Genomic DNA, 72089 nt, shown 5'->3' with positions numbered 1-72089 from the left:
TAGGGACTGGAACAGATAAAGAATAACTGTGGTATGTCCTTTGTTAAGTTAACGCCCAGGTATTTAATAGAAGTAGAGTCCCAGCTGAACTTGTACTTATCCTTAAGATTTAATGATGGCACAAAATTGAACGTCAAGGCTTGTGTTTTATCAACATTAAGGTTGTAGCCTGACAGGGTTCCATACAACCGCAGGAAATCCATTAATCTCGGTATTCCCGACTCTGGATTCTTTAGGCTGACCAAGACGTCGTCCGCATAGAGACATATTTTGTATTCTCTATCTTTCATTGTGATGCCCTCCAAGTTGGGATTCTGCCTTATGGCTTGTGCAAGAGGTTCAATAAAAAGGTTAAAGAGCGTTGGGCTGGCTGGGCAGCCCTGGCGGTAGCCCTGACGGCAGCCGCGTTGCAGGTGAATAGTTCCTGACAGGCCTCCGTTTACCTTAATTCTGGCTATGGGGGACGTGTATAATGTTTCGATGCATTTAATGAACTTATCATGGAAGCCAAATTTTCCCATAACTGTATAAAGAAAAGCTTACCCCACCGAGTCAAATGCTTTTTCCGCATCCATACTAAGTAGGATAGCTCCAATTTTCTCCTTTTTTATATATTCAATAGTGTGGAGGGTCCTCCTTATATTGTCCTGAATCTGTCTACCTTTAATAAACCCGGTTTGGTCTTCATCAATCAAAAAAGCCATCACTTCCTCCATTTTTTTGGTTAAAATAGCTGCATATAATTTGTAATCTTGGTTTAAAACACTGATAGGTCTATATCTAGATCCACATTCCTTCGGGTCCTTGCCCTCTTTTGGAATCACTAGATAGTAGCCTCCCTCCAAGATGGGGGGAGCTAGGTAAGCTTGATTTGCTTGCCCCCCGAATCACAAAGCATGAGTAGTATAACTACTTTATGTTAACACACAAAAAACAAAAGACTGTGCAGCCTCTTTGTGTGGTTTGATGTGTTTTGTATTGCTAGGTATGACATTAAGGGCTGTGAGGTGAGTCGTTGGACGGCGCCTGCACCAGAGGGAAGCCAGATTATTGTGGTTCTCAAAGACCTCAACTTTGAAGGCCAGTCCATCACTCTGGGTAAGGAAACAAAATGTGATGTTTATGTGTGCTGTGAGTCATATAAAGCAGTGTAATAACACAGATAGTATTGTTGCACCCCCTTCAGGCCAATCAGCATATTGTTTCTTTTCTTTTACAGTTAGAAAAATCCATGCAAGAAATTCATCTGTAATTATAATATGTATGTAATAGTATACATATATGCTATTCAGATTTACAATACAGTCTAATAAAAAAAAGACATCAATAAAGAAAGACAATTATAAACCACACCCACATCTTCCCCTCCCACCCATCCACCCATCCAGCTTAGGCTGTGCTAATCAATAAAAGAAGTTAAGATAAAATATAACTATACAGGGGACAAAAAACAAACAAAACAGATCAAAACAAAACAGAATGAAAAAAAATGGTTATGGTCTTAGGTCAAAAACAAGTGTGTAAAGGATAAAGTTAAGGATAAATATCACCAGGCCATAGGCTACATCATGGCAGTTACTGGATTATGAAGCCTCTGGAGGCTGCAGAGCATATTGTTTCTAACACTGTGCCAAAATGCATTCCTCTAGCTCAGGGTTCAGCAACCATGTGCTAGCTCAACCAGTGGCACACTAGCATTAGTTTGCAAGAGAGTTTTTGGGAAATATTCCAATCTACATGCCAAATGACGTCTTTCACAGCCATTGGCAGGAGCACAGCATTCATGATGGGCTAGTACTAGTTGCCTTCTTAAAAGAATGCAGCCGAAAGGGAAAACAAATAACACTGGCGTCTTCTTTTTTCCACAACTCAAAGATATTCAGTTAACTGTCATAGAGGAGTGAATAAACTAGAAAAATCAAATATTGTGTTTCTTTTTTTTATGTATAAAAAAATGACTTAAACCAATTAATTAATTATTAAAATAGTTGGCGATTAATTTAATAGTTAACGCTGACTTATCGATTAATCTTTGCAGCTCTAGATATGGAACACTGATTAACAAGAACATTTTAAAATGGCACTTCATATTAAAAAGGTTGCCGAACCCTGCTTTACCTTAAATGAACCATATGGAAACATCTTATTCAAATAAATCTAACTCAAATAAAAAACAATGCCAATGGTGTGTGTAAATGCCAGTGGTAATATCCACATGTACACATTTGCTGTGTATTTCTGTACAGCCATGTTTGAGTTGTAATGTTATGTGGTGTGTGTGTATGTGTGCAGACCAGCAGCGTCCCTGGCTCCTGCGGCAGGTGGAGATCGACACACACTTCCTCCGGGGGCTCAACGTGTTGGACTACAGTCTCCTCGTGGCCCATCAGCCCTTACACCACGATGAACGCCACCAGAGTCTCTCCTTCGCTACTCTAATTATGAGAACCAAAAAGTCAGGGTCTTGACATTTCATGACAGGGTTTCATAAGTTATAGATAGCTATGTTGATAATCAGTTAATCATTTAGCCCTATTTCGCTCTATCTTTTTAAAAAAAAACAACGTTCCTGGTTGTTTGCATTGCTTTAAACCAAAGTCTCGCTTTGCCAGACCAACCAGCACTTCGAAGGAGGGTCTGGCTAGTCCACACAGCATTCCTGGATAGGAGAAAAATGTGCTCTGGTTTATTGGCATTTCTTTAAACCAATCACAATCGTTATGGGTGGCGTTAAGCTCAGAACAAAGACGGTGCAAAATAGCCTCTGGAAGGAATATGTTTTGGTGGAACGTGTACGTTCAAAAGTTGTTTTAGTCATGCGAGAGAGAACTCAGCTTGGACAGATAGTCAGTGGTGGAGGAAGTACTGAATCTTAGTACTTAAGTAAAAGTACAAATAACCAGAGACATATTTACTTTAGTAAAAGTAGAAGTACCACAATGACAACCCTACTTAAATAAAAGTAAAAAGTACCTGATTTTAAATGTAGGCCTACTTTAAGTATTAAAAGTAAAAGTACTTGCATAACGATTTATTCTCTTAATCTTATTTGCATATTACCAAAAAAAAATTGGTTAGTTCGTTAGTTTGCACCTTGGTCAAGTGAGGGCACTGTGTCCTTACAAGTGATTTACAAAGGGCTGGTTCAGTTATTTTGATGCTGAGCTTTGACAGTATCCATACTGTCCACTACCACAAACAAGGCCTGGCTTTAAAAAAAAGTTCCTATCCTAACCAGGATAAAACGGAAATATGTTGTTAGAATCGGAATGCGGTTGGTTTTATTCATGGATGTATTTTAAGACGTTTTTATTTTTAATTTTTATTTCACTTCAAATAAAGTGTGTGAAGCAGCGGAAATGGGGAGGCGGATGTGAACAGGTCCATATATAGATATGAGCGCGTCTTACGCAGCCTGGCGGAGAAGTAAACGACGCTGTGGACAGAAATAGATGGCAACTGATTTAAAAACGGGAATAATAAAAAACAAACATTTTCATTTTTACCGGAGGCTGTATTACCGAGGGTCAGCGGTGCTGCGCCCGGGCTCTGGAGCACCGGAGCCGGCTTGGAAGCTGATGATGCCCCATATACAGTATCTATGGCAACCAAACTTCACTGGTGAGACAAACGTGTGACGGTCAGGAAGACGTTTTGGCAGGGGGAAAACTGATCAGAAAATGTAATGAAAATGTAACGGAACATTGTAGAAATGTAGTGGAGTAGAAAGTAGATAATTCCTGCAAAATGTAACGAAGTAAAAGTCAAAAGTATGCACTACTGATTCTACTTAAGTTAAGTACAGATATGTGAAAAATTTACTTAAGTACAGTAACATTGTATTACAGTATTTGTACTTCGTAGCTAGCTGTCTGGATTACCCTGCAGAAATCTGAGGAGCAGTTAACCATAGTCTCAAAAATCCACCGGAGTTTAAAATTCCAACACAAAGAAAGCGGAAGGTAACGGACATCAACGAGAAGACATGCACTACTTTAAAGCAATCACAATTGTCTTAGGCGTGGCTAAAGGTATTTGTTTTGGTGGAACATTTGCGCCCCGAAAAAGAAAACGCCACATAAAATATTAAATAAAGTTAACTGTTCACACAATATTAATATAATAATATAATTTGCTCTTACCGGTGTATCGCTGTGTGTACTTCGTCCACAGCAATCCCACCAATGGGTCCCAAAACATCCCACTTAGAAAGTAAATGCCATAAACATAGTCTTTGTAAATCTTTACAATCATTCACCGAAAGAACCAAGCAGGCCTCTTGTTGCACGATCCAAGTTTTCTTCGAAAGTTGACATTTTCACCGTGTAGCTCGTTTGTTTGTTGTTGGTTCCCCAGAGCAAAGGGATTTTGAGAATAGCAACATACAGAAAGCAGAAGGTGAGGGGCAAAGTGCCAGATGTCAGGCAATTATCCTGGAAATGTACTTCCTGGACTTGGGGCTTTGAGACATAAAAAGGGTAGTGAAAGTAGGCAGTACTGAGAGACTGACTCGTTACGAGATTTCCTGACTTAAGTAAGAGTAAGTAAGAAAAATATATCTACACCAGTCTTATCCTTCAATAACAATGAATTGAATTTATAAACCTTTTAATTGTGCTCATGTGAGAAGTGAGAGAAAAGAGAAACTGCAACTTGTTCAAAACAATTCTGTGGTTTAGCAGATCTGTGAATGCTGACAACTGGAGATTACATTTTGACAGCAGTATCGATAAAAGGGTTTTACACAGCTTAAAGGTTTGAGACACAAAGCGGTTTAAGTGAACCAACACAAAAGGATCTGCATCAGATCCCATTACATACAGTAAATAGTCTGTAGTCTCATGTCACATGAGTCTTGTCAGCCTGGTCTCACAGAATTCCGTGAAATGATCATGAACTGTTAACACCGCATTACGTGGTGGTGGCACGGAATGTGTGAAAATTCCGTGTGGCCACCACAGAAAACAATGCCAATGTAAAGTAAATGAGAAGATGACGTACCATTAGGAGCGACTACGGTAGCAAGTAGTATGAAAGCCCGAAAATCCGCGTAGGGAGGTTAGTTGGGGTGGTGGATGGGTCAAACACAGGACTTTCACCCAGGAGACTGGGGATCGTGTCCCGCGTGTCAAGTGTCCTAAACCCAACCGTAACCATCCTGTTCTTCTTTTCCTAAATCCAACTGTTTATTGTTTTCCTAAAGCCAACCATCCCGTTCTTCTTTTCCTAAACCCAACCATCCCGTTGTTGTCCCGCCGCGTGTCATGGAAACGTAAGCCCACCCACGATCTTTTCCTTAACTTAAGGGGCCGTATTCATTTCACGGAATTCTTCCGTGGGCCCATCACAGAATTTTCGGCGATCCGTGTTCATTTCACGGAATTCTTCCGTGGGCCCATCACGGAATTGTTTGCGATTCCGCAAAACTGCCACAGATTTTGAGTTAAGGGGCTGTGTTCATTTCACGGAATTCTGTGAGATCAGGTTGGTCTTGTTTACGTTCCTCTTATTGTGATGATTTTGTCTAATTTCTTAAAATAAAAATGGTTTACATGATACATGACATGTTCAAGTGTCAGGAGCCCAATTCTAAGCGAGAAATTGTGATTCCCACTTAAGTGTGACTCTAACACACACTGGGATCCCTTGACTCTTACAAACTGCTTACGTTCGCAACCTAAAAATAGAAGCAAAGTGACTAATCTGTAGTCTTCTGTCATTTTAGAAAGATCATGGAACATTCATAACAAACATTTGTTCTGTTAAATACTACAGAGCCAGGACTGAGTCAGCCTCTCTGCCAGAAATAGTGTGAGCTATTAGTTTCAACAGTTACAAGTTACAAAATGTCGTATAAACGGCATATGTCATTGTTTAATAAGAAATCAGAATCAGAAAAGGATTTATTGCCTAGTAAGGACCACTTACAAGGAGTTTGCCTTGGTGGTCGGTGTATACCTAAACATATTAAACATTAATGTGACATAAACAATAAATGCAGAAACAAAAAAGTCGTTGTTTAACATTAAGAAAAAGAGGCTTAATGGTTTAGTGCAATGTGCAAAAATGTTTAGGGATATATTGTGTGTGTGCAATGGGCAGTTATATAGTCCAGGGGCCTAAGACTGGAATAAACTGTTTTTATGGCGTGAGGTTTTGGTCCTGATCGACCGAACCCTTCTGCCAGAGGGGAGAGGTCCAAAACGTTTGTGTCCGGGGTGAGAGGGATCGGCCACAATCTTTCCTGCCCGTCTCAGCGTCCTGGAGGCGTACAGGTCCTGGAGAGACAGCCAGTTGCAGCCTATCACCTACAGAGCGAATGATACGCTGCAGTCTGGCCTTGTCTTTGGTGGTGGCAGCAGTGTAGCAGATGGTAATGGAGGAGGTGAGGATGGACTCAATGATGGCGGTATAGAAGTGCACCATCATTGTCTTTGACAGGTTGAACTTCTTCAGCTGCCGCAGGAAGTACATCCTCTGCTTGGCTTTATTTGACCACTTGAGGTCTGGGGAGATGATGGAGCCCAGGAATCGAAAGGACTCCACAGTGTTGACTGGGGAGTCCAGGGTGATGGCGGCAGGTTGGGCTGCTTTCTTTCCGGAAATCCACAACCATCTCTACTGTCTTCCGAGCGTTTAGCTCCAAATTTTAGGTCAATATTCCGGACTCATCCCCACCAGAGATGAGTCCAATGAGTGTATCATCCGCAAACTTCAGGAGCTTGACGGACTGGTGACTAGAGGTGCAGCTGTTGGTGTACAGGGAAAAGATCAGAGGGGAAAGGACGCAGCCTTGAGGGGAACTGGTGCTAATGTTTTTTGAGTCAGAGATGTGTTTCCCCAACTTTGTGTGCTCCTTTCTGTCAGACAGGATGTCTGTGATCCACCTGCAGGTGGAATCAGGCACGTGCAGCTGGGAAGGCTTCTCCTGCAGCAGAGGGTGGTATTGAAATGATACATTAGTGTAATTAGGATGATTCCTACTGACTTTGGTGATTACCTAACTTTTCGTCTAGGCCACCATCAAATTATTCACTAACCCAGTGAAAAATGTCAGCATATCCAAAATGGATTGGCATATGATTTGATACAGGCATTTATGTTCCACAGAGGATGATTTATAATAACCTTTGTGACATTTTTGGTTATAGTAAACTGTCTTGACGTTTATTGGATGAATACTTCATAATCCCCTCAGGATGGATTGTAATAACTTTGGTGAACCCCTAACTTTACATATAGAACAATTGTCAGGACAAATATGGTCTAATAAATTGGTTTATGACCAAATACCTGCAAAACTATTAAAATCTCAATTAGCCTCAGCTGTACTGTGTTTGGTACTACTTTGCATGTTAGCAAATGATAACATGCTAACATGCTTAACTTATACAATGACCATGGTAAAGATTACCTCCTAAACATCAGTAAGTAAGCATTGTCATCATGAATATTAGTTAGTTAGAATATTATTAGTTAGTTAGTATGCTGATGTTAGCATGTAGTACTTATTTAGCACTGCTGTGCCTAAGTACAGCTTAAGGAAAGTGTTTTGTCAGTTTTTTGATTGATTCATTGGTTGGGCATCACACAGGGTCCGTCAAAGGTCTTTTCCCCATTCTGCAGGTCTTGTCGACCTCAGTTAATAAAGCCCTGGGTTTAGGTTGTTACATTTTAAAATGTAATTGCAATGTAATGTCTCGTTTCCATGGCCTGGAAAGACATGAAAAAGAACATCTTGGTTACATAACTATTTCAGAGCTTTAAGAAATTTAAAGTCATTTTGATCAATTTACCAACAGGAAGAGAAAAAAAAGTCAGCCTTTCAGTCAGTCCATTGCTATGACTATGGTGGTTGGTGCACACATTAATTATCGGGATAGGGATCATTCTTATTGACTTTGGTGATCCCCTACATTTTCCTCTAGCACATAAGACATAAGAAGCTAATTGTCATTCCAATACTGTCTGACCGTATCACAATGAAATTGCATTGGTAAATTTACATATTAAAAACACAACAAACTAAAAAAGACAAAAAATGTAAGAAACTATTTAAATTTGAAAAAAGGCAAGTTAAATAAAAGCAAGAAGTGGCCATGTCTTAGTGAAATTGCAACCTTATTGAACATATTTATATGTGCAGCAATAGATAATTACATTATTAAGCCTCAAGAGGTGCTTCGGCATGAGTTTCGATGATTTTCTGGGATGCCTTAGTGACCCTCTGTTCTGTTTTGTTGCATCCGGCAGACCATTCTGTGATGCAATAAGTCAGTATGATTTCCACTGTGCATTGGGTAAAGTTAAAGAGGAGATTCTGATGGAGCCGGTGTTGTGCCTTACCAGTGACAGTTGAAGTGTGTGTGGCCCAGGAGAGGTCTTCTGTGTGTGCAAGAAATTTGAAACTAGAGACCCTCTCCACAGCCTCGCTGTTGATGAAAACAGGGCTGTTCTCTTGGATCTCCTAAAATTCACTACAATCTCTTTGGTTTTGCTGTTGTTCAGAATGAGATTGTTTGTGCAACACCAGGAAGTCAGGATTTGTACCTCATCTCTGTAAGCTCATCATTGAAAATCAGCCCCACAACTGTTGTGTCGTCTGTGAACTTAATGATGGAGTTTATTGCATGGGCAGGCTGACAGACGTGGGTGAAGATGGACAGGAGAGGACTCAGCAAACATCTTTAGGGCCCACCGGTGTTTAGGGTGATGGTAGCGGATATGTGTTTTCCCAACCTGGAAGCCGGAAGGCGGTTGGTACCCAAATCGGTAAGAGTTAAGTTGCAGAGGGTCGAGTTCAGGCAGAGGCTGTGCAGTTTAGACACCAATCGGCTTGGAATGACAGTATTAAAGACCAATCTGGAATCCAGAAAGAGCATCCTGACGTATGTATTTGGCTTTGCCAAGTGCTCCAGGGCAGTCTGAAGAGCTATGCTGATGACTCTGTTCAACCTGTTTGCACGGTATACAAACTGATGTTCCAGAGTAGCAGGGATAGTGCGTTTAATGTTGGCCAAAATTAACCTTTCCAATAATTTCGCAATCCCTGTCACCTATTATTGTCCAATACTTTGGTTTATAACCAAATACCTGCTTTTCCAGCAGCCAGTTGCCTGTTGTGTTTAATGTCAACTTTTCATCTGATTTACATCATATTAGTATTGTCATTATGGATACTGCATTTTGACATACTATTTAGCTCAAAGCATTATACTGTGCCTGACTTGCCTCACAGACCTGCTAGCATGGCTGTAGACTCTTAGTATTAGTATTGCACAATAGATGAATAGACAATGTACTGTATGTCTGTCTAGATAGATCAGAACACTTTACAACACAGATTAAAAGCTACATCCAGAAACTGCTGTGGCTCATACCCATTCTGTTCCCTGTGACTCTAATTTTAGATCTGTGAATCCAGGCTCCACCCCTATCCACGCAGGCACAGCTGCTGTGCCTGGGTCAGTCCCAGAAGAGGACTCCACCTTACTGTTGTGTAAAACAGATGGCAGCTGTTTGATGCAATCACAAGCAGACGTTGCATCAAGTGGTGACACGCTTCAAATGTACCCAGAGCATGCAGAGCCAGGCAGTGACGCAGCTGAGCTTCCTGACTTCCAAGCCCAAAACCGACGTTTGCTACCCAACTTAAAGAATCCTCTGCACATCATTGATGGGCCTGAGCAGCGCTACTTCATCGGCATCATTGACATTTTTACAGTTTACAGTTTTAAGAAGAGGCTGGAGCATTTGTGGAAGAGGCTGAGACATCCAGGCCGATCCTTCTCTACCGTCAGTCCACAGACTTACTGCCTCAGGCTAAGTCACTGGGTACAGGACCATACTAAGTAGGCCCTGGATGAGTGGTGGAGACTTAACCACCAACTCTCAATGAGCATGTCTAAACAACTAAATGGTCAACCAAAGTCCACACACATGCACACATATGAAACAAGTTTATCTACATTTGTTCCATGGTTCCAATCCTTTTATTTTTCCACATGCTCAAAATACATCTATGGCATTATATTTGTGTAATGTAGACATTTTGAGCACAGAAAAATATTTTTTTTTTCTCAAAACAGTCACAAAACATTGAGACTGGTAACACATAAACTGAAGTTTGATTTGAACATACAAAAAAGGATTTTCTACTTAGTAAATGAATTGGTGCGTTTTCCTTGCTGCAGCAGACATATAATAAATAGTTCCTTTTGTAAAACAGCTAAATAAACAAGACAAATTGCAAATGCGTTTTAACTCACTTTGTGTCCAACTTTAAGAATTTGGTTACCAATCTCCCGGTACTTACCCAGTGATCGGTAATCCTACTTGTAATCAAATCTGACAAAAACATAAATTATGGACGCCAATTTTCTGTTTGGCTGAAATTATGAAAGCATATACTGTAGCAAGGATGTTGAGAGAGCAAGAAAGCCACTATTTGAAAGTGCATAGAGCAGGGAATTTAAACAAGGCAAAATTTGTCAAACAAATTAATATTGTGAGTTTATGTGGATAACGGAAAACCTGCAATTATATTTATTGAGCTCACAATTTTTATCAAAAACGTTCCGTTTTCGAAATGTTTCATTGTGCACTCATACATTTGAAACAAATGTAATTCCATAGCTGGCATATTTTTCTTTCAGAGCAGTTTTTTCCAAATACTGATCCAAACATGCCTAGTGTGATGCATTATAAAGAGGATAGGAAGCTCCTTGCTTAAAAAAATGTGTGTGTGTGTGTGTGTGTGTGTATATATATATATATATATATATATATATATATATATTGCTCATGATGTGCCTTCGTAAAGAAAATCTTAAAACGAAAAACATCAACTAGGCTTCAGCTACATGCAGATGTCTGCCTTCATGTACGTTGGAATCCTCTTTCATGGTCATTAAGGGTTTCACCAATATTGTACCTTCTTTCTTTGCAAGCAAAGAGCGTTCTAAAGAAAAGGTATTGGCAGCACTGGATGCCTGAAGTTGTGACTGTTTATTTATACGGATTATACAAACGATGTAACCAATGTTCCAGATGTTCCAGCATCATGACATAAAGTCTTGCAGTCTTTTTAATAGGCCTATATTTAAATTTTTCCAGGCGTGTGCAATGGAAATAATTACAATGCTGTCTGGTAATGTGTTTTATTGCCCAGAAACCTTCAGTTTAGCTTTAAAGCAGCCATATTATGCTCATTTTCAAGTTCATAATTGTATTTTAAGGTTGTGTAATTTTCAAAAAACACCATATTTTTGTTGTACTGCACCGCTCTCTCTCACTGCTGCAGATCCTCTTTTCAGCTGGTCTCTGTTTTAGCTACAGAGTGAGACCTCTTTTCTTCTTCTTCTTTTGTACTATCTTTGATTGCACTCGCACATTGCAGTAGATCAGAGCTCAGATGTAGATCATGTCAGCTAGCTAGCTCCATAGACAGTAAAAGAAAGGCTGTTTCTACAACTTTGGTCAGTTACAAGGCAGGATTAGCTGGGAGACTTCTAAATGAGGGCGCACATGTAAGTAGTTCTTTTGTAGATTATGGTGAAATTGTGTGTGTTGTAGCAGTGCTGTAGTGTTCTGCTATTGAGAACGAGGTGCTAGCGTTAGCATTAGCGTTAGCATACTAACGCTACGAGCTAATGGTTGCGGTTAGCCAGCTCGTTTCGGCTTGTGACGTCACAAGCCGTGCAGATTTTGAACAGCTCACCCGGAGACTGAAGGCAGGACACATTCAGAAACCGTATCTCACTCTAAGCAGCATGGATGGATTTTTTTCAAAGTTTGTATTTGTGTGGAAGCACCAGAGACACAAAAGAACACCCCAAATCCCAGAAAAAGTGTTTTTTTCATAATATGGGCACTTTAATTCTCTTAGTATTTCTTGATATTAACCTTTTGTGTGTTTATTATACAGTTTTATTGGATAAAACTGTAAAAACTTGTGCTTTTATCTTTTATTGTCATTTTGACATGGTCTAATGGTCCAACATGGATTTTCCCCTGAAATTCAGCAGTGCCTCTTTAGAATATGTTACTTGGTGAGAATTTACCTTTGGCCTAGAAATGCTATGACAAAGAAAACAACCTTAATTAAAAAATTTTGCGTGCTTTACTGACTAGTAAGATTTTTATGCGCATGTATGAATGTCTTAATACAAAGAATGAAACTGTGATAATACTCTGAAGCTGCATATTAGTTTTGATGATGCCACCAACTTGCACTTGTGACTCAGCTTTACAGAACTCTTTGCTTGCTATTTCACTTTTACACAATAGATATTTCCCTATGTCTGCAAATATTGGGAAAGGTATAGCTGTAACATTTGCTTAATGAATAAATGACGTGATGTAAGAGCTAAGATGTTTGTTTGGTGTCCTTTCACTTTTGACGTTTTCCTCCTCACTCACACTGACATCACATCCACTGATGAGTCAACCTGGCACAGAATGTTTAGTGTCAAGACTTAGTGGGGAATTCTTCAACAAGGGAGGAGTGTTCAGGGTTATCTCAGTGTTTTCCTCAAACAAGAAAGATTAGTCTATGACTAAACAACACTTGTGAAATCTATTTATGTAAAATTACATGAGTAAAATAACTCAAGCGTATATTACAACAATGGTGCAACACTGCATTTTTCTGTTAATAACTTTATTTGTACATTATGTTTATGCAATTGTGCAGTGTACACAAATATATTTTTGAAAAAGGTCTTACTGAAAACATTGCCTAAAACTGATTACAATGAGAAAAACTACTACTAAAGGCAAGAGAATGTTTGGATAGTGTTACAACCCTGCTCCTATCGGCTGTGACAAAAAACAGAGAGAACACAGGGGTAGGCTGCCAAAGGATATTATCTATTATCCTTTTTACAACCAACTTAATAATCAAAAAGGAAACAACATAATAATCAAAAAGGAAACAACATAACTTAAACAATATAACTAAATAAGCAATCCAAAATGAAACCTGCAGCCACTGTCACGCCGAAGGCCTGCCCAGGCCCAAAGAAAGTGAACTGCTTGTAAATACACATTGTGAGTCCCTACACGATGTGAGTCGCGCATGTGTAGAAATATGTTGGTTCTATACGCGCTAAAAGTATTGTTTTTTTAAATGGAGTCTGGTGGGTTTAGCGCTAGCAACTTAAGAGCTGAGGTCTCAAAGAGGTTTTGAAGGTCTATCTTTTTAGGGATCCTTTCCATAATGTTGTCAGACACTTAGAATAATAATCTGAGTCTGTCAGTGGCAAAAGCTGGACAATTGCCCTATTGACTTACATTGTAGCTTGTTCGCCGCTGCCGACTGCAGCGGTCTTGCTTAATACTGGACCAATGTCAGAGGTTGTTGTTCCCATCAGTCATTTAGACACAAAAACATGGGAAAATCCAGGTTGAAAAAAACAGTAGTTATCCTTTAAAGCCCACCCCCCCCCTCCTATTAAATGTTAGTTAATTTATAAATTATTTTAATAAATTGATTTGTTTGATATTATTTTTTTTATTGCTTCATATGTTGTTGTTTTTAATTGATTTTGTTATTTCCTATATTTTATTTCTATGCTGCTTAGAATTATTTGTAAAATTGTTAAGATATATAAAAATGCACTGTTTTGTATTTGAAGGCATTGAATAAAAAACACACACACAAAAACAAGAGACTGCAGCAGAAAGAAAATAGGGATGCCTTAGTGGCAGGGAGGCTGCACCCCAAAAATAATGGCATGCCTGTCCGTGAATTTGTGTCTGGCGACGGGTTTGAACTACACGCTATAGTGCTTGACTATTTTATATTAAAGGACGTCTGTTATATTCAAGCTATTGCCAAATGAGTTAAGACAAAGCAAATTAAGCTTATCAGCTCCACAAAACACTCTCTACATTTCTCAGTATGGGTGTAGTCTAGCAACATTTATTCGCGTGCAACAGTAGATCCACGCCGTTTAAACAATGTGGAATAAAAACGTATAAAAGTCCAAATCTACACAAAATGCACAATCAATTAGTAAGCTGACAGCAAATTTATATAGGCTACATGGCATTTAGGCAACCTTTATTGCAACGTTTGCACGGTAAGATGTCCAGACTAGTGCAACATTCATTTTCATTTTTTGCGTCCTGCATATGCATCAACATCTCAGGATGTCAGGTGAGAGCCAGAGCCCTGAAAAAATTTTTTTTTTACTAAAGCAGTAGGCCTAGGCTATATGAAATCAGATGTATTACCTACCACAATTCAGTTGTTTTGTGTTATTTAAAATATTTATAAAATATCTGGTCATGCCATGAAACAATGCAATTACCCGCTTCAGCCGCCAGGGGGGCAGTGCTCCCCCTGCCCCGCAAACTCCGCGTATGATACTGTGTGTTAGTGTTTTAATCGCTGTCAAACATCATCGTGTCCAGTATTTCTTAATGCAAGTCTACTAAATTTAGCAATAGAGTAGGACTTGTATTTAGCTTTGCAGTTATTTGAAGAGGGGTTAACAGAGGTACTGAGACAGGTAGGACCAGCCATACCCATTTAATGCATTGAATGAGGCTGACATGAACCCTCACTGCATGGCCTCAACAACTCCACAGCAAAAACCCACAAGCAATTGTTCTCAATTATAGTTGGATCAATTATATTAGAAACTACACTACTGTAATATTTTGCAAGCATATTTATGGTAATACAAACAGTAAAACAACTTGGCAGCACACAAGCTTAAAAAGCTGTACTGCACCAAATCACAATGTTTAAAAATAAACATTCTTTCACCTAAATATTTGTGGAAACAAAGCCATAGCTTCAGTTATGGGAATGCATAAGAGACAAGAGTCAACCTAAACTACAAGCCTTGGATGTACATGATGTCTATTTTAATCCAAGTCTGTGATATGCTCATCACTATATGATCATGTTTTGGTCTGGCGAATTAGTTGACAAAAGAATCGTGCAGCCACAGTTCACATCACATCCAAGTAAGCACACATACGTCACCACGACGTATGCAAAAGATCGCTTCATCTGCAATTGATCGCGGGTCATTCTGAAGCGTCGTTTAATGAGCGTCTGGACGTCTTATTATGATGGAAATCTATACATCGCAGCAACGTATTAACTATGATGTTAGATGTATTACAAGTTCCTCAGTTGTTCGCGGGTCATGTACACTCACTGTTGATGTGATGGACAGTGAATCTGAATTCTGCCCAGCAACATATTCGCGCCACAGTCGATAAAGGAAGGAAAAAAAGTTGCCAGTCTAGAAGGGTTAGGATGGAGACTGCTTCATTGCTGTTGTCAAACACCATGGTAAGCACTATTTCATCTTAACGTAAAGTTAATACAAATAATTCGACGATTTCTCATGTGGAAGTTGGTGTTCATCTGACAAATAACAAGATGTGTTAGTAAGTTACGCCATATCATGGTTTAAAGTAACTTTAGAGCCGTTAGATCAGTCTAACATCGCACTAGCCGCCCTTTTTTACATTCATTTAAAATTAAAATATCCATGCTCTAGCTAGTTATGTACTAATCTGACTGAATCTGAATGTAAAGTTAACATTAGCTATGTCAGTTGCAGTACAGGCCAGTAACGTTAGCTAATGTTCTTCTTCTTTTTGTTTCCGGCAGACTAGACGCATCTATGGCATATTGCTGCCCTCCGCTGTTCTCTAATCGCTATTTACAACTTAATTAAAAGTAATTATCTATATTTTTTTATATACTCCAATACGTTGCAGGTACTCCATCAGTTTCTTCAATTTGTTCCAATTTGTTAAAAACAGTTTCTCCAGTTGCACCCAGTTCTCTGAACAGTTTCTTCCTCTGAGGAGAGTACTTCCTGCACTGCACTAATACATGCTTCACTGTTTCCTTGTCTCCACATTCACAGTTTCCATCAGGATGTTTACTAATCAGAGCCAGCCCACTCCTCAACCCACAATTCCCAAGCCTCAGTCTGGATAAAACTACTGCATCTCTTCTCTTACATCTATAAGCACATCTTTCTTTCTCTACCATTCTTTGTACTGAATAATAAGTTCTCCCCTTCCTTTCACAATCCCATGAATTTTGCCACATTTCTTTTACTGACCTATTAATTATTTCTGCATAACCCATACTGCACATTAATTTAAACTCTTTCCTCCTGCACTGCTTTCTTTGCCACCTCATCTGCCTCCTCATTACCCTCCACACCCATGTGCGCCGGAACCCACAGAAACCCCACCTCATACCCTGGTTTATGAATTCTATACAACACCTGCATAATTTCCACAAGCAAATCAGGTCTGGACTTAGATTTGGTACCTTTAATTGTAATTAGGGATGCAGCTGAATCACTACATATGACAGAATGTTCCTGTTTGTTATCTTCAACCCACCTTACTGCCCATAGAACTGCCACCAACTCATCATCAACATCTGAAATCCTACAACCTTTTTTATAACCTATTTCAGGTATACTAATACCAAAAGCCACTTTACCGCTCTCAGGATCTTTCGACCCGTCAGAATAAATTTGTAGGTAGCCTCCCCACATTTGACACTGACAGGTTTTTATCTCCTCCACTACCCCCTCTGACATCTTTCTTTTGCTTGTTTTCAAAAAATATAAATCAACAATGGGATCTGGAATCAACCACAAAGGTACATCTGAACGACATATTGGTGGACACACATTCAAATTCACAATACCAATTCCATCTGCCATAGATTTAAGTGTTTCTGTGAAGTTTGTTTTGATCAATCTTGCTGTTCCCATAAACTCCCATTGCTGACTCAACAGGTTTTTTGTTGGTAATTTTCCAGTCTGTTCTTTTAGTTTCATTAAATACTTGAACCCAAGTTTACGTCTTCTTATATCTAACGGCATCTCCCCTGTTTCTATTAATAGCGCCGGTATTGGAGTTGTACGAAACGCCCCACTACACACTCTAAGGGCTTTTGCTTGGACTATATCAAGTTGACTAATCACTGAAGGGGCTGCTGACCCATATACCATACAGCCATAATCAATAGTTGATCTTATCATTGCTCTGTATATCATCATCATAGAATCACTATCAGCCCCCCAATCAGACCCAGCCACACACCTTAGAACATTCATTATTTTCCCACATTTAGACGAAACCATCTCAATATGTTTTTTCCATGTCGGTCTTTCATCTAACCACATCCCCAAGAATTTAAAATTTTTAACTCTTTCAATAGTCGTATTATATATTTGTATCAGCCGTGTTGGCATTTTCTTCTTATGTCCAAATACCATGTATTTTGTTTTTTCTATTGATATTTTAAAGCCCCAATCATTAGCCCATTCAGATACCCTCTCCAAAGCAGTTTGAATTTGGCCAAAAATATAGGAAAGGTTCCTCCCTCGCTTCCAGAGGGCCCCATCATCTGCAAACAATGAAAACAGAAATTCTTTCCCCACTCTGCTAAACATACCATTAACTAGTATATTAAAAAGAAACGGACTCATAACGCTACCTTGAGGGGTTCCATTCTCTACCCCAAGCTCCTCTGATAATTCACTTCCCACCCTTACCTGAAGTGTCCTATTACTTAAAAAATTCTTAATCCAATTAAACATTCTTCCTCTGATTCCCGCATAATAAAGTGCAATGAGCAATCCCTCCTTCCAAAGCATATCATAAGCTTTTTCAATGTCCAGAAACACTGCAACAATGGCTTCTTTATTTGCGATGGCTTTTTTAATGTCAATATCTAAATCTAAAACAGCATCCATTGTTGACTGCCCCTGCCTAAATCCACTCTGATATTCCACAAAATATCCACTTTTCTCCAGTTTATCCACACGTCTATCTGTTATCATGCGCTCCATAATCTTACATAAAACAGAGGTTAATGCAATTGGTCTATAAGAACTTGGGTTATCTGTTTTTTTCCCTGGTCTCACAATTGGAATAATTACAGCATGTTTCCACTCTTTAGGAAGACATCCACTCTCCCATACATTATTAATTAGGGCAAGAACTTCTTCTCCTAACAAATCTCCAGAATTTTTAAATAATTGATATCCCAACCCATCCCTGCCAGGCGAGGTATCTTTACCTGAGCAATAACTTTCTTTAGTTCATCTATTGAGAAAAATACATTAATATCATCAGAATTATCACAATCAATTAGCAATTTAGCCATATTAATTATTGATATTTGACATATCCTTCTCCTGTTTACATCATCTACATTTTTGGAGCTGTGTACTTTTTGGAATTGCTTGACCAACATACTAGCTTTCCCTTTATTATTTACAGCTTCATCTCCATCACAGTGGAGGACAGGAATTTCTGTCTGCCGAAAGATACCTGTCATTCTATGAACTAGGTTCCAAATCTTTTTTAAGGGCGTATCCGGTCCTAACTTACTACAGAAAGCCTTCCAACTTTGCTTCTTTGCTTCCTTAATTACACGTCTAGCCTTAGCTCTAAGCCTCTTATATTCAACAGTACAATTCTCTAATTGGTGTTTCCGTAAGTTTTCATATACCCTATTCCTATCTCGGACCGCCGAATTACATTCTTCAGTCCACCACGGAACCATTGCTCCTCTTACTGGAACTTTTTTTCTTAGGGATACTCTTTACAGCCGCAAACTACAACACTTCGCTAAGAGACCTATTCCACTCATCTACTCCTTTTCCACTATCTATTATTGATAATCCCATATTCACTCGATCCTCAAACTTGATCCAATTAGCTCTTTTTTAATTAAGCCGCAGGGAGCAATGAACTGGCTCCTCAATCAGACACCTACCAAATTTACTAATTATTGGCACATGATCACTTCCCACTGTATAAAAATTCATTGTCTCCCACCTACTGATCGATGCTAACTCTGCTGATACAATTGTAATATCTATGGAAGATGTCATTGACCGACTTGTACAAAACCATGTAGGACGACCATCATTTAACACAATTAAATTATTTTTATCTATAAAATCTTCTACAATTTGACCATTTCTGTCTCTCTTCTCACCTCCCCACAGTTCATTATGAGCATTAAAATCCCCAACCCAAATCCCCGGTATACTAATCTTATCTACAATTTCCTGAAAGTGACTCTGTTCGAGCTTAATGCACGGATTATATAAATTTACAATAGAGATTTTCCCTTAATTTTCAATTCTTCTATACTGAATGGTATTATAAAATCTAATCTCGGATTTAACCAAGTTTCCTCAATACAAATAATTTCTGGTTTTTCTCCAAGACAATCTATCTATTTATTTATTTCTTTATTTCAGGTTTATTTAACAGGGACAATGCACACTAATAATACATATGAAAATGTAAAATGTGCCAGAATTAGCCAAAAGGCTATTTTACATCTGCTGTCCCTGGACAGATAGTACACTGTCACACCTAAAAAGACAAAAGGATTATAATAGTACAGTAAAATTAACTATAAATGTAAAAATTTAAAAAATGACAAAATCAATATATAAACAATAACAGATTGTCATTATCAACATCAATACCAGCACACACACACACACACACACACACGAGCTAAAGCTGTTTGACCGAATGCACTTTTCCTCAACGGGACAATGCAGTCACCTCTTGCTGCACTCCTTGTAGATCTGTAAGCGTTTGGTACTGTGTTTACAAACTGGCTCAATACCGGAGGAGCCAGTCCATGTAGAATTTTGTACATAAGACAAAACAAGTGTTGTGTATCAAGTGTTTAAACTCTTGCCCATTTGCAATAAGACTCCTAGCATTCCATTGCATTATGTAAAACATAATACAAAAGACACTAATCACCATCATATTCATCATGTCTGCTGTCCATTTCCTCTTCCTCATTGTCGTCCAACTCTATGTGTTGACTCCCATTTGGTCTTTGATCTGCACTGTCCTGAGTGTAAGTAAATTCCCATAATTCCTTTGGATTGATCCCCTTGAATCCTAAAAGTTTTTCTGCAGTGGAAACAATTTCACGTGCCACATCTGACTTTTTGTTTGCCACCATTTTAACTCTCCACATTGCTTCAACCATGAACGCCAGTAGTCCTTTTTTGCTAATCACAACAGAGTCATCATTAAAAGCATGTCCCTTTACTAGATCTTTTGCCTTGGCCTCACCTTGATCTTGACTTACCCCACCATTACACTCCACTCTTCTCACTGCCTCAGCATAAGATATTTTCCTCTCTTTTTTTATTCTTTCCACATTTTCTGCTTTGACATAGTTTTGACAACCCCTGAAGGAAGCTGGATGTTCACCCCCACAGTTACAACATTTCACAGGTTCATTACATTCTTTTCCGTCATGCTCCTTGCTACATCGTCTACATCTTCTCTTTCCATTACACACAGCTGCCACATGTCCATATCTCTGGCAATGAAAGCATCTCAAAGGGGGTCTATCATACTCTTTTACTGGGTAGCTCAGGCCCAACATGACCTACGACCTGACATACGTTTTACAGCTACAACATTACCGCCTTTTAAACTAGTCAATATCTCTTGCTCAGATACGTCCAATGACACATTATACATCACTCCTTTTACCTCGGTGTTTGTTTTTGGTTTGAACACCTCTACTCCCTTACCTAGCACAGTTTTAACCTTGAGAGCCTTAGCTTGTTGCATTTCCGACTTACATATAATTGAAATCATTCCATTCTGCAAAATAGAGGCATGCAATATGTCACCAATCCCTTTTTTTAAGTTCATTTGTCAATTTAAGGGGATTGACTGTAGAAAAGCCAGCCCCTCCTTTTACTTCAATCAGAACTTTAAATCCCTCATCACTATTTGGATTAGGCCTTATTGCTTTAATCTGTGGGTTTTCCATATCACTATCCTGAGAGTTATTTCCTTGCTGTCTTTTGTGACTTGCCTTACTCACTGTGCTCCATTCCTCCCCACCCCCATCCCAATCCGCTCCCTTGGGCATGGGCTGACTCTGAGTTTAAGGTATCCCCAACTGTGTGAGAATTTACCGTTTTAACAAGGTTCACTTTACAGAAGACTCACCACACGACTTCCTTTCCACTTCGAATCTGAAACTGCTCAGGAATATCGTTCCCGGACCTATACAGGCCGTCGGGCAACACCCCTTCAAACAGTTCCTCACAAAACCCACACTATCCAATCCAAGATCACACCTAGTCAATTAACCTCACGGCTCTCCGGTTACCCGGCGCAAAAGGAAGCAGTGAATTACACCGAACGACCGTCTGTCTGTCTAACCTAAGTTGAAGATCAACAAACTTGTCTACCCGCGTGTCTGCCTGCACCCTCCTCCGTCCCTTAGCTAACGTTAGGCTGCTAGATAGCTAATTGAACGTTACCCGATATCCCTTAACGTTAATTTTAGCTAGCTAGCTAGCTAGCTAACAGTAACTGATTGCCGCACCTCAGTCATACTTTGCTCATATCGGTTAATTTGATTTTTTTTTTGGCTTAAATGGAACTGAACCTCAACTGGGAACATTTAAAGCCGAAGACTTGTTATATAATCAAAATGTAAAGGTAAATTCTGCATGTAGCGTTAGCTAGCTAGGGGCCGTAATTATTTTTACCCTGCTTATTACCAAAATTACACTATGTTAAATAAGTTTTAGGACAGTTTAGCTAGTAAAACTGGTTCGTTTCTGTACACTCGGCATTAAATCTGGTTAACAACTGATTTTGAAAAAGGGGTTCGGAGTGTCAACGGTCATAAAACATCAGTTATTAGATGCTGAATTGGCCTGCTCAGAGGAAGAGGCACTAATGACTCCAGAAAACAGGAAGCCAAAGAAGAAGACCTACACAGACTTTGAAATGGGTAGGTAATAAACTATTATTAAATCATATCCATCTATCAACAGTAAATATTTTAACCCTTTGGAAGTTGTACTTAGGTTACATTATGTATTTAAATGTAACCCTAACGTGCAGTGAAGGAGAGATACCACACGTCCTTCCTGCTGCTGTCAGACTTTATAATGAACACTGCTCCAAGTAGACCACACGCACCATATGTGACAATTTACTCACGTGCAACATCAATGTACACCTTATTATGCAATAATATATATATATATATATATATATATATACATATCAATAACTACTCTGTGCAATACTGTGAATACCGTGTTATTACATTTTCTGTCTGTATACTTAACTGTTTGATCTGCTTTATTCTTGCATTTTTACTGATGCTTTTGTCATTGCACTTTCCTTTTGGTGCAGTATCACTGAAAATGTCCACCACTGTGGGATTAATTAAGGATCTTATCTTAGAGCATAAAATGGCACCTTTGGTATAAAAAGTAAATACTTTTTAAATAATTGTGATTACTATGAAACCTTGATGTTAGCCCTTTTAGAGAGAAAGTTATGGTATATTTTATGGGACGATGTATAACATGCTATTTAAAGCTTTCATTTACAAAGTGATCTAAATACATATTGGCAGAATGGCACTTTAACAGCGGTTGAGGCTAGATGGGATACAGCTACGGTGACAACAGTTAAGTGTAGGCACCAAAACGACTAGTTAAGTTCAGGAAACAGATCGTGGTTTGAATTAAAACTCTAGAGGAACGAAACACATGTTTTCCTGGGTGAAAGTATAACAAATATATTATTATATTAGTCTAGATTTTGCGGGATTTTTGCGTAACTTTTGGCCGTAGCTGTATCCCTTCTACCGTAAACAGCCCACCTGTTGTGGATCTTGACCTTCATCCAAAATGAAACTGCACAGACTGCAGCCCCCCTACTGACCAAATGGCCTTACTGTTCAATTATATTGAAATGCTGAATTGGAGCTTCTGATGAAAATTTAGCAGAGAATTTAACTACGTTAACGACATTTGGCTTGCCATATTCTACTTAATGAAACCGGTCTTCTATTCACATCTGCAAAAAAAAATATAACTCAACCACTTCTTAAAAACAAAGGGAGAAGAAACAAAAAATAAAATAAAAAAAACTTCCATGCATTAAAAGATACTTCTTCGAATAACGCACAAAACCCAAATCTTTTGTTCTTGTCACAGCAGCAGCACCAAAGAATCCTACTTTCCTGAGTACGAAGCCGGCCATCAAGGACTTCCCCGAGTGGCAACTGACTGGAGCAGAGGCTGTAGCAGGGACAGCCTTTTTTTTTTTGCTACTGAGATAATTGACATTATGATAGACAGTGGACAATATGGTGTGACAATTAGTTTTTGTTCTCCAACATGTACACACTGCTGTTGTGAAGCAGGGATATACAGCTCACGAGTGTGTAGTCAAAAGAGAGAAATACTGTATATTTCTGCAACTCCTACAGATTAAGAAAATAATGAATTTTCTTAATAAATAAATGTTATTCTTGGCTCAATTGTTCAGTGTCTTTGGGCATAAAAAAATGAGAAAGTGGCGTTTTTTATAACTGAAACAGGGTGCGTTGGACATCCTGTTGTGTGCGCAAGCGCCTTTTTATTACCATGGGTTTACAGACACGTCTCTACTGATTGGGTATTACCTGGAACACAACAATAATCGAGAGACACACCCACCAAACGAGAGAAAACATAACTCAAGCCGTTGCACACCGTTCCCAGGAAACGTGCGTGCCCCAGCTATTTGCCTGAGGGAAGCCCACAGTCTCAGACTTTAAAAAACACTGGTTTAAGCTTTTAATAGTGTTTTTGTACATTAGCCCTTAGTATAGACCACAGTAGGATGATTATCCCAAAATCTAGCTACATACAAGAATAGCTTTTAATGTGTTACAGTGTGCTATTTTCTATAATAATTTGACGATACAGTACACAGAGAGCCAGGCAGCCTGCTTACCCAGTCTGCACCTGCAGACTGGGTAAGCGTACATCTTCACCATCCTAATATTTTAGGGGGCATCTGATGTTCTTGCCTCATTTCACTTCCGTTGAGGCCATGGTCCTATTTCAGATTCATGGCCCAACATCTTTTTCCATTGACTGCTTACTTTGCTGATGTCTGCTGTGATGTCTTATACTGTGTCCACTCTGGCTTTTGATGTTTGTTCCTGTCTATGTCATGCAAACAGCTCAGAGCATGAGCTTCCCTCTTATGTGGGGTAGAATGAATATTCATGCATGTCCGGTACCTTAAATACCTCACCAAGACCTCTGTGATCTGACCACCCCTGCCTCTGAAATTATACTACAATTTCCATTGACTTGCAATTGTTACACAGGCATTGATGCACATATTGGGCAATGTGTGTTTCATTTAGGTGTAACATTAATAAGTTAAATGGATTGCCTGTGCCACAGCTATGCTACACTTTTATAAGGGGTGGAAAATCAATATTAATGCACACCAGTACCTCAAATACATGTACCTGCTTGCCTAACTTTCACACCACCTAACCTAACTTGTTCCGCTAGTACCAACCCTCATACAGTTTAATTCAACCCTGCGTTGATAGGAAAGTGTGTCCCCTCCTATGAACGTCATGCCTACCGACAAACAGTATGGACATCTGCAACATTATGCTTATTTGAGAAATTATCTGTAATTTCATTTCAAAACTGAAGGAGTAGGCTTTTCATAAAATCCCCTTCTCCTCCAAATCCTGTTAATCCACTTTAAAAACGTTGGAGTCTTCCAATACAAGCTCCAAACTGTTTTAGGCAAGGCTCAGTGAATGTCATGAAAATAAGCAATTCAGAAATTTTGGGAAGTTTTTACTGTTTTTCCCAGTTCCCCACAGTCAGAAACTAATACGCATGCGGGACAGACCTTTTTTTTATGTATTTGGTGTACTTCAAATAGAATATGTAGCATACATGTTCTTTTCCTTATGAAGTTAAAATTGTTGTTAAAACAATTTCCTCTAATATTAAGACCCAAAGTGAGTCACAGTGTTCAACAAAATGCAAGGTCATTGTGCAGTCTACTGCTCCCTCAAATCATTTTGCCTCTCCCCAATTTCTACAGGTCAAAGGGAACAAAGAGTTTTTCATGGGCTGAGGTAATATACGGTGAATAAAGACAGGGAGGACACAGTATGAATAAAGCTTTACATTGGTGTGCTATATATATTTTTTTTAATTTAACAATACATGCAATGTGTGAAAGACTGGGAAGGGATGCTAGGGCTCAACAGTTCAACCAAGGCTTCTAGCATCAACGTGAACATTGATAATCTGGGCGTGAAGCGATGTAAGACCTTAAAATGGTTGAAAAAACAGAAATGTAAACAGAAATTGTCTCTTTAGTCTATGTGCTTCAGATATCAAGAAAGTGCGCGCAGATTCAAATAATTGAATGTTGCACAATCATTGGATGAATCATGCCGGACAGAGACGATCTTGACCAATGATATTGTTTGACTTCATGGGGGGCTGTGCTAACATGCATCAATCATAATGTTAGCTGGCTAGCTAAATATATAACGCTAACAGTTAACTAGGTACATTATATTTGTCAGTTGACTAACGCTAACGTTAATTTAGTAACGTCAACGTTCCATGTTTAACTTAAGTTCCTATTTCCTCGTGCAAACACGGACCTGACAAAGACAGGTGGCAGTTAACTTAGTAACGTTAACTTGCTAAGTAACGTAAGGTTAGTAGTAGACAGTTTAGCAGGTGAGCTTGATTAGCTGGGTACTAATACTAGTAATTGAGGAAACTTTATAACGCTCCGTTGCTCCTAACGCTAGCTAGGTAGTTAACATCACTGTTTATAACCGCCGTTTAACGTTACCAGGTTATGCCTCAATTTTCAATAAGCTATCTCAGCTGACTAACTTTACGTTGGTTCTACTTTATGATCAGTGAACCACATGTTGTAATTAACAATTTACCCCTGCTTCATTTAATATTTACAAGGTAACAAGTTACAACATGACATTAAACGGAGTCTGCTTTGTGGACCACAACATCTTAATTTGAACGTGATCGTTATTTTCACTCATGATTCAGTGTGTCCAACTTAACATGATCATTCTGTCTTTCCAGAGAGAATATTTCCATTCTCGCTTTCCACATAAAAATAAATGGACAGGGAATTGAACAAACTCAGAAATAAGATATAGGCTACCTGCTCTATTTATAAGTGTTTCTCCCTCCAGACAATTGCACTCAGTCTGCAATTAAATATGTATTTGTTTCATTTCATTTATATGTTTCATTTTTGCTGTAAATCTAAATAAATAAAAACCTGGTGGTCAATGCTGGGAAGCCTCCACAAATAGATCTATGTATACTACTGTTACAGTAATTTTCAAATCTCACCCTAATTCTTTAATCCCTGTTTAGGCAAGATGGAAGAAAGGAAGATACCAAGATAAGAAGATCAAGGAGATAAAGAAAGCTAAAGTAAATAGATGTTCAACATACAGTATCACACGTTATCATCTGTACCTTACCACATCTTTCTCACCCATGTTATGGCTTTCATTCTGTGTTCAGTTTGACAAGGATCAACAGACCAGACAGCTCTCCCACAGCCAGCCTGAGAACCTGCTTTACGGTCTGAATAGCCTGGGTGAAGTTGAAGACGCGTGCATCAGATGGCTGAGAAAAGGATAGCCCAGAGCAAGAGGGAGCCCAGCAGAGGCTAAGAAGGAGGCAGCAAAGGAGTTCACAAACCCACATACAGCTAAAGGAGGTACTGCATGACATCTGGGGTCCATTTCAGAAAGCAGGTTTAGTTTGCTAACCCTGAGATGAGGGTAAATCTGGGTTTTCCGTTTCAGAAAGAGAGGTAACTTAACCTCAGACTCTGTGAACCTAACCTGGTCGGTAGAGGTGTGAATCTTCACTGATATCCCGATTCGATTTGATTACGATTATCAGGTCAGTGATTCGATATCTCGATGCATCCAGATGCTTCAAAATAAAATTTTCTATTATGGACTGTTCGTTATTTAATTAAGTGGCCACCAGAGGAGTTTTGTGGCCTCTAACCTAAAAAGACTTGACCCTCCCCTCATCAGTAATAATTTTCCTATGACCCTCCAAAATGATTTGAAGAAGAGGCATGAACCTCCCCTCGCATTCAAGTTTGCACTTAGCAAAGAAGTACAGATACCATTTGATTTTTACAGCCATGGTGTACAGGAGTTAACCTCTACATTCTCATCTTACACATCACACTCCTCTGTTATGGTGTGTTGGCCATTTCAGTAGATTTACTCACTAACATTGTTGTGGAAACACAATAAGCATGGAAACTAAATGCACACTTCATGCATTACTTCAAATACTAAGTTACTCCTCTAGTAAACTAGTATTCATATGAAATAAAACAATAAAACATTGAGACCATTCAGCAAAGGACACTGGGATAGGCTATAACCAATTCAACACTGGTTGCTAAACTTGTCACTATCGTCATTGTATATTTTAGCACATAGGTAAAGCTGCCGAAGCTGAACATTATATTCCAAAACACATATGTTTATTTTTAAAGCAGATTTTAGACAGACGCGGCGGAATGCCCCGACGCTTAAATTCAACTAAAATGTAACAGTGAACAATCAGTGTTGGACCTACAGTCTGTTGAGATGCCTCTCCAAACGCAGAAACGAAGCAAGGTTGGCACGGCAAGATGTCCAGACTAGCAACAGTAACTTTCGTTTTTTGCGTCCTGCTGCTCCCATCGTCAGCCAGGTAATATTTTTTTTACTAAAGCCCTATATGAAATCAGATGTATTACCTACCGCCATTTAGTTTTGTGTTATTTAAGATATTTATAAAATATCTGGCCATGCCAGATGTAATTATTCCACAAATTTTTTAAACAATGCAATTACCTGTTTCAGCCACCAGGGGACAGTGCTCCTCCTGCCCCCCCAGCAAACTACGCGTTTGCGGTCAGACCCATCTGGTAGCGAAGGAGGGCCGAGACTGAGAGCTACATAGATAAATATGCACCAAACAAGCCACTTTGAAATTTTGCTCTTTTCATGAATAAAAAAGTTGGGTGACCCCCCCGCCCAGACTAAAAAATGTTGGATGACCCTCCCCTCAGCAAAAAATAAAAGACATGACCCTCCCCTATTTTCCTCCGGTGGTCCATTCCATAAATACCGAACGGTCCCTTAAAGCCATATAGGATATTTGACTTGACAAACTTGCATTGTCAAATGCAATGCCCAAGCTGCAATACCTAACTTCAGACTGGAATGATGAAGTGTTTGGGTTAATTTCTTTAAGGTAGCTACCACGAAGGTTTACCTATTTTGGATTAGTCATATACCACCCTACTTTTAACCAGCAAATCTATTGTGCTGTATTGGAATAACTGACCCCAGACAACGCTTTAACAAAAAAGGTATTGTTTACTGAACAATAACTTAAATGTACAAATAATATTTAGCCGTTAGATTGAATAACAAAAAAAAACATAACACAAATCACACCCTTCAAATATGCTAACTGCAATATTTCTTCAAATGATATTACACACAACTACCCCTTTACCCGTTTCTCTATCAGTTTCCACTTATAACACTCCAGCTACACAAAAGTATTCCTCCATACAGCAGTTTCAATGTAAAACGTACTCAAAACCTATTAAACCACTGTGTTAACACACACCTACCCACCCACACACACGCCGAGAGAGATTGTTTGTGTGTCTGCCTGTCTCCGTCTGTCTGTCTGTCTTTCACTGGAGAGGATTCCAACAGTCTGTAATTGCCATCGTCAAGGGGTGTCAACTTTTTCAGCTCTTCTGAGTTTGCAGGTATGTTTACAACATTGGTGATGCGGAACATATTAGTCAGAAGAGTGTGACTCACTCTGAAAATTTTTTTAAACGTTTTTGTGGTGTTCCCTGGACACAAACCAGTAAGAGTCATTAAAAAGATGTTCCACAGTATTGCAGGTGAATGATGTAAACCAGGGGTGGCGAACCTGTGGCTCTTGAGCCATATGCGGCTCTTTGCCTGCTCCTGTGAGGCTCTTACTGTGTGGCTGGGGGCTGTGTCATTGGTTGATTGTTGTTTTTAACTTTTCTGAAACATACAGTATTTCAGATAAGTAAAAAAAAAAACACATTTGAATACATCTGCCAATACTGCCAATACATTTGCCAATTATTTTAAAATGGAAAATAATGCAGCAGAGTTTTGAGGACAGATTCTGCAACCTGAGGAAAAACAGCGGCCACAGATCACCTTCCTCGTTAACCCTTTCACTGCTGAATCCGACTGTTTGAAAGCCCCTTTAGTGACAAATGAGTGAGAGAGTTGCTTCGAGTGGCCACAACCGAGTTCAAGCAAGACCTGAAAAGGATTGTGGATAACAAAGACTGTCAGGTTTCCCACTGAGTCAATCTAAGTGAGAAAAAAAAACTATGAAAACTGCTATGTATTATGACTAGTCATTAGATCTGGAAGACACTGTTGCTGTTGTAGTGTGGACGTGCATGTGTTGTGTGGCTTTTTGCTATGGTGCGTTTTTTTTGTGGCTCTTTATACCTAACTGGTTGGCCACCCCTGATGTAAACCCTTTGAAATAAAAGATTATGAATTATAATTCTGTTAATGATGGTGCTGCAGCCTCAGAATGGGATTAGTAGGCCTAGGATTTTTATAGATTATAGGTTCAATACCATTTCACCAGTAATATTATACTTATGATTAAATATGATATACACTATATTGGAACTAACGCATTTACTCTAGCAGCAATTTTCTCCCACGCAAATTCTCTCTTTTACAGCAGCCGCTGTGTTGCTTTTTTAACTAAATACATGTTCAAACTCGCTGTATGTGTGCATGAGTAATTCCGCCCACCAGTTTGTTTGTGGTTGTTACCATGGTAAATCGTAGTATCATGGCTCCATTCATGCTGCCTGAAACGGAAAACTCAGAGTTTTCCATCTCAGGGTAAATCAACTCAAATATCAGGGTTAGACTCAGAGTTTGTTAAACCTCCTTCCTGAAACGGGCCCCTGCATTGTTAACGGCTGCTTTACCTGGTCTGTGCTTGTAAACAAAAAAAAAAAAACAACAACCGAGAGGTTACACCCCTTTTTGTTGGTACAGCCTTACTTGAGTCTAAACACAGTGACTTGGGACTTGTTCAAGACGGTGAAGGTTAAGACTTGTGACTTACACATGTGTGACTTAAGACAGTTACACACCGGGGGCGTGACGAATAAGCGACGCCAATAAGCAAAATAATCGCCTGTGAATATTTCACATCAAAACTATTCACACCGGCAGCGATGCAAATTTGCGACAGTTTTCAATAAAAGTTTTGGATATTCCCGCCAGCTCATCTACCATGTCAGTAGGACAGATGCTGAAGAGAGAGAGAAAGTGACGGAAGATGTGGTGTGAGCGGACGAGAAAGAGAGAGCAGTCAGAGCAGAGGAGAGTTAACGTTTAGTGGTGAAGATATGAAGTGATTGTACAGCAGCTAGATTCTGCAGTTTGAGAACAAATAAATGCAGCAGTTCATCAAAAGCACCAAAAGGTGTCCTGTCTGGTTTCCAGGCTGCTGAGTGGAGGGACGGGGGTTAGCTCTGGATACGTCCCAGGAAAAGCTGTAACACTAAGCTACTGTAAGCTATTAAGATTTAATCGTGGCTTAGCAACCGTAACTAGGCGCGGGAGGTCTGTCAAGCTTTCGAGCGAGGGAAACACCGTACACCGAAGCGTTGTGGAAATCCGATACCCGGTATCCTAAAAGTTTGGACGGGGTGGTGGAATTTTTCCCTTCCCGAAACCTAAAACCCAAGGGGAGAAAGGCCGGGCATGGATCAAGCAGTGTGGGAGGCCCCATTCACAACTAGCTAAATGTCGACAGTATTAACAAAAACACATACGTTTGCTCCAAGGCTCCAAGGCAAGAACACTAGCTAGCTAACTCAGCACAGCATTGCTTGGAAATAATGACGGTTCTTTGTTCATAATGCATATATTTGAATGTAAAATAAAGACAATTCCGGCGCAAAACGAACCTAGGGGTTAAATAACAGATGTGTACCCACTCTGTCGCTCTCTGGGACATGTTTTCAAGCTAGCGCGGACCGCTGATTAGCTTACAATGCTAGTATTCGGGGCACAGGGAAAGTAAAAACAAATCGCTATTTATACCACTAAAAAGGCTCAAAATATCACCGTATCAACGGTAGCATAATTAGGGTCCCTAAATGTTAACCGAAGCATTGAAAACTTTGTAAGTGTACAGACAGTTTATTAAACAGATAGATTATAAAGACAGTCGCGTTCTCGTATACAGGCGGCCGCGAAGGGTCAATATACAGTTATCAGAGTATACAGTTAATACTCAATTGACCTCCTGCAAAACAGTGTAGCATATGTCTACTTATTGTGAAAGGTAAAAACGGAAAGAATGTTTCTGGCATGTGCTGCCTTTATAAAGGTTGAAAGGAGTAATAAAGTTTGCTGACGTACAGTCTGTAGTTCGGACAGCAGCCTCCGTGTTGTTGTTTGGTGATCCTCATAAGTAAACACTACTTGTGACAAAAACAACCGTTCGAAAAAATATATTGACATGCGAAATAACCACATGGAAAAAACGTCCCTGGTGTGCAACGGCCTTTACTCTTACCTCTGATATTTTTGATTAAGAGCTACTCTCAAACTCAATCTCAAACTATGATGTCATCAGGTTACTAAGCTGCTTCATAGACAATGAATGTGAAACTAATTTTGTAGAATATAAAAAAACCCAAATGAGGTTTATTCTATGTTAGCGTTTCATTAAACACCTACCCGTTACCTCCGAACATCCCCCTGGGTGATCTCAGTGTCATCTATAAAATCTTTCTCAATTCATTGTTTTTGGAAAAGCTCCAGACATTATATCAGATGACATCACAAATTTGAGTTTTTGGATTTTGGAGCGAGTTTTTCATGTTCACTGACATTTTGAACACACATGTATGAATTAGAAATAGTTCCCCTTTTCCGAGACCCAGTGCTAATACGGCACTGGTGCCTTAACGACCGTTATCTACCGGACCGAATAGCAACGCGGATTTCGGTGCCTTATTTAGGTGCCTCTTAAATGCCTGCGCTTCTCTCCGATTCTCCGAAAACAGACGTTAGAGGCAACAGAAACATCGCCGCACGGGACGCTAGTTAACGCTACACTTGGCAGCAGGTAACGTTAGCCTACCGTTAGCTAGCAGCTGGAGTAAACCAAGCCCCCAGGAAGAGCGGAAAGTCTAAAGCCACCATTGGCTTAGCAGATAACGGTGGTACTGCACCCAATGGCCCAGAAAGACTTTTCACATAGATTTTGCATGGCGAAAGAAACATCTATATAGTTTCTGGGTATATCAACTTACCAGCCCGAACACTGAAAGGGTCCTTGTTTAAAACGTCACGTTTTTAACATTTTTAACATTCACTAGAAGCGAATCCAGAATTATTAAATTTGGCATGATGAACGCGCATAGTGGACGCGAGCAGAGCCACGGGACTGCGCCCGCCCGCTCACATGACTGTTCTCCCAAGCTCATGTAGCTAGCTGTAATAATGGATATAGCTAATGGTTGTAATTCACCATGTGTTCTATTAATACGTCCATGGTATTATCTTATGAAGTTATGACACATCCGAGGGATGTATGTAGCTATGCTGTAAAGCCTGTTAGCTACGTGGATGTAACGTCTAGCTAGCTAGTTGCTAACATATACATAGCTAGTTATATGCCTAGCTACATAACGTTACTACAGACATAGTGATTACATCGCCTTGGTTCTCTCTTATGATACATCCGAGGGCTGTATGCTGTAAAGCTTGTAATGTGGATGAGAGCTGAAGCCATGGATGAGCTCTGTTCACGAAACTGCAGGCTAACTGCTAGCGCTAGTTATTAGCTAGCTAGCTAGTAGCACAACATAATTATTAAATCTCCTTGGTTGTCTAGCTAAATACATCGTTTATTTAGCTTAGCATGTAAACGATCGGGAACAACGAAAACACAGTGTTTAACGTTAGTGAGTATTTTAGACAATGAAAACGGCGAGTTCATGAGTTCGCCACCTGTACGAGACACGAGAGAGGAGCTCATGAACGTGCAAGTTGCTACCGGTTGCTACGACAACACAAACAAATTGTTGCTAGTGCGCATGCCCATCGTGAGCCAAGCAGCGTTATGGGCCAACAATGCGGAAGAGCCGAGCTCCATGTTTGGTTTATGCGCTTTTGAGCACTCTCATTGGAACGTACGGGGCTTCCCGCCGAACACTGTATCCAGTTCTCTTAATACATCCATGGAGTAAACACGGTTAAAATGCTAACAGCTAAACAGTGTAAAAGTGTGTCTGTATTTCACTGGAGAGGATTGTAACACCAGACTGTAGCTGCCGCTGTCTGAAAAACAACACAGACTCAGCCTCGCCAGCCTCATGCTGCATTCAAAGTAATTGTAAAATACCCTTTTCCCATCCAGTGTTTTTTGTTGTCGTTAACAGGAATTTACTGATGAAATAAGTTATTGTTATAAGTTATTGTTATTACATTTTTAATGAATCATTTAATTATAAATATATATATAATTCTTTCGGTAGAGATGAGTCACCTTTTCAGCACTTCTGAGTTTGCAGGTATGATTATAAATGAATGTTTATTTAAAGTAAAGGTAGGGAATGAGTCTTTACCCCAAGTGAAGGAGTTCAAGTACCTTGGGGTATTGTTCGCGAGTGAGGGGACAATGGAGCGGGAGATTGGTCGGAGAATCGGCGCAGCGGGTGCGGTATTACACTCAATTTATCGCACCGTTGTGACGAAAAGAGAGCTGAGCCAGAAGGCAAAGCTCTCAATCTACCGGTCAGTTTTCGTTCCTACCCTCACCTATGGTCATGAAGGCTGGGTCATGACCGAAAGAACGAGATCCAGGGTACAAGCGGCCGAAATGGGTTTCCTCAGGAGGGTGGCTGGCGTCTCCCTTAGAGATAGGGTGAGAAGCTCAGTCATCCGTGAGGAGCTCGGAGTAGAGCCGCTGCTCCTTCGCGTCGAAAGGAGCCAGTTGAGGTGGTTCGGGCATCTGGTAAGGATGCCCCCTGGGCGCCTCCCTAGGGAGGTGTTCCAGGCACGTCTAGCTGGGAGGAGGCCTCGGGGAAGACCCAGGACTAGGTGGAGGGATTATATCTCCAACCTGGCCTGGGAACGCCTCGGGATCCCCCAGTCGGAGCTGGTTAATGTGGCTCGGGAAAGGGAAGTTTGGGGTCCCCTGCTGGAGCTGCTACCCCCGCGACCCGTTACCGGATAAGCGGAAGAAGATGGATGGATGGATATTTAAAGTAAACAACATACATTAATGGTAAAAGTATGTAGATATATTGGAGAGTTGCCTGTAAATACTCTGAAATATTGTTTATATAAAGTACTGACTATTATTACAATGTTTCTGGAAGGTATTATCCCATTATCGTCTCTTTTTTGTACAGTAAAAAAAACAGTATTAAACAGGAATTTACCGTAAATAGATTGGATAATCATAAAATAAACGCCTAAAGGAGGGTATTTTAAAGTCATTTTACCTGATTTTTGTGTGTTTTATATCCAGAAATCTGTACTTTAACAGGGAGTTCTTGTGGATGGATTGAATAATCTTGTGAATTTACCAAAGAAAACCGTATGAAAACAGCAGTTTTCATTTAAATTATTTCATTTTAAGGTATTTCTGCAATATTTCTTAGTTTTGATAAAGATTTATACATTTGTTTTATAACAAAAATTTGTTTTAATTCTACAATATTTAGACTGTAAAAATACAGAAAATATTTACAGGAAATGTCTGTATTTAAAAAATGAATTTTCCTGTAAAATAATGTAAGGTTTTCCGTCATTTGACGGTAAGTGTTTGGCAACTTTGCTGCCAGACTTTTTACCGTTTTTTTACGATTTTTTTTTTTTTACAGTGTAGGCATAGGGCTATTCAGCGTATACAAAGAGGGATAATTGCGTTAGCCTAAATCATGGACAACATTGCGAACAAAATAAAAACAGGGATAATAATGTAGGCCTTGGCAATCATTAAGCATCTTAATCACGAGTATTAACGTTACATTTTTACATTTTGGGTGTTTTTGAGGGTGTTTGTTTTACTGTCTCTCAGCCTCTAACATGGGCTACAGGGAGCCAGCATAAAATACAAGCTCACCGTTAGCGGCAGGCGACGCTTTGCTGCAGAGTAAAATCTTCTCAAAAGGCTGTCCTTCCACTCCTCCCTAAATTTCTTTGTTAAGTCCTTTTCAAATGCCAATTTAATTAAATTGGCCTTTCTTCGATGAAGCATGCTGAGATGATGATCTGTAACAATGTTCTTTAGTGTGGAAAAAGAGTGCTCACAGAGTGCAGTGTTTGCCTCAAAAGTAAAAGCCTGTTTCAGCGCTGTCATCACGCTCGACATTGCTTTGAGAGGTTTGTGGAAGAGTTTTAGAACTTTTTTCATTGTCCATTTACCCCCGTCAGGTGGGGACGAAACCTTGATTTGCTCACTTAGGAACCGGCGAGCCACTTTATATTCCAACTCCACAATGGCTGTATTAGAAAGGTCCAGTAAAAGTTTCACTTTGGACACGTCCAAAAAAGTAGAATCCCCTGGGTCGAGAGATTTGAGCACATCCATTAGCACACAGTTGCGCTCCCCAAAATGCGCCTTCATTTCCCCACAAACTGCATCAATACAACTGAAATACAACCTGCGCAGCTCAGTTTCGATGTTGGAATCTTCGTGTTTAGTTCTTTCCTCAACTACATACATAGCAAAGGATGTGTTTGGTGTGCGCTGTCTCTTTGGTGTGGGCTCCTCTGTTGCATCCCTGCAGCACTGGAAGAGTGCTATGAATTCTGTCTCAGAGCGCAGATTTTCAACACATGTACATGCTGAATTTACAAGTTGCAAACCTGTAAACAGATCCATGTCCTCTGCCTGTAGCATTGTGTTAGGAGGGGCGAGATATGACAAGATTTTGTGCGCCATCTCAGCGATGAATCTGAAACTTGGTTCAGACATGGCCTGCAGTAAACCTGTTGCTTCAACTCGCACATCTTTGGGATATGCTGTGGTGCTGTTGACTTCGTGCAAAAGGGTGGTAAGGTCATCAAATGATCTTAAAATAACGGAGACCGTGCCAAGATGACCAGTCCAGCGTTGATCTAAGAGTCACTTCAGGGTCTGTCCCTTATAGAGAAGGAAGACTGTAGGTTTTCTGCAGAACTTGTAGAGCATGTTGCACATTGTGAAAAAATCCAAAAAGTTATATAAAGTAGACTTATGATTTTTCCGGGACTCAGTCCTCCTTTTGTTAATTCCTCAATAATTGCATCAGTCAATGTAGCTGCATCCCCCTTGTCAGTCGTGGAAATGGTCAGAAGACGCTCAGTTGGCTTGTACAGGTCATTGACAAAATGCACAATTATGGAAATATTTTCTGTTCCTATAGGGTTTTTAGTTTTTTATAGTGTAAAATGACTCGCCAACCTCTTCCACAATCTGCTCTGTGACCACAGTACTCATAATGTCTATTATGTTGTTCTTAATTATGTTCTAGTGTATCTAGCGTTGTGTGGAATAGACTGTGGAATGTGTGCTATTCTGGCCAAGGCAGGGTCTTTCCTTAAAGTGTATTCAAACAAGGACAAGAATAAGCCACAGCCATCTCCAGACATACTATCAAAACCATCATTGTCTCCTCTAAAAGGTAGCTGGTTTACTGTAAGGAACTCAATGGCGTCAATGATAGCTGACAGGTAGTATCTATTACGTTGCAACTGTTCTGTATTTACCAACGTAGCAATTTCTGTACCCATCTGAACACGTCTCTCCTTATCTCTCCACATTGCTTCACAGAGCTGGTGATGTTTGTTTGTTGAGTCCTTTCCCAGTCTCGACTGCATGCTTCCAATCGCAAAATCCACTCAGCGTAAAGGTCGAGTCAACAGCAGAGGAGGGTGCTCGGAACTTTCTGCATGGGTAGCAAAATGCAGCGTCTGCCTGGATGGAGTATCCCAGCTGGTTTTTGCTACCATACCAGGCGCTGTTGAAAGTTCTTTTTTTGCCTGAGAACAAGCGTGCAGGAAAAGTTTTCAGGACAATTTGATTTTGTTTCTCAACGCCGAGATCCCCTGGTTCTGCCGTCTGTGATGAAGACCCTTGCTTTGGGTTACAGTGTCGGCTAGCAGCACCGATGTGGTGGCTAATGCTAGCTTCGGCAGTGACAACTTCAGAACTAACGTTACTCCCTGTACTTTCGCCGTCTTTGTCACTTTCTTCCACCAACCTTGGTGTTGGTCATTGATTAACATTACGGTGTATACCCATAGCCTAAATTCTCTCTTTAGTTTACATTAAGCTACCTATTCTCCACCAAATTCCCGATAGCTGCCTGACATGTAAGCTGCATGTCAATTTCCGTTTTAACTGCAGCAGTTTTGACAAATCAATCAAATCCATTTACAATTATTTTAATAAAATTAAGAACAAACACCCTTTTATTTTTATTTATGATTTTTGTATATTCAAAATGATATCTTTTTTTTTAATTAAAAAATGTTGTACAAAACAAAAGGTGGGATTGGTGACAGGCTCGTCAGACGTTAAAAAAAAAAAAAAAAAGGCTTGTCTGTCCAGGGTAGGCACAACTGAATGAGCCTCCATGAATGAATGAAAACAATTCACGCCTAGCCACCTACGTAGGGCCTACATACTGTTGCAGCCAATGAGCAGCCGACGGGAGCTGGCTGCAGGAGGACTCAATCACCATGAACAGTTTTTTCAAATGTTTTAACAGGTATATCTGGCAACCCGGCCTGGCAGACAAACTGGGCAGTTGATAACACACAGGCCAAAACACAACCAGAAATTCCATCACAGAATGGAAATTTCAAAAGGAGAAAATACTGGCATTAGCATTGTTGTCAGAAAAGATAGTATTTCAACTTAGCATGTTTCCTTAATATCTGATGACCCATTGGAATCATTTTGGGATTTATTACAGTAAATATATTACAGATTGGACCTTTAACCTAGTTAAGGCTAAAGGTTCAATGAAACCTCACACAAGACCCTACGTCGTACAGTTCTTTAGCTGTGAAAGGCGGCGTGGCCAGAGCATAGGGGTCGGGGCAAACCTTTACCAATAAAAAAGGAAGTCTCTGCTGAGTTCATTGATACCTCACATAAGACTCTACCTTAAATGGGTCACCAGTTATGAAAGGGGGCGTGGTTTAAACATAGGGGGCGGGTCAAACCATCACCAATGAAGAAGAAAGTCTGCTGAGTTCAATGATACCTCACACAATAGTCTACATCAAATGGGTCATTAGTTATAAAAGGGGGCATGACTAAAGCTTAGGGGGCAAACCGAACCATCACCATTGAAGAAGGAACTCTCTGCTGAGTTCAAAGACACCTCACACAAGACTCTACCTTAAACGGTTCAAATCTTATGAAAGGGGAGCGTGGCCTGAGTACGTGGGCGTGGTTATATTATAAGGGCCGGCTCAGTATCACATGTAGACCACACATTCTAAGTATCATTTAAATTGGATGATGTTTGTCATATAAGGCAGATTTCCTGTTGCCAGCTATGACCAAAAGTTAATATTGGCCTGTAGATGTCCTCAGACCTGGACCCTTGCAATCATGAGAAATGTCGGGCAAATATGACAACGTACACTCAAGTTATAACAATTTCTTTGTTCATCGCTAAACACTCAAAATGGCCGCCACGCCTCGCCCACACCGTTTGGCGAAAAGTTTTTCTTTTAATAACTTTTCATCTTTAAGGTGTTGAGATGGTACAGACCAAATTTGAAGTCCGCCGGATGAAATCTCTAGGAGGAGTTCGTTAAAGTATAGCACCTTGACTTTTAGGCCTACTTCCTGTTGCCACTAGGGGGTGCTATGACTTTAAGTAAATATCGGCCTTTATTTATCCTCAGGGTTGGACTCTTATGAATCCTGAAAGGTTTTGACCCAATTGGCTTTATGCAGGGAAGGCTCTTTAGAACTTCCGCATTAATGTAAGCCAGCTCATTCACTTCCGGTGGAATGTCAGCACAGCAACAGCCACAGCACAGCAACAGCCACCAACCGCAGCATCTTTATTTTGATCAGGATAGGACATTTATGAGGTAGAAAACGACCAGGACAGGACAGTAATATATGTATATATATTTTTATATTTTTATCTTTTTATCTTTTTTACTCTGTATGCGTATGTATGCATGTACGTGTGTACGTATGTGTATGGATGTGTATGTGTATATAGGTGTATATCTTTATTTTTTTACTCTATGCTGCTATTTGGAGAGGATTGCTCCAACAGAATTTCGTTGTATCGCATACAATGACAATAAAGATCTATCTATATAGTTATTTCTTAGCAGTAGGCCTAATACATAAGTGATGGAGAGATGAGAAAGTCGTATAAATTTCAGCGTCGTGAGGGAACGACAGCTGAGCACTGCTGTGTCCCTCTGTGTTCATCGTCAGCGAAATTTAATTCGTCTTTGAGCTTCCACACTTTCCCCTCCGACCATCAACAACGTCAAAAATGGATTGTGAAGATCAGAAGAGAAAAGTTTGTTATCTCTCACCACACTCGTGTGTGCAGTAGACACTTTGTGTCAGAGGACGTCGTCGATCAGAGCCAGACCGGAGAGGATGGAGACCGACAAAGTTGCTGGCACTCTTTGTGCCAACGATCATGATTATTGTTCAAGGCCGGACCCTGCGTTTGTGGACTTGGTGGTCTCTGAAAATGACTTAAGGTTTGCCATATAAGGGAATTCTTATGAACCTTGCCCTACTGTTGCTGAAACATTTGGAAACTGTTAACATTAGAAGGGGCCCCCTAAGACAGAAGATATTCTGTAGGAGCTATACCATGTATAAGGCCTTAATGGTCAGTTCCCTACTCCAAGCATATACTCACACCCCCACTTTAGGTTACATAAATGCACAGATATATATCATGTCTTAACAGCAGAACTTCAGAACGACTTTTTGGAAGAATTCGGGTTGGTCGTTCTCCAAGCTCTCTGCAGGAGTTTGTAAAATTGATGCTGAATCTTTGCTTATAATCAAGAACAGTGTCAACAAAGTTCCTTTTCTACACATCGGCAACGCAGTGCTGCAACTAAATATGCTACAAAACCTGGCGTCACGAAGTTCAGCTTTGACGGTCACAGATGAGTCACTTGCGGGGATTTGGTGTGCGACTAGGGTGAGTGTTCCTCACATTTTTTGGGGTGGCAGTCGTTCATGGGAGCCGCGCGTGTGTGTGTGTGTGTGTGTGTGTGTGTGTGTGTGTGTGTGTGTGTGTCGGGCTGCATTGAAAAGAAATAACCTGTGTGTGCAGCTGCTGTGCTGTGGGTGTTGTTGTGTGGGCTGGACCTTTATTTTAAATTTATTTGCATTGTTGGAGTATAAAAAAAGGGGGGGAGTGAGATAAGTGTGGGCGTAATGAAGGAATAAAGAGAAAATAGAAGGAATAAAGAGAAAATAAAAGGAATAAAGAGATAAGGATAACGCCGTTAATCTGATAAAAAGCCCTTTGAAGAAAGGCGATTTTAGATGGGCCGCAGTCTTGAACTTTTACTAGATAAAAAGTTGAAGCCAGTTCTGGGAACTGAGGTGTAGAATAACAATTCAATTGGATGTTTGCCAATCGATTAATTGTTGACGAATAATGTCCGAAGCAGACCTCTCATTGGAATTCTATACCTAGGTAGCAAAAAAAGTAATAAGGAAAAAGAAATGACGAACAAAGAATACGGCGGAAAGCATGCTTTTTAGGAATTATATGGATGAATGATGTTGACTTTGAGACATGAGAGAGTGTGTGTGGACAGTGGTGTTTCTGGTGTGTGTGATAGGCTGTACATGTGTGATTTATGTCATGAGGATATCCTATATTAGATATGATATATATATATATATGTGTGTGTGTGTGTGTGTTTTGGTTAAAAACAGGAGTTTTAGTTATCTGTAAGGAAAGGTATTCTGTTTATTATGGTTAAAATTACGAGTCTCTTTTTGAAGAGAACGTTTTTAAATGTGTTAAAACGTATGAGCCTCGAGGAGGACTTTGTTTAATCAGGTAAAAAACATAAATTGATATGAGCCTCTAGGAGGACAATCTATGAGTCTTCGGAGGAGGAGAGCGTTTTCAAAAACAAGGGTGTAAATCCCAGGGGGGTCGGGGGGGGCCGAAACATTTTGAGTCCCCCCTCCCTTGCCTCACAGTGGTTTGGTCCACTGCATGCTGTACGTTAGGAATCGGATCTGCACAGTCACATCCAAGCCCCCAGGAAGAGCGCCGAGTCTAAAAGCCACCATGGGCTTAGCGGATAACGGTGGTACTGCACCCCATGGCCCAGAAAGACTTTTCACATAGACTTTGCATGGCGAAAGAAACGTCTATATTTCAGCGGATAATTTGTTTCTGGGTGTATCAACTTACCAGCCCGAACACTGAAAGGGTCCTTGTTTAAAACGTTACGTTTTTAACATTTTTAACATTCACTAGAAGCGAATCCAGAATTATTAAATTTGGCATGATGAACGTGCATAGTGGATGCGAGCAGAGCCGCGGGACTGCGCCCGCCCGCTCACATGACTGTTCCATGGATGTATTAAGAGAACTGTTCTCCCTAGCTCATGTAGCAAGCTGTAATAATGGATATAGCTAATGGTTGTAATTCACCATGTGTTCTATGAATACGTCCATGGTATTATCGTATGAAGTCATGATACATCCCAGGGATGTATGTATGTAGCTGCTGTAAAGCCTGTTAGCTACGTGGATGTAACGTCATTAGCGTTTCCCAAACTGGCGGGCTATGATGTTAGCAACTAGCTAGCTAGTTGCTAACATCAGGGGTAGCTAGCATGGCTGTATTAAGATCTATACATAGCTAGCTATATGCCTACATAACGTTACTACAGACATAGTGATTACATCGCCTTGGTTCTCTCTTATGATACATCCGAGGGCTGTATGCTGTAAAGCTTGTAACGTGAGCTGAAGCCATGGATGTGCTTTGTTCACGAAACTGCAGGCTAACAGCTAGCTAGCGCTAGTTAGTAGGTAGCTAGCTAGTAGCACAACATAATTATTAAATCTCCTTGGTTGTCTAGCTAAATACATCTATCGTTTATTTAGCTAAGCATGTAAACGATAGGGAACAACGAAGACAGTGTTTAACGTTAGTGAATATTTTAGACAATGAAAACGGCGAGTTCATGAGTTCACCACTTGTAAGAGACACGACAGAGAAGCTCATGAACGCGCATGTTGCTACCGGTTGCTACGACAACGCAAACAAATTGTTGCTAGTGCGCATTCCCATCGTGAGCCAACCAGCGTTATGGGCCAACAATGCGGAAGAGCCGAGCTCTATGTTTGCTTTATGCGCTTTTGAGCACTCTCATTGGAACGTACGGGGCTTCCCTGAACTGTATCCAGTTCTCTTAATACATCCATGGTCACATCGGGTAGTGACAGGAATGTAGCTAAGTAGGCGGTTTTTTATTTATTCACATTAAACATCGGATGAAGTTGTCCTTTTCTCAAATAGAAATGATGCTGAGTAATTAATGAATTAGTTATGACAAAAAGTTCGCTAAGTTAGTGTAATATAATGTAACGTTAGCTAGCTTGTTTAATAGCTTGTTGGATAGAAATGCACCCACTGCTACTACCGTTACCACGGCGAAAAGCCTAACGTTATGTGTGTGAACTGATATTAGGGTTAATATTGAAGATCTACAGTTGTGTTTGAAGTGGCTGATCAGTGGGTTTGCTGCAGTTAAATATATATCCTCTGTCCCAGACGAAGCCTAATATTTATGCGGAGGACGCAAGATCATTTTTATAATTATAATATGACCACGTGGTGAACCTATGAACCTAATTCATATTTGATGAGCTTTACCAGTGGCTCACTAATTTACATTATGATCAGCTAATTTAACAAGTGTACAAAAGTATTGTATTTCTTTTATATATTTTAATTTTTATACTTTTTCAAAATAAGTCATTATGTTTTAGGGTATTTTTGTGGCTTGTGTACACATGTCCTCTACGAGTATAATTGTGGCTGTATTATTTGTGTCCCCTTCAAAAATTGCTCTTCAGAAATTTTATGTTTATTGTTCCCCCCTACTGTTAGATCAGATTTACGCCCATGCCCACTGCCATGCTTCCCTACTGTGCAGCTATCTGCCTGAACTGCACTTTGTTTGGACTAAACACATGACTGCATTGCACTTGCACTTTACCGGCAATTTCCACTGGATGCGGAACGGCTGCGGAACGGCTCCGGAACGTCGACGGAGTCATTAGGTTTCCATTAAAGTCAATGTGTGTATTTCCACTGACTGCGAAATGTCTGCATCCCTACTCCGTCCCAGCTCCGGCAGTCCGCAGCCCCGGCGGTCCGCAGCCCCGGCGGTCCGCAGCCCTCCGGAGCAGATATGCAGAGCTTCTATTTTTGCCGGACGCCGGAGAGCTCCGCAGCATTTCAGCACACGGCAGATAGTGCGGGACAGGAAGTCGAGCACAGAAACAAAATAAAAATCCGGTTCATTTTCAAAGTAAAATACACCGTGCTCACGGCGGATCATATTTCCCTGCACTACACCTTGAAAACACAGCACAGAGTTGTTTCCCCTCTACACCTCTGGATGGAAACAAACTGTTGTTGGTTTTGTGGTTCTATTCTACGTGAATTCGCGAGATATTGTGGGTCCTCGTGACTACAGCTGTCAGTCATGGCTGCAGCCGTGCTGCAACAAATCCGGACCTAGTGGGTATTGACGGACGGCGTAGCACGCAGCCGTTCCGCAGCGGAGCCGGTCCGCAGACATTCTGCATCCATTGGAAATCCACAGTAACATACTGTGCTGCTATTCTGCACAAGCTGCTACTCTCCACTGCACTTTAATACTCTGTGCCCAAGCTCCTCCTAAAGTCTATATGCTGTATTTTATGTGTTTTTTATTAGGGCCCGAGCGCCGACAGCAGCGAAGGCCCTATTGAAACTGAAGGAATTATTATGCTTTTTCCCGGCAAATGAATTGCCTTTTTGAGGGGCTTAACATATTCAAAAACTCACCAAAATTGGCGGTCGCATCAAGTCTGGTGAAGATTTACATATTTTAAGGGTTTCGGGAATAGGTGCACAGAAATGGCTCGCTAGCGCCCCCTACAAAATTAACAAAATTGAGCCCCTGCAGTACGTTTAACGTAGACTCACAAAACTTGGTACACATATGTAACATGTCAACACGCACAGAAAACGTCATTGGAGCCATACCCTAAACCAGTGGTGTAGTCCAGGGTATACGCTGGTATACGGCGTATACCTACTTATTTTTCAGTCAGCATTGCGTATACCCACTTCTAAATCCCCCCTGATGCGCACCATTCAGTAATATCTGTGAGCCTGATTGCCCATTTTTTCCTCAAGGATAGTGAAGCCATGACCCACCCTCCTCTGCCTCTAATTGGCTGGTACTCGCTGCTTTCACTGATTAGATTGGTTAACTTTAGGCATGAGGACTGATGAGCCAATCAGAGGTGGAGTAGGGCGGGTCATGCCGAGGAAAATATCGCTAATACCTCAGGTGCCAGTGAAAAAAAAACAAAAAAAAAACTCAGGTGCCGGTGCCACTTGACTACGATAACGGCAGCAGACCAAACAACAGCTGAAGAAATAACACAAGCGGCGGTGTGCCGCAGAGCTTCTATTTGATGGAAGACATAATTCTGAGGTAAGTTTTAAGGTGGTTTCCAAATGAATCATTATTTTAAACTACTGGCAAATTGCCAGTGGCAATATGACTGCACATTTAGAGGAGAAGAGATAACACCATGTTTGCCTCATGATAAATACATTTTACATTCATCCAGGCTGCTTGTGTGACCAGTAGTAACTACAAACTGCTCCTAATCAAGTCATGATCATTTTATAATAGTGAGCAAGTAGAAATGACAGATTTTTGGGTAAACTAAATCATAGTCTTACGTGTCGCTGTTTCTAAAACAGGGCTTTTTTCTGGACTACTTTAAAAAAAAAAAAGAAAAAAAAAAAGGTGAACACTGAGAGTATACCCACTTCTCCAGGGACCACTACACCACTGCCCTAAACCCAACAGGAAGTCCGCCATTTTGAATTGAAAGTTCGAAATTATTGCAATTTTGGCAATTTCCACATGTCGTACTTTAACGAACTCCTCCTAGAGATTTCATCCGATCAACTTCAAATTTGGTCTGTGCCATCTTAAGACGTTAAAGATGAAAAGTTGTTAAAAGAAAAAAATTTCGTCATAGGGCGTGGCCGTGGCGGGGCGGCCATTTAGTGCGTTTCGCCATCAAAACAGGAAGTGGGTGTAACTGTACATTGTCCAATTGGTTCGAAACTTTTCAGGATTCATAAGACTCTAACTCTGAGGACATTTCCCTGACAAAATAGGCCCTTTTCACGATGACGTCATCTAACTTCTGCCTTTCCGCGTAGCAGTTTAACTTCATTTCCGTCCCCCCCGTAACCTGAGACTTCTCACCGAAATACAACTGTTGACCACTAACTAGCTAGCTACTTGAAGAAATTCCAAAAGGTACATTTAAGTTAAATTAGTAAAGTTAAGAGTAATAATGTTTACGTATATGCAATGGTTTGTAACTTGCTAACGTTATTGTTAATTCATAATTGTTCACTGCCTTAGGAAAGTGGGCGAACGTTAGCTAGCAACAACTTTAGTACCAGGTACCGATAACGTTAAAAGGTAGCGTTACATTGCTGCCTGTACTGTAACAAGTTTACTTAGCTAGCTATCTAACGCTTTGTTAGGCAGTTACTTTATTCATGAATGTATAGTAACTCACCTATTTAAATACTGTTGTGCAGGATAGCTAGATAAATATTGATTCCTGGTCAAAGCTGAATGTTAATTTAGCTGTTTCTTTTCTCCCGTCTGTCTGTATCGCAACAGTATCCCATCCAACACCGAAGCATGGCACAATCTTCGAGAAGATGCTATTGCAGTGTACCATTTTGTTCAAACAACAAGGAATGTAGTCCACTACATTGCAGCTTCTCAGCAATGTTGATTATCAATGCAGTGTTGGTGTGGTGAAATCTGAACATTTACACACCGTCCTGGTTCAGAGTTCTCCTAGTTCCTTTATATTGTCCATATTTGTATCTGAACCCCTTCTGCACACCCTTCTCCCATATGCTCTGGAAGAAAGGAAAACACTGACCAGTATCATTTGCAAGACAACACATGAAAAAACATCAAATAAGAATAAAAATATGAATCAATGAATCAAGAAAAATATGAATCAAATATCAAAAATAATATCAATTAATCAAGAAAAATATGAATCAAATATAAAAATTATATAATATAGATCACATTGCATTTCCCCCCTTTGACTAATAAAAAAAAACACTAAATACCCCAACAATATTCAAAGAAATGTGAAAAAGCATACAGTAAAAACATAAACCATAATAAAAAGTAAACCAAACCCTTATTTTAAATGAAATTTCCAATTCCCTCTTTGCCAACCATTGATAGTCAGCAACAAAAGTTATGTCATTTCTAAAAAATAGCTCTTATCCTGATGCTCACTGCTCACTGATCAATCACACCTTCAACAAATTAAATCAAACAAATCAACCAAATCATAAACATCCCGTTTTTTAACATGTCTTGGTGTAGCCAATTGGGGATTAGAGAAGACCAAATTTATTTTAAGAGCCAATCATTTTGTAGCATGTAATTACTCGCTTTCTACAAAGTACCACACAAAAGTCTCTCTTCAGTGTTTGCTTACCAGATAGTGGGTGTAATAAATCTCCTTATGTTCAACACCCCCTCTATCAACCTCATTTATTTGATATTCCTGTATAAACTGAACAGAGGCTGAAAAGTAACATGACACACAGCAATATACTAGCATAAAGCAATGCAGCCACTTTGCCACATTATAAAATTATAACCATTGTTTCTGTAATTAATAAACCAAAATTGTAATCCCTATCAAAATTCAATGAATTGCACCGCTTCACTCAGGAGTCTTTGTAAGTTATTTTACCTTCTAACTCTACAGACTTCATTAACATCACTGCAACTTATGCAGAATAGTGAAATTCAAGTCAGATTTCTAAACCTCTGTATCAATAACAAAAGATGCTGATCCATCATTGGGCTGTAATAACTGATTTCCATTCGCAAATCCATACTTAGAGAGTATGACATGAACAAATTACTGGTGCACTATAAACAACAAATTAACCAATGCAACCCACTTTTCATTTGACTAAAATATATCTGTGATTGGGAGTTGTCTTACTTCCCAATAAATTATCTGGGCAGCACTCAAATAATAGTAACCTGTTCAGAAGTTGCCTGTCATTAGAGTACAAAAATAAAACAGTGAAATGTTCTTTTAACATTTCCTGACACACCAAACAAAGTAACATATTTGTCACTAGTCTTGTTAGAAGCTGTCACAGGAAAATCATTACAAATTTAACAGAATATATTTCACCAGGTACTGACAAAATGTAAGGTTTTCATACCAAGTTGCTTAATTTAGAGGCATGTCTTAACCCTTCATATAGGTGTGTTCACATAGGAGTAACTCTATTTTAAAAGTAAAAATAATTACTTCTTTAGAGTATGTGTATTTTCAAAATGGGTGCTTGTCGGTGCATTACCTCGTTTTCATGTGTCAATGCGTCGATGCGTCGATGCGTCGATGCGTCAGAGCAAATCCGGTCTCTTACACCCCCTCCTTCTCTGGTCAGTCTGCTGATGTCAACGCTCATCTGTGGAGATCTGTACCAACTTGTGACTGTCCTTGTCCTTGAGCTCAATTGTTGGATCGCTTTCCGGCCCTGATGACATCTCTAGAATCCTGGCTCCAGGCTCCTGTATCCTCCTCTGTAATTTCCTTTGGAGTTTCCTCCTGGCCTATTACAATCACGGGCAAAGTGTCCATCCTGTCCACAATAAAAACACACTTGTGGAGATTGCATAAAGTATGAATCAAATACTTTTTCCTCTTTCTCTGCCTAAGCTGTCTCTTCCTCTCCAACTCTGTATCTGTCCAAAAACTGGCTGTGGATATAAAACAACTGGAACCACAAATGGTGGTTGGGGCAACTGGCTTGACTGGAATTGTGGTGGTGATTGTTGATTTGGTGGGCATTGATTCTGCATAACCAAAACCTGCTTCTTGTCCTTCTTATACTCCACCAGCTGCATTCGATTGAGTTTTCTGAGAGTTTCTCGGTCCTGTTCTTTCTGCTCATTTCTATATAGCTTCACTTGCCGAGCTATATGATCTATATAAGCACCTTTTGCCATGCTTCCAAGTCCAACCACCTCTGCTAGTTTGCTCCTTACTGGTAGGGGCAGCCCCTTCTGCAGTTTGGTTTGCAAAATTGACTCCATTTGACTGACATCTGGATCATTTCCGGTAATATGTCTCCACACCTGATAAGCTATTGACACATAAACTCTCAGATTTTCTGATTTTTGAATGATCACTGGAAGCCTCCTCTTCCTTGTGCCCCTTTTTCTTGGGCGCAATGTATACTTCTTCTCCACTTTCTGGGATCCTTTTTTCAGCAATTTGTCCCTCTGTATCTTCAGCTTCTCCAAGTATGACACGCATCGCTCCATGTCTCTTTCAATCTCTTCTATGCTAGACCCTGCAGGATGAAATCCTGTAGCTCCTCTACTCTCCAAATCTTCATCGCTGTCTCCATCTTCACTTTCATCAGAGGTCTGATCTCTTGTATCTTTTTGTCTTTTCCATTTTTCATCACCTCTCTTTTCCGCTCTAGCCAGCACCCTTCTGATCGCAGGGGCATATCCTCCCATGATCTCTTCTGATCCACTCTGATCATCATCATCGTCATCATCCTTTGTCTTCCTAAACCTCAGTCTGCCCTTAATTTCCAGATGTTTCGTTTTCTTCTTACTTTTGGAGCTTGGATTCATCTTTATGGTTGTTTGCTACTTGTCCTCAATTATTAGTTCATCTGTGAATGTTTTCACCGAAGTACCTTGTAGGCATGTGTGACATTGCTTCTTTAATGTCAGTCTCTGGTCATGCCCTGAAAACCATCTGGGTGTCCACTTCAATTACTTAATCATGGGCAGTTGCAAATCTGTCACCCCTCCTTCTCTGCTGCTCCAGCTCTAGATGCTTTTCTGGTGTAAGTGTGTGGGGGATGGGACCAAAGTTGCCTACAGAATGGAACGCTGAATCAGCTTGTAGGGGAGTGAGACAGGTCCGCTCTGACATCCATCGAGGCACACTGAATAAACACAAAACACAACACCTCCGACAAGCATTACTTGTACTTTTAATCATACTCATCTTAGTTTTCTTGATTCTAACCTATGACATCATTGATTCAAAATGTTGCTACAAAAATATTACCTAAGTAAGAAAAGTATCATAAAATATGTACTTCCAGTACTAAAAGTAACAACACAGAAAAGTCCCCACATTTTTAAACTGGAAATGATCACAGCAGTTCTATCAATCAACTACGTATTTAAGCAGCTAATCATTTCAACCAAACTTGTAGGCCTATATATTTATTGGGCAGTTTAACAACCATAAAACATCATATTTCATAAACATATGTTTGTTCTACACAAATCCTAATTAATTTCTTATGATATGTCAGATCACAATAATATCTAAAAGCAATTTGTCTTGGAAATTACCATTAGTCATTCCTGAAAATTACATACTTTACTTTTTTTTTTAAGTTTTGGTGCTTGTGGTATAGCAGTTTTTACTATTCTCATTTAAACCTTTACCCTCCTGTAGATTGGAGCCCAAATGTTACAGTCGTCTCTGTAACAACAATATTATGAACTCCAGTACCCTAATTCAAAAGTACATTTATCTCTTTCTTTGTCTTTCTGTCACTTTTACAACACTCTTTTTCTGTCTTTAACCAGCTTAGTACACTCTTGTACACTTAACTTTCTCTTAAAGTCATGCCTTTTTTCTTCCCATTGTCCCATAAAACTTTCTTTTCTCTTCTAAAGCATACACTTACCATCTTCTCTCAGCTTTCCTGACTATCTTTTGTGACAATTGTCACCCATTTAATATACAAAGTATATGAATTAACTCAGTCTGTTTCATTAAGATTGAATTACTCGCTGTTTCTTCACAGGAATCGGATTCATTAATTCTGTTTCTTGTTGTTGGCACAATGACATGACCACATGTGACAGTGGGGAACCTTAGCAAAGTCAAAAGCCTTATACAATTATCAAATTTTGAATTATTTTATTCAAAGTAAAATCATTTTAGATGCCTCGCCACTCAAAACAGGTGGTCCAACATTTTTAGAATGGCAGAGATGACAATCCTGTAGCCCATCAATCAGTCCTCTCATCTCTTTCTTTCAATAGAGGTATAGAGGCTGGACTTTTCTTAATCCAGGGTGATCAATCACTGATATGAGTTCCAGCAAATCATCTATACCAGCTCTTAATCTCTTTTCCTTTCCTTCCCTTTTTTTATATTTTTCTCTTCAGGCCTAAGCCTTGTTTATCCTACTTTAACCTCTCTTTCAAATACTACTTTACACCATCTTTACACAATCCCTTCTATGTGTGCCTAGATAACACTAATCTAATTACATGATATCAAATGTAATCACCATCATTCAACATTGTTTCTAACTTTGTCTGAAATTTCAGCAATGTCTCTAAGAGAATAAAGTAAGTAATTTAATTATTTGCATTCTTTTCTCAGTTACTTCTTTTATATTTAGTCCACCTTTCTAGTTATCCTTTTTATGTATGTATATTGTCACTATTTTAATCGTTCTCTTTTCTTTTTTCTATTTTATTCTTCTTTTATCTTTTTCTTTTACTTTAATGGTTTCAGCAACTACACCAATTCTCCTCAGGAACTGACAAACTCAGTTCCAACTACCTCTTTAGTACTCACGTACGGATATAAATGAAAGAATAAATATTCAGTGTCTTGTTGAACACACTTGCTTCATACAAACTCATTCAACCTTGCATATTGATTAATTTTTTATATCATCAACTAAAATTAACCACATCTTTTTGAAAATACAGTTGTTAACTATTTGAGTAATCACAATATATTTTCCTGTCTTTTTAAACATACCTGTATTTACTTTCAAGCTTAAGAAATAATCAATCAACTTAACTCGAGAACACTTTTAATCACTATAATAATATTTTTCTTATTTATCTGTCAACATAACTCTTATTTATAAATTTAATGAATCTCAATCAAATAGTTTCATAGTCAAGCAACAGTCACCAAATATTTTACTGGGCTGCACTCAAAAACTCCCCCTTCTCCTCTGCTTCTCTACCTCTGCACCCAAGTGCAGGCAAGGAGTGGCCTAAACTTTCTGTGAAAACTTGAATTCCTAGACATGCGCAGACCAGTCACCAGTGTGATTTCAGAGTGAGAACTCCACAGCACCCAAGCTCACACTCAACCAAGAAGAATAACTAAAGAATCACTCAGCTTACTTCAACAATGCCATTTCTTAATCTTACTAGTTTCAAAGCGGCAGATAATGCAAATAGCGATACACTATCACAAAGCACTTTAAGCAATCTCAAAGAAATCAGAGAAAACTTAATGATCCTCAGCAAACAGACCAGCTGTTCCTCCGGTTTTTTTTCCTTCAACAGACCACATTTATAAAACAATAGTGACACGGAACAAAATGAACAAACCAACACAAAAACATAAAACACAAATTATAATTTGAAGCTTCTTAGTTTTACTAGTAGCCTAATCTATTTTCACGTCCTCCAAAGGGGGCTCATAAGTTTTTAGCAATTTTTGAACATGGGCGTAAATCTGTAACACAGTAGGGGGGGACAATAAACATAAAATTTCTGAAGAGCAATTTTTGAAGGGGACACAAATAATACAGCCACAATTATACTCGTAAAGGGCATGTGTACACAAGCCACAAAAATACCCTAAAACATAATGACTTATTTTGAAAAAGTATAAAAATTAAAATATATAAAAGAAATACAATACTTTTGTACACTTGTTAAATTAGCTGATCATAATGTAAATTAGTGAGCCACTGGTAAAGCTCATCAAATATGAATTAGGTTCATAGGTTCACCACGTGGTCATATTGTAATTATAAAATGATCTTGCGTCCTCCGCATAAATATTAGGTTTGGTCTGGGACAGAGGATATATATTTAACTGCAGCAAACCCACTGATCAGCCACTTCAAACACAACTGTAGATCTTCAAAATTAACCCTAATATCAGTTCACACACATAACGTTAGGCTTATCGCCGTGGTAACGGTAGTAGTAGTGGGTTCATTTCTATCCAACAAGCTATTAAACAAGCTAGCTAACGTTACATTATATTACACTAACATAGCGAACTTTTTGTCATGACTAATTCATTAATTACTCAGCATCATTTTTATTTGAGAAAACTTCAGCCGATGTTTAATGTGAATAAAATAGCATTGAACCGCCTACTTAGCTACATTCCTGTCACTACCCGATGTGACTGTGAGTCGTGTGCAGATCCAATTCCTAACGTACAGCATGCAGTGGACCAAACCACTGTGAGGCAAGGGAGGGGGGACTCAAAATGTTTCTAAACTTAAAAAGCTTTTTTTGGGGGTTGTATTGTTTTACTACTTACACAGATAGTTTAAGTATACATCATTATGTTATTTACAATACACAGCATTGTTTTAATGATATTTCTAGGGGGGGGGCAACCCTTAGAAGGGGGGGGGGGGGGGACCCCCCCCTGGGATTTACGCCCTTGGCAGTGGGAGGGGGCACAGTCCATTTAAAATCCTAACTGTGGATTTCCACTGGATGCGGAACGTCTGCGGACCGGCTCCGCTGTGGAACGGCTTTGTGCTCCGCCGTCCGTCAATACCCACTAGGTCCGGATTTGTTGCGGCACGGCTGTAGCCATGACTGACAGCTGTAGTCACGAGGACCCACAATATCTCGCGAATTCACGTAGAATAGAACCACAAAACCAACAACAGTTTGTTTCCATCCAGAGGAGTAGAAGGGAAACAACTCTGTGCTGTGTTTTCAAGGTGTAGTGCAGGGAAATATGATCCGCCTTGAACACGGTGTATTTTACTTTGAAAATTAACCAGATTTTTATTTTGTTTCTGTGCTCGAATTCTTGTCCCGCACTATCTGCCGTGTGCTGAATTGCTGCGGAGCTCTCCGGTGTCCAGCAAAAATAGAAGCTCTGCGTATCTGCTCCGGAGGGCTGCGGACCGCCGGAGCTGGGACGGAGTCGGAACGCAGACATTCCGCAGTCAGTGGAAATACACACATTGACTTTAATGGAAACCTAATGACTCCGTCGACGTTCCGGAGCCGTTCCGGAGCCGTTATGCAGCCGTGACGCATCCAGTGGAAATTGCTGGTCACAGCCTGTGGAAAGTAGCTGTTCAGCATCTTGCTAGATGAAAAGCAGATAGTCATGAGTAACAAACAGATATCCATCCAGAAATTTTCAGTCTGACGTACAGGAATCCACATGCAATTATTGCCCTATGTCTGTCTGGCCCATGTATTTGAAACACAAGAACATCATGGAGTCAACAGATGTTGATGTCTTGCAGCTAGATGGAACCAAGTCAAAGGAACAGCTGTTCAACTTTGTCTATGGCGACATCCTGAATAATATCCAGAAATCTCTTTAACATTTAAGATTGATACTGACTGAAAACACGGAGATAAGCATCACACACCAAACAGAGTAGTCTCGCACTGCCAGACCTACTTTCAGAGAAGAGTTGAGGAAGTTCAGATTCAGGAATTGGTAAAGGCCTTCTATCGACAGATGTGTCTCTTGTCTAACCTCTGGCCTGATTTGATGACTAACTGACATCAAACAGACAACTGACTTTTTTTTGGTATTAGCTACATTACTATCTGGTTTAGAGTTTTCCCTGTGGGGTGGCTGTTGTCAGCAACAGAAAATAATTACAGAAATCTCATTGGGTTTATTATTTCAACATTAGACTAACCCTATAAAAATATGAGCTGTAGTGTTAATTTCGTCAGACGAGATGAGACTAAATATGTTCGTCAACGACCTTTTTTTCCATGACGGACTTTTTCATCATGAGATAGAATATTCAGCTGTTACTAGGGTCAGAGGGTTGGGCACCAGTGCCTTAACGACCGTTATCTCCCGGAGCGAATAGCAATCTGGATTTCGGTGCCTCATTTCGGTGCCACTTAAATGCCTGCGCTTCTCTCTGATGCTCCTAAACGAATGTTAGAGGCAACCGAAACATTGCTGCATGTCATACTAGTAAACACTACACTTGGCAGCAGGTAACGTTAGCCTACCGTTAGCTAGCAGCTGGATTAAACAGTTAAAATGCTGACAGTTAAACGGTGTAAAAGGTATTGTAAAATACCCTTTTCCCATCCAGTGGTTGTTTGTCATTTAACAGGAATTTACTGGTGAAATAAGGAAGAGGCTCGATATTTGGTCGCATTTTACGTACAATGATATTGACAAAAAAATCAGAATGTGTAGAAGTAGAAGGTGAGTTTGTTTATTAATTAATAAACAATCCAGGCAACAGCACAAATCTAACAGGCAGAAGACGTGGTCGAAAATACAAGCAATAGATCAGGAAACAAACACTAGAAAACGCTGGAGATTGAGACACACGAGGAGTAACAACAATCTGGCAGAGAACAAGTGAAACAAGGGGGGTATATACGCACACGGGGAATGGGAAGACAAGGACACACAGGTGAATCACATTAGGGTGGGGACAGGTAATCATAAAAGGCGGGAAACAAACAAAGACAAGCGACCAGGGATGTAACCAAACAGTGGATTACAAAATAAAACAGGAAGTCCAAGAAAACAAACAGAAAACATGAAACCAACTAAAACACAGAAACTTGACACAAGGACAAAAACATGACATAGAGGGTCAAACTGGAAATACTGTCTGAAATATAATAATGTATTGAGCATGCATGAATGTATGATGGTGATGGTGACGATGAAGGACGTTTTGAATCATGAAGAGGAATGCGTAGTGGGCATTATCCCAAGTAACTGCTCATGAATCCGGAGCCAGACATGCAGTTACAGGAAGACATAATACAACTGAAGAGATATGATTGTTCCATTGTTTAATACTGACTGCTGTGTTGTCTCAAACCTCATTTTGGCATTTGTCTGGTGGGATTATACTCTTTGAGACAATTATATGATGGCCTGCATAATGAGGAACTTTTACAAAAAATGTTGCACTGTAATACAATATGTTTACACTGTGGTATATGCACTTTTATTTCTAAATACTTCTTTCACCACTACTTTGTCATAGCACAAGCTGGTCTCTTTTTTTGTCTTAATGATTATCCTGTGGATCATGTACATCTCCTTTGTGTTTAGCACTTCCTTTGTTATGTTTTGCATCATGTAGGGTATTGTTGTAATTCTTACTTACTTATAGTAAGCAACTACTTACTTGTAGTTTCTTTCTTGAAACAACAGTTTTAGCTAACAGACATACATCTGACCTTTTCACAGGCATGTGAACAACATTTTTCTAATCTCTTTTTCAAACCAAACAAAGATTGTAGCTGGAAGATGTCTCCTTGCTTGACTCATACATCAACAAAATCAAAGTTTAAAGTTGCTTGATTCATACATCAACAAAATTAAAGTTTTATTATTTTTAAGTTTTATTATAGCACATTTTAGAGCTTCAAAGATGACTCGATTAATCAATCTTTTCTTTGAGTTTCTTAATTGGCCTCTTCTTGTTGAGTATCAGCATCCTGTTAATGACATGCTGTTTTGACCGGTGTGTCCCTCATGTCTGAATGCTGAGAGACATAGAGAAGTTTTGTAGTTATAGAAACACTCACATCCTGTTAGGTCTGATTCTGATTTGATAAAATGTTATCAGACCCATATATCAGCTTGTACACAGTAGTTGTTTTTATTATGACGGAGTTGCTGTCAAAATGCTCTACATGCAATCTGTTGCTGATGTAACAACAGACTGTAGATGATCTGTAATCGGAATGGATTTAGTCTCTCTGACTTCTAAACATAACTATCAGCCACACAACATGTTCTGTACAGAATAAGTCTTTAAAGGGGTGCTATGCAGTTTTGCAACGCTTTTTGCTCGCAGGTTTCTCTATAGAGCTCCCCCTACAGCTTCGGAATAGATATTTGGCAGCTCCTATGTTTACTCATGTCTGACTCCTCGCTTGGTCAGTCTGCCGTTTCCTCTTTCTCTGTTCCTCCGACAATGCTTTCCTAGCTTTCTGCTTCTTTTTTGCCAGCTCAGCCATGACGATAGTGTGAAAAACTCCATTGCTACCTTGTTCTTATAGGTAGCCAGTTCATGTATGTGTGCAGTGCCGTAAAGCAATTCGTTACATCGCGAGACCTGATATCACGCGATACTTCCTGACGCTGAGGCCGGCGGCTCGTGGGCCGAAAGTTGCAAGTGTGGTTTTTCCGCTCACAGGCGCTAGGGGGAAACGAGACGACCAGCATTCAACCCGAAAACAGTCATATAACCATTCCAATGACTCCAAAGCTGTTCAGTTATGGTCGATTAAGCTAAAAAATGGCATAGTTCCCCTTTAAATCAGACAAATAGCAATTAAAATCCCTCCAATTCAAAAACTATAAAAAGTGCATAGTATAAAACGTCATCATGTTGTGATGATTCTTAACCAATCAGTTGTTAGATCAGCTGAGTGCCAGGCATTTCCCAGCATGCCCCTGGGTCCGCCTGGGTCTTGCAGTCAGGGAAAAGCAACTGTGCTGCCTGCGTCTCAAACCTGCGCGTCTCGATTCTGCGCAGACCTGACTCATCTCGAACAAGCCTATTGTTTAACTATTGCTGATTGATTTACTGCTGAATATGGTCTGTCATGTGACTACCTGTCCACAACAATCATGTGACTCTTCGCCTAATGACCATGTGACTACTGGCCAATAGGCTATAAGATACAGTTCAAACATTTTATATCCGAGTGCCTTAGTGTCCTTGAACCTGATTAATCAATTAATTGTCAACTACTAAATTAACCGCCAACTATTTTGATAATTGATTAATCGGTTTGAGTCATTTTTTAAAGTGACTATATGTAACTTTTAAATGTTTCTGAAACTGTGTCATTTTTCGTCTCATGATCATAAATGACCTGTAACAGCAAACGAGACTGACAGTGAAAAGAATGCTATTTTCATATAGTTTTTTTATTAACAGAGAATATTGTTAAATGATTTTCTGTTTTTCTTTTTTTTTAGGAGATCCCCAGGGATTTATCTTGGAGAAAAAGGGATGCATGGTTCTATAACTGGAATGTAATGATAATATTTGAGAGTAAAGCCTATTTACATGTTTTGAACACTTAAATTATTAATTAATTAATTAACTCTGGTATGTGCTCCTCCTCTCTTCTTTCTCCCATCTGTATGAATGAACAGATGAGGTCATTCCAGACTGAGGATTTCAGTGTAGGCGGTTGGGTACGGCCCCACTTTTCAACTGCTAATAAAAGACTCTGCATGTATCACTGGTAAACAGAGGACCAGCCAACTTTGCAGATACCAGGCTTGCCGACATGGGAGAGAAACTGTTTGGGCAGACTCTGCCAACTGAAGCTGTGTGTGGGGATGCGATTATAGATATGGGCCAGGACAAGTCTGTGCTCATCCTCATCCAACACTGCCGGGACATGAAGCAACAGGAAACGCGCCTCAGACTCATCACTCTGCTCTTGCTGCTCAGCTGTACGGCACTGTTCATTTTTACCATCTGTGCTAATTTATGGCAACGTGAAAACTCTGGATCCAGCAGAAAAGAGGTAAGTTCCAAAACTTTTTCTTTATGGTTATGGGCAGTGGTGGAATGTAACTAAGTACATTGACTTAAGTACTGTACTTAAGTACAAATTTGAGGTACTTATACTTTACTTGAGTCTTTTCTTTTCATACCACTTTCTACTTCTACTCCACTACATTAATCTGACAGCTTTAGTTACTAGTTACTTTACAAATTAAAATTTGTACACACACCACACATGTAGTTTATAAAATACAATGTTTTATTACAAGGTATACAACCCAACAATATAACGGCCTACAAGTCCAGCTGTAATGATTGGCCGATTAAACACTTAGTTGATTGACAGAACTGTTTGGATCGTTTCCAGTTTCTAAAATGTGAGGATTTTTCTGCATTGAGTACTTTTACTTTTATTACTTCAAGTGCATTTTCTTGATGATACTTACATACTTTTACTTAAGTAACATTTTCAATGCAGGACTTTTACTTGTAACAGAGTATTTTGACAGTGTGGTATTAGTACTTTTACTTAAGTAAAGGATCTGAATACTTCTTCCATCACTGGTTATGGGCTAAGGTTTCCTTGTCTTCTCAGAGAGCTTTGGCTGGGTCTGCACATTAATGATGTGAACATGGAAACCTCATTGTCAGCTTATATGCAATCCTAGGATATAGTAGGAATATTTGACTCCCTTTGAGGGGTGTAGCGGAGTTTTAAACTACCTTAACTACCTAACTTGATTAAACGTTTGGGTTGATTTAAGACTGGTGCAATGCACATACTGTATCACTAATGATAAACACAGTTGTTGGAGATGGGGTGCCACAGGTTAAGATGTATGAACTTGAGTACTTTGTGCCATAAGATCTTAAAAGGGATGACAACGTTTGGAGATGGAGGTAATGTTATATTTATTTAGTCAGAATTCAAGATGTGTGCTTTATTTATCTTTATTTTTGTACTTCTTAAAATCTTCTTTTATGTTGATTTATTACAACTTTTGTTGAGAAAGGACACCAATGTAAGTGCATTTTGGACTGTGTTATGTTTATGATTATACTTTTTTACATATATGGTTACCCTCAATACTGAGTGAAAAAACGAAAAACCAAACTTGGTCACAAAAAAAGGATGACAATTTTTCTAATAAATATATCAGATTTACATTTAAATAGGAGGTTGTGTCCACATTTTTATTAGTGCTATCTTAACTCACTGCATATCCCAGAAGCATCATTATAAACAACAAACCCTCCAGTCCAAATATATTTACTCACTGATAGTGAAGCAACAATTTTCTCCAACACAACCTGTTGCGTCCACATTCCAGCCCCTTTTGCTTGCCCTTTGCCACTGGTATCACTGTAACATTGGGACTCACTTTGTGTTTCCAACAAGCTGTCATATAATCCATATAATCTACAATTTCAGATATCCGAGTGAAGTGCTACAAGTCATGATGAAACTGAAAAATGTTCTTCCTTATTCCTAGTGCGCAGTAGAGCCAAGTCCAGCCTATTCCAAGCAAGAGAGATTTTGCCCTACAGGTATGCTGTGTCATTACCTTCATGTATAATGAAATGTCTATGGAGTTGGGAGGATTTCAATGTACAAGTGAAAGTTTACAAGTTTAAGTACTATTCGTTACTGCTCTCCACTCCCAAAGCTCCATATACAGTATGTCATTGTGTGTCCTACAGTAGTTCACAACTCAGGCAGCTTTCTTCGTCTTCCAGATCAGGGTTTTCCCTGAAATATTATTAGCAGGCAAGCATTGTTTTAAACATCTCTCTTTCTCAATCCACAGCTAATCCTCAAACAAACACCCAAAAACTGCACATTGATCTCAGTAAGTGTTTTTTTCAGTACTCTTCACTAGTCAACTTCACACTTTCTTTTTATTGAGTTTTCTGCAGACAAGGCAAAGCCAGTACATCAAATGCAGGATATGACAAGGTATAAAAAATAAGCAAGTAAATAAAATGAAATGCCTGGTCATGTCCGGTAAAACAGCTTGGTCTGGCAACCTCTCTGTGCAGCTGAAAAATAAACTGTTCCGATTGATTCCTACTGCATGGAAAATCATTGGTGTTAGTTAAAGAGCAGCTATCCATGCAAAGTATTTATGTACAGGCTACTTTTAGACAAGCCAATAAAATTGTTAGTCACATGTCTCATGTTCTGCACACAGAATATGAGCTGCTGCCCTCCGGTAGGAGGTTCCAAGTTCCTTTTTGCAGACTAAACCAACTCAAAAATGTATTCCTGTCTATAAAGCTTTTAAATAGCTGCAGATAAAAGCCAGAACAGGCCCGGGTTGATGATGGTGGTTTTTGTTTTGTCATTGTTATCACTGCACTGCACTGATATATATATATATGTTGAAGCTATCCTATAAGCCTCGGTATGGATGGCATGGTGTTCTCAACGCGTAGCAAAAAGATCTTAGGTCCAGACATTAGTTCTCTTTGGGTGGTGTTCCCGTTTATTATAAAGGTAGAAAAAGGGTATTTCATATAAAATAGTACTTCACCCAGCGGTGATTACTAAAATGCTGTGGCTTATTGTTGGTGGAGTGGGTACTCGCTCGGCTACGGTAAGAACCGTGTGTTATAAATGGCTATAAATGGCTCCTACAATATATATATATTTACTATATGCACTGCATGACACCATGTTGTGTTTTACATACCATTAGTGTCATATTATTGTTTTTTATGGCTGCAGCGTGGGTTAAAGCTTTAGTGCGTAACTTTTTATATATATATTAATGAATGTCTTACACTTAAGCCATTGCCAAATTAGTTGCTACAAAGCTAATTAAGACTATCAGCGCCACAAAACTCTCTCTGTATTTCTCAGTATGGCTATGTTTAGAACATGTTGTCGTCCAGCGACTTTCACGCCCAGAAACTCAAGTGAAGATAATTACCTCTTCAGAAGAGTCCGTCATGTTTTTTTAATGCTGTCCTCCTTGGCTACTAGCAACTGCATGGAGGAGGAGTGGGGGCGTGTTCGCGATTACGGAAGGCTTGTGTCATGTGGATGCAACAACAGTGTTGTTTTCATTACTGAGAATTCCTCATGAGGGCGACAGAAACTACGCACCATAGCTTTAAGTGCTCAAGACAAACTCCCCACTTGTGGGACAAGTTTAAAGATAAAGTTGATCTTGAAATGAATAATAAAGTGGAATGAGAGGGCGAGGAATTAAACATATGTATTAAATGTTAATCACTACAACAAATAACTCATTAAGTGAAAATGAAATATGGTAATGATAATTATTTGTTAGTTAAAGTAGGTGAACTAGAAAAGGTATAAAGTAGCCATAGGTAAAGAGATCATAGGGAAGAAACAGTGACAGTCCCTTTCTCCTTCACCAACAAGCTCTACTCAGGAAACCAACAATTCCTCCAAGATTGTTTGTTCCTGCCCTCTAATAGATACGGTGGCCGACAGGGGCAGACGCCCTGCAACTTAAGAAAACACACGCAAACAGACAAAACACAAGCAAATTAAGAAAACAACTTCATTAATTTGCCAACATATGTGCAGCATTCAGCAAACGCACTGCAAATACCACAACACAACCAAATAGATAAACGCACTGCAAATAAAAAACGATGCAAAAAGAAAAGCACACAAACCCCGAAAAAAGAAGCGATGCAAAAAGAAAAACAACTTCATTAATTTGACAACACATGCGCAGCATTCAGCAAACGCTCTGCAAATACCACAACACAACCAAATACATAAACGCACTGCAAATATCACAACACAACCAAATACATAAACGCACTGCAAATACACACAACACAACCAAATACATAAATGTGCTGCAAATATGTAACGATGCAAAAAGAAAAGCACACCAACTCAGAAAACAAATGCAACAAAAAAACGCAGCATCCGGATTACACAACGGAAGTTCTCCAGGCCTCTAGAGGGAGCAGCTAAGTGGAACAGCTTGATTTTCAACCTCACGGGGAGGGAGGGAGGGGGGGAGAGAGAGAGAGAGAGAGAGAGAGAGAGAAACTGCATAGACTTTAAATATTAAATCTATGTTTGAGATATGTTTTCTCTCGTTTGGTGGGTGTGTCTCGGCTCAGGTCACAGGTGATACTCATCAGCAGAGACGTCAAACTCGTGGTGATAAAACATTTAAAACTGCATCAGCGTTTAACGTTGACGTTTGTTTAAGCCATATGAGAGGGTTTAATTTCGAGGTCCGAAATTACTGAAGTGTAGGCCTCCTCAAGTGTAGGCTAATATTGTGATTATACAACAACGGTTACCAACAAAATAAGTGATCAATCTGTATTCATATTGTGGAGCAATTCGCTCTTGAAATACAAAAAAACAGACAGGATGTATAATCCCTCCCTGTTAGTAAACCAGCCAATTTACCGTGGGATTTATCAAACTGAATAAATCCCGCCTGCACATATAAACACAAAACTGCTTTGCTAACTCCATCGTGTTGTAAGTAAGACATCTGCTGAAAAAGTTATTGTATTCATTAGCATGATTGCCGTACTGTTTAGTTCACAAACATCCAACACACCAAAGTACAAACACATAGCGGACCAGACGTGAGCTTTTATTTTGAAAAGCCGAAGCTCGAGGACGGCACCAGCCGGGAGGGCATGAGACGGGAGCATAGACTGTATATTAATAATATATTATGTTATTAATAATAATAATAATAATAATAATAATATGAATTTAATATCGGTTAATAACGGTCGAAAATCAAGCTGTTCCACTAGTTGCTCTAGAGGTCTGGATAACTTCAGTTGTGTAATCTGGATGCTGCGTTTTTTTTTGTTGCATTTGTTTTCTGGGTTTATGTGCTTTTCTTTTTGCATCGTTTCATATTTGCAGTGCGTTTATCTATTTGGTTGTGTTGTGTGTATTTGCGTGTGTTTTCTTAAGTTGCAGGACGTCTGCCCCTGTCGGCCACCGTAAATAGACCCATAGGATCATTTTCTGTCCTCTGGTATAGATCACAGAATGTCGGTCGCGGTTTTAAACAGGTCATAAACGTTGGGAAACAATCGCAGTTTGGTTATGTTCAAGCACCCAAACTACTTAGTGAAGTCTAAAAAAAGACTTAAATCAGATGTTAATAACCTCCAGTTACACATGTGACACTGAAGGTGACGTTTGTAAAGTTGTTGTTTTTTTAAATCACCGTTTACGTGCAAAACTTACTACAAACAGGACTCAAACCCCACTCTCCTGGGTGAAAGTCCTGTGTTTGTTTGACCCATGCATGTTAGGTTAGCCGTTTGACCCAAAACGCAAAGACAACACACACAGAGCAGTTAAAGATGTTTATTTGAACAGTCAAATTTAATTGTGCAAAGAGGGGGCGTTTGGGGTGTGTAGCTTCTGGTTGGTGATGAAGCGTTAGGCAGGCAGGCAGTGAGGAATCCAGGGCAGAACTGAGATTTGGATTCGGAGTTGGCAGTTTTGAATGTCAGTCCCCATGTCATGCTCCCAGGAGTCCTTGAGCGGTAAAGTGGAGGCTGCATTCAAGGAGTCAATTTTGCCATAGATAATGGATATCAGCCGCTTTTGATCAACGTAAAGGATGAGAAACAACTGAAATGGTCAATTTCCGATATTTATGATATGTGGAAAACTGCTTTCGAAAAATGCCTTCTTTTTTTTAAACCCTAGAAGAGATGGCTACTGGGCAGGTTACATTGAACTGACAGGGAGGCAGGATGGGGTGAAAAGACACCATCCTGTTATAGGTCATTAAGTGTGATAAGACAATTGTTTCACAAACTACGGAAGGTGGGCTCCAAGCAGGATGATGAGAATAAGTGATTATTTAAAATCGGCCTGTTTATCAAAGCTCTGTGTAGACCATGCTGTTTCCTGAATTCGAGCCAAATCTTGACAGTACTATTTTGTTGTTTGAAACGTTATAGGCCACAATGGGAAGCTTAGAGCACAGTGTAAATGAAACTATGAAGGATATTTTCTCGGTATGAACCCAGGGTGGGCCAGATTGTTTGCAGCTGGCCCAAAAAGTTTTATGCAGCTTATTAATGTAACAGGCCCAAAAGTAGTAGACAAGAAGATCCAGACGTGCTATGTCTCCTCAGACTTGGGGAGCTAAATAATTGATCTCCTAAACACCCAGACTTGTTATTTTTAGATGAACGCATTGTTCTCAATGCTGCAGTACTTGTTGGAGTGGTGATGGCACAGTGGATATGTCACATGCCTTTGGTGTGAGAGACCCGGGTTTGATTCCCACTGCGATACACCAACCAATGTGTCCCTGAGCAAGACACTTAACTCCTAGTTGCTCCAGAGGCGTGTGACCTCTGATATATATATAGCAATTGTAAGTCGCTTTGGATAAAAGCTATGTGTAATGATGTGTAATGTAATGTAATACATGAAGGCCAGATGAGTCATGAGCATGTGGTTCATGGGAAACAGCCAGGCCCACATTATGAACATATTTTATTTGAACTCTGTTGCTTTGATTGGGAATTCTGTGTTTCAACAATGCCCCTCTTACATTTAAAAGTTTTAAAAGATGTGACTTTTAAAAAGCTATTTAAACATAGTGAGAATTGTAAAATTTAAGACAAAATAGAAGAGGAATTTATTTGTTTAAATAAAACATGTGACTTACTGTACGTCTCTCTTTCTACAGCGTCTCTAGGTGCCAACACGACTGATGCACAATATGTGAAATGGCATGACAATTTTGGTGACCAAGACAACAAAGAGAAAAGTGCCATTGTGATTCCTGAGGATGGTTTCTATTTTGTCTATGTGCGCATTGCATTAAGCTGCAATGAGGGAGACTTCAACAGGCTCTACTTAGAGCTGCACAACTGGAATGAAAATTATCCCTTGAATAGACCTGTGATGAAGGCCCTGGATGGATGCACTTCAGAAGGGGAAAAGAGTGTGTTTGTGGGGCAGCTTTTTGAGTTGTCTAAAGGAGATAATTTGAGCGTGTGGATCGGAGAGGGCTACGAACTGATCTCCACATCATCATTTGGTGCTTATCTCACATAGAGAATATGCCTCTTTGGTGTATGGGTCCAGTGTCTCAGTCTCAATAATCTATTTTTAAAGTATTTTTTCATAATTTTTGGGTTATTTATCATCACTCATTTCTATGCTTTGTCTGTTTTACAGTACTTCCGGTTCAGACTTAAAGGAGATCTATTATGCTAACTTTTAGGTTCATACTTGTACTTTTTATATCCGAAAACCTGTTGATATCCAAGTCTTTGATAATGTTTAAAAGTAGTTAGTGTTTCTCCTTCTTATCGGGTCTGCAGCCTTGGGGGCTGGTTGGTTTAGCCACTTTTTTAATGGCTCTGGTTCTGAAAGTATTTTCCCCATTCAATTTTCATTGATGTTTCGAAAATTGCTTATATAAAGAGTTTTAATTCTGGAACCAAGCCAACCAGCTACGAGATGAATAGTGAGCATAAAACATTTGATTCGGCACAAAAAAAACATTTTGAAAACGGCAAAAAGGGAAAGGTACAAGACCGTGTATAGAAACTATCATGGACTTCAATGGCAGAAGCTTGCGTCACTCTAGCCGTTCAACGGTTTCGCGGGTACGGTAAATGTTTCTATGGTAACAGCGAGTTGGACCAATCAGAGATGTTGCTCTAACACTTAGGATTGTGGGTACTGTAGCTTTTCTCCATAAGATCGTGAATAAAACATGTTTTTCTTAAAACAAGGTTGATTTCATACAGACTTCTAGCTTCTACAGGAGCAGAAACTTCAATCAACTAAATCCTTATGGAGAAAAATCTATGGGATTTTTACTTCCGGAACCAAACTGTTGAGCTCTATACAACAGGGATGATTAGAATTTTGTTTGATGTGTTCAGCATGGACACATAAAAAATTCTCTGAATAATTCACATACCTTTTTGTCAACAGTTATCAGTGAAAACCAGGGTTCGAATTATGATTTCATCTTTGTGGGGGTCTCTTTAAAAAAAAAAAAAAAAAAAGTAGTCTATGAGCAGCAAATTTTGAGCATTAAACATTTCATTTCCTGCATTCAGGTGAATTTTTATGCACCTATTTACCTTTTTCTGAATCAATGTATGCTGGAAATATCTTGATGTAAAAGGAAACATAGATTACAATCCAAAAATAAAAACATAATGGAATATATTACAAAAGGCTCTCAGGCATTCTGTATTGCTATTTATTCTCCTGTAGATCGACTGTCCTAATTCTATCTGAGTCAGCACACACGTAGCCTCTAGAGGCATAATTTACTCCTCCCTCCTCTTTTACGTCTTTTGTTGGGGAAGTAACCTCCTTAAATCTGCACATGACAGTTATTCACCTCAATGATACATTAATTCATTTTAATGACTGGACTGTAATATTTCAGATGTTTGAGCAAGATTTCTGCTCATGTTCAAAACTTTGTGCACATTCAAAATATATCTCATCTGTGCTCTCTGAGATTTGGAGGAGTCGTGATATTTTGAGAAAAATAAAGTTATAATAGGCTATTACAAGAATAAAGTCACTATATTTCTGAAAATAATCTACCTGCATCATTACGTTTTTTTATATTATTGCTCTGCTGATACGGTAGATCTCAGACCTGACTCGAGCCCCGTTTGGGTCTCTGGTCTCTGAATGAGAGAAAGTGGCTGTACGCTGCTCTACATCGGAGGTGGGAAACCGAAACTACTGCAGAAATACACGGAGCACAATCGGGACACATCTACCGCAGCATGCCCACAGCAGAGCGCGTCCTTTATAAACCTGAAGCTGCACAGACCACGGAAGGCGCGCCGCAGCAGCTCCGTGGTCTGTGCCGCTGCTCGTCTCTGTTTTTACAGCGAGAGTGGACACTAAGCGACGCACAGGTCTGCTTCAGAGCTCCGTGTGTTTGGGAAAAGTGCTTTATTTGTGATTTAAATAATGGTGCTGATGATTTTTAGAGACCCCCACAGGTTTATGATTTTACTACTTTCATGGGAGCTTATCCTCTCTCTACGGGAGCTCAGCTCCCACTGGCTCCCACGTAATTCGAACCCTGGTGAAAACTATTCTCTGGGGCATTGCCTCAGGAAAGACATACTGTTGACGTATTCACATGTTATTTCTCAATACAAAGAACAAATTCCATTCACCCCTATTGTACTGCGGTATGTTCTAAGGTTTCTAAATGTAACAGCATAGTGTTAGCTTAAAGTTAGCTTTGATAGTGGTAGTGACTATGAATGAAGCAACTAGCCACTGCTGTTTACAGTAGTTTTTAGAAACCTAGCGTTAACTGCTCATTTGTCAAATCTTTACTCCAGCTTAACAACATATATAAATACATTAGAGACAACACATTTTTAGCATCAATTCAAAACTACGTGCAAAAACATGTCAACATTATAGGGGGGCTTCAGCCAGCAATCCATTCAAATTCAAAGTTAGTCAAAAAATATGTCAACAGTTGTATTACATTGTAAAAGGTATTTTGTGTTTTTCCCATTCCACTTTCTCTGTCCTTACAGTAAGTATTAGAGTAAGATCAGAATTCAAACTAAAATCTAGTCATAGTTCCATTATCTTTATTGTGACTGTAATTGCCACTGTTCATCACACCCCCAACGGGCACCGTCAGACACCACCTACCAAGAGCCTGGGTCTGTCTGAGGTTTCTCCCTAAAAGGGAGTTTTTCCTCACCACTCAAGGTTTCTAAAAGGGAGTTTTTGAGTTTTTCACTCGCACTAAATGCTTGCTCTTAAGGGAATTACTGGAATTGTTGTGTCTTTGTACATTATAGTGTGGTCTAGACTACTACTACTCTATCTGTAAAGTGTCTTGAGATAACTCTTGTTATGATTTGATACTGTAAATCAAATTTAATTGAATTGAATTTAATCAAATAATACCACAATAAATATGCTACAACCCCATGTTGTGTGAGGTCCAAGCCAAGCACACACACAAAACGTTAAGTAGTGAAAGTTAGCATAGCATTTCTGATAAAACCAGGGCAGCAAAAATGAACTCAATACATTGAGCCTGCCAACCAAACAGATAATAATGTTCCAGTTCCAGGCCTATATTATAAAGCACAATGCACTCACTGCATCCTCCCTCCCGTAATTGTACATGGGTCATTCTATGAAAACGTGCCATTTTGCATTATGAATATCTTATTTTGAAAGTACTGTTTTTAAAATCTTGAATTCGGATAAAGTAGATTCTTACCTCTCAAAAAAAATGCTGTGCCACCTATGGCTATTTATTTATTTATTTATTTAAAAAAGAATCAACAGAGGTATGTGTGCTATGTCAACCCTATTACAAAGAAATTCATTTGTATCTGAAGATGTTTTAAAGTCATATTTAGATCAAATGTGATATGTCATGAATGATAACCCCCCCCCCCCCCCTTTTACATTAAGAGTGTTTGCAAATGGAAAATGTTGAGGAGTATACTTTTTTTTCCCCATGGGTGAATATACTACTGATTTACAGTACATTATGTGATTTCTCAGCATCTTTTAAGAAAAAGTTATGAAAACAAGTAATAATAACACAATTATTTGAGTGGGACATTGTTCCATTTTACTTAACATAAAAAATGAGGTTATTTTACATTTGTCTTTTAATAATTTGTATTATATTACAGAATTATAGAAGTAACGGGGTTGACAACAGCATCCCCATTTGGAAGACATATTTATTTTGGAGACAGATTTCAGTGGTTTTAGAATTGAAGATTATGGAAATAAATGATGATACTGCAGACAGTTGTGTTATTCTGATTGATTTATTTCATTTATTTGTTTCACAATAAAATCATTTATTGAACATGGTTGGCCTTAAAGGTGCTCTAAGCGATGTTGGGTGACGTTACGTCTTGTTGACGTTCCAAGTATTTTCAAACAAAACTGAGACTAGCTCGCCCCTCCCTCCTCCTCATCCCGTCCCCTCCCCCTCCCTTCCGTGCTTCTGCGCACTCTCCCCAAACCCCACCCCCAAAATCCTTCTTGTCAGTTATTGGCTGGAACACTGTTTGTGTATGTTTCGTGGTGCAGGTTGGCCAGTTTGTTTTTGTTGCTGCTTGTGGAGCCTGGGCTGTCTACAGAGACCGCGTTTTTTTACAGTGTGTTCAGGGGACAGGCAGCTCGCGGATAGTGAGATGTTTGTTGTGACAGCCTAAAAAAAGCGTGACATCGCTTAGAGCACCTTTAAAAGGCTAAAAAGCATAAACAAAACCCTAATATGCTATCTGCTGGACTCTTCAAATGGGACTACTGGGAAACTGTCATGAACAACAGCAGAGCATTAAAAATCTGGCCTGTGAACTCACTAGATTCGCTGCAGTCTACTCAACAAGTTCAGACCAGATATCTTTTCTGATTTCCATGTGACGTGTTGTCACATTTTGAGGTGCAGGAATCAATCTGATGATGTCGTCAAACATGTACCAGATACTGTCATCACGAGTCAGACAGGTCAGGTGTTTGTGTTATCTGCAGGACAACGAACGGGAAAGGACACGGATAAGGTGTTGTTTTTATACATAGGCCTATTTATGAATAATTTGAAACATGCTATGTCTGTGTATGTTTCTCAGCAGAGGCATTTGTCCACAATAAATAAGTTTATTGTCATTGAAATATGTTCAGTGAACCAAATTCGCCTACATCAAACGTCAGTTGTCAACAATGCGTCACCAACTGGGAAACTCGGTTAGCAAAATCTGGCCCGAGTTTCCCACCTCTGATTCCGACAGGAAGGGACGTGAATGATGACGTTTTCACTTGGAAAAACGTTTTTCCGATGTCCATGAACGCACGGTAACTTCCTGAAAGGAAGGAGATATCACTTCCTGGAAATTATGTCACTTTTGGCAAAGTTCATTTTCTCCAAGGGGGTTTTTATCCAAAAGTAACAGGATTGACGACAATATGGGGACCAATGTAAAATGTTGATTTTTTTCATCATTTTAAAAATATTATGAATAAAATTGTTTCAGAATTCATGAGAAAACACGCAGAATTTTTAAAAAGTAAATAATTTATTTTTCATATTACACAACTAAATTATAAAATAATTATGAAAAAAATATTGTTAATTCAGCTTTACAAGACACTTTTGTTTGAGGGACATAAAATGGCATGTTTTCGTAGAATGACCCACATCAGTAGGGTTCTGCTGGGGCTTTTCATGCTGGTAAGCAATCATTCTTCATTCTTCATATATGTTTACAATATATTTATAATTTTGTCATCCTGATTGTCCCTACTGTAATTCTATTCTGTTGGTGTGTTCTGTACACATAACATCTACTGCATGTCTGTCCAGCAAGAGCTATTGCTTTTATAAAACGGTCATCAAGTATGGCAATATGAAAGTTATAGTCCAATTTGACTAGATTTCTTAATAACCCAATATCTCATTAATCAATATCTCAAAATCAATACAGTGTTTAGACTTACTTTTTTTGTTTAGAAGCAGAGAAACCCATTGTTTTAACAAAGTCTTCCATGCCATTGTAGGCCTTCTAGAAGCTTTTGAATCCAGTCTGGATCTGCAGAGTCTGTGTACAACAAATCCATAATTATGAATCCATAAATCAAGTTACATAATGTTTGAAATCTTGCATCGCTTCAAGCTAGCATCATTCCAATTGTTTAGCTTGATAGCTATAATCTGGGCCTTTGCAAATACATCTTCTGTAGGATCCTAGGCCTTCCAGAAGCTTTGTAATCATCCGCAATGTTACAGAAGACATGACGTCCATGATTTCCAAAAACAATTTGAAATGTGGACTCGTCAGACCACAGCTCACTTTTCCACTTTGCATCAGTCCATCTCAGATGAGCTCAGCCCAGAGAAGCCGGCGGCGTTTCTGGGTGTTGTTGATATATGGCTTTCGCTTTGCATGGTAGAGTTTTAACTTGCACTTGTAGATGTGCAAGTTAAAGATGACAAATTGTGTTAACTGACAATGGTTTTCCGAATTGCTCCTGAGCCCACGTGATAATATCCTTTACATGATGATGTTGGTTTTTAATGCAGTGCCGCCTGAGGGATCGAAGGTCACGGGCATTCAATGTTGGTTTTGGCCTCTTACGTGCAGAGATTTCACCAGATTCTCTGAATCATTTGATGATATTATGGACTGTAGATGATGAAATCCCTAAATTCCTTGCAATTGTACTTTGAGAAATGTTGTTGGACTATTTGCTCACGCAGTGGCTCACAAAGTGGTGAAACTTTCCCCATCCTTGCTTGTGAAGGACTAAGCCTTTTGGGGATGCTTCTTTTAGTGATTGGGTAATCATGACACTCACCTGTTTCCAATTAACCTGTTCACCTGTGGAATGTTCCAAACAGGTGTTTTTTTAGCATTCTTCAACTCCTTGTGTTGCTCCTGTCCCAGCTTTTTTGGAACGTATTGCAGGCATAAAATTCAAAATGAGTGAATATTTCCAAAAAAACAATAAAGTTTATCAGTACATTAAATATCTTGTCTTTGTAGTGTATTCAATTGAATATAGGTTCAAAAGGATTTCACTTTGTTCCACTTCCGGGATTGCTCTGTTGCCCTGGAAATTGTGCCGGATTTCACTATTTTTGGCCGGATATCCAGTATCTACCGCTTTCTTTGTGTTGGAATTTTTTTGGAATTGGGGTTTGTAAGCATTATTATAAACTACAATTACGGTCTTGCCAGTTAACATCCATGTCTGTCCAGACTCAGATAATACAGTATATGAAGACTTTGATGCAATTTAATAAAAGATATTGAGTGTATTTGTTGGCAAAACATGGATGCTTCACACATTTTCAATTTTGACAGCACAGAAGATCCATACAATCATCACAGTTTCAAGGTGGGCACCCAAGATTAGTGTCACCTCTTCTGTATACGACCAAATGTCTCCCCATCTGTTCCTGAGTTATGAAGTTGAATAATTGAGAAAAAAAGGTGTATTTGCAGAACATTATGATGTCAAAGTGAAATTGACCTTTGACCTTTTGGATATAAAAAGTCCTCACTTTCATCATTTTATTCTATTATACATTGGTGTTAAATATTGTAATAATTAGAGTAGGAATTCTTAAGTTATGGCCAAAAACGTGTTTTGTAAGATCACAGAAACCTTGACCTCCAAAATCTAAGTGAATTTTATGCTAAATGTGAAGAGATT

General features: G+C 39.5%; 2 protein-coding genes and 2 long non-coding RNA genes across 5 annotated transcripts in view; all 4 read left to right on the top strand.

Annotated features, from left to right (window-relative positions):
* The window catches only part of pip5kl1 (phosphatidylinositol-4-phosphate 5-kinase-like 1), a 68574-nt gene extending 57808 nt beyond the window's left edge, over positions 1-10766 (top strand). For both annotated transcript variants that reach the window (XM_035991609.1, XM_031287343.2), the window contains 3 exons: positions 986-1098; positions 2293-2455; positions 9411-10766. In XM_035991609.1, the coding sequence (XP_035847502.1) occupies positions 986-1098; positions 2293-2455; positions 9411-9855 (721 nt within the window). In that variant the 3' untranslated portion in view covers positions 9856-10766. The remainder of the gene's footprint in view (positions 1-985; positions 1099-2292; positions 2456-9410) is intronic.
* Positions 10767-19690: 8924 nt separating this feature from the next.
* On the top strand, positions 19691-23778 carry LOC118493104. The gene is made up of 3 exons (XR_004895061.1): positions 19691-19702; positions 19900-19904; positions 23668-23778. It is a non-coding gene; the product is annotated as an uncharacterized LOC118493104 (long non-coding RNA).
* Positions 23779-57537: 33759 nt separating this feature from the next.
* LOC116041411 (tumor necrosis factor ligand superfamily member 15) lies at positions 57538-65112 on the top strand. The gene is made up of 4 exons (XM_031287313.2): positions 57538-57902; positions 59377-59431; positions 59692-59733; positions 64570-65112. The coding sequence occupies exons 1-4, from the start codon at positions 57660-57662 to the stop codon at positions 64938-64940; spliced, it is 711 nt and encodes a 236-aa protein (XP_031143173.1). The 5' UTR covers positions 57538-57659; the 3' UTR covers positions 64941-65112.
* Positions 65113-67707: 2595 nt separating this feature from the next.
* On the top strand, positions 67708-68740 carry LOC116041421. The gene is made up of 2 exons (XR_004102946.1): positions 67708-67877; positions 68432-68740. It is a non-coding gene; the product is annotated as an uncharacterized LOC116041421 (long non-coding RNA).
* The last annotated feature ends 3349 nt before the right edge of the window (positions 68741-72089 follow it).

The sequence above is a fragment of the Sander lucioperca genome, chromosome 14 (genome assembly GCF_008315115.2).
Source record: "Sander lucioperca isolate FBNREF2018 chromosome 14, SLUC_FBN_1.2, whole genome shotgun sequence".
Classification (NCBI taxonomy): Eukaryota; Metazoa; Chordata; class Actinopteri; order Perciformes; family Percidae; genus Sander; species Sander lucioperca.
The sequence above is the reverse complement of the archived record's forward strand: the minus strand, read 5'-3'. Positions and strand labels throughout refer to the sequence as shown.

Bases quoted from the DNA above. Each gene is read 5' to 3' on its own strand.
- LOC116041411 (XM_031287313.2), top strand. From the start codon at position 57,660: ATGGGAGAGAAACTGTTTGGGCAGACTCTGCCAACTGAAGCTGTGTGT. The intron at 57,903-59,376 runs GTAAGTTCCAAA...CCTTATTCCTAG, and splicing joins CTGGATCCAGCAGAAAAGAG to TGCGCAGTAGAGCCAAGTCC. The intron at 59,432-59,691 runs GTATGCTGTGTC...CTCAATCCACAG, and splicing joins AGAGAGATTTTGCCCTACAG to CTAATCCTCAAACAAACACC.